General features: G+C 47.3%; 1 protein-coding gene and 2 long non-coding RNA genes across 3 annotated transcripts in view; 1 reads left to right on the top strand and 2 right to left on the bottom strand.

Annotated features, from left to right (window-relative positions):
• FAM69C (family with sequence similarity 69 member C) overlaps positions 1 to 17,115 on the top strand; it is a 21,166-nt gene extending 4,051 nt beyond the window's left edge. Inside the window, exons 2-4 of the mRNA XM_025365401.1 lie at positions 5,815 to 6,492; positions 10,663 to 10,827; positions 16,160 to 17,115. Coding sequence (XP_025221186.1) covers positions 6,064 to 6,492; positions 10,663 to 10,827; positions 16,160 to 16,378 — 813 coding nt within the window. The 5' untranslated portion in view covers positions 5,815 to 6,063 and the 3' untranslated portion in view covers positions 16,379 to 17,115. The remainder of the gene's footprint in view (positions 1 to 5,814; positions 6,493 to 10,662; positions 10,828 to 16,159) is intronic.
• Positions 2,876 to 9,895, bottom strand: LOC112611502. The gene is made up of 2 exons (XR_003116673.1): positions 9,708 to 9,895; positions 2,876 to 3,183 (listed from the first exon to the last, which is right to left on the bottom strand). It is a non-coding gene; the product is annotated as an uncharacterized LOC112611502 (long non-coding RNA).
• A 22,763-nt stretch (positions 17,116 to 39,878) lies between the features above and the next one.
• LOC112611250 lies at positions 39,879 to 43,665 on the bottom strand. The gene is made up of 2 exons (XR_003116612.1): positions 43,583 to 43,665; positions 39,879 to 41,491 (listed from the first exon to the last, which is right to left on the bottom strand). It is a non-coding gene; the product is annotated as an uncharacterized LOC112611250 (long non-coding RNA).
• Between the last annotated feature and the right edge of the window lie 27,887 nt (positions 43,666 to 71,552).

The following is a 71,552-nucleotide window of genomic DNA, read 5'->3' as shown; positions in this document are numbered from 1 at the left end:
AATCCACTGCAAATGTAATTAATTTTAAAAGCACGCCAGAGTTAGCTGCAATGAGACTAACTTGTTTTTTCAGTGTATTTCCAACTCCAATACCTGTGGATTTTATATACACACACATTTGGGTACAAAAAATGTACCTGTCTTTAAGCTGGCCTTAGGAGCTCCTCCTATGCACAGAGGAGTCTGAGAAAGACTACCTTTTAAAATAGACCTGTATAAACTACTTCTATTGAGTTTAAAAAAAACTCAGCTACTTCAACAGGATATGCTGCTAATAAAATAATTCTACTATTATCTTTAAGATGATGAAAGTTTTTGGGGTTTTCCTTTGTTTTCTTGAGACAGGGTGGCTCACTGCAGCCTCTACCTCCCAGGCTCAAGTAATCCTCCTGTCTCCGTCTCCCAAGTCGCTGGGACTATAAATGTGGCCCAGCTAATTTTTTTTTTATTTTTGCAGAGACAGGGGTCTCGCCATGTTGCCCACCCAGGCTGGTCTTGAATTCCTGGGCTCAAGTGATCCTTCTGCCTCAGCCTCCCAAACTGCTGGGATTACAGGCATGATCCACTGTGCCTGGCCTGATAAAAATTTTAAATTCAAACTTGCAATTTGTACATTAAGTTGACTGTTTTTTTTAAAAGGCTGGATGAAATCTTTTTCTGTGCTTAGCAGGCCCAGACATGCAGAACAATTCTGCAGACTTAGACGTTAACACTGGTAAGCCATGGGAGACAAATTTTGCGTTCTACATAAGAAGAGTAGGAACTGAAATGCCGAAAATACTTCATTGTAAAGGGTATCAAGGAACATCTGTGACATAACCACACTTGTATACAGACGGTCCCTGACTTATGATGATTTCACTTACGATTTTTCAACTTTATGATGTGGTGAAAGTGAGATGCATTCAGTGGGAACTCACTTTGAGGATCCATACAACCATTCTGTTTTTCACTTTCAGGGCAGTATTCAATATATTACATGAGAAAGTCAACACTGTATTTTACATTGGCTTTGTTTGAGATGATTTTGCCCTGCCATCGGCTGCTGTAAGTGTTCTGAGCGTGTTGAAGGTAGGCTGGGCTAAGCGGTGATGCTCAGTGGGTTAGGGGTATGAAACCCATTTTCAACTTACTCTGGGGTTGTTGGGACATCACCCACTGTAAGTTGAGGAAGAGCTGTGTGTGTTTTTGGCATGCGTCGCTGTAATGTAAATGCTTTCTTAGGACAAGCGCGGTGACCGGGATACTGAAAAGTTAGGTTACAAACCCAAGACCTTACCTGTAGAAGCTGGCAGGTCTGGTTAAGGCTTTCGTCACCTGCTGCACTTTCTGCCCTTTCTGATACCCAGTGTCGCAGCAAGAAGCAGGCGTCAGGGAGGCAGGCTTGGAAGTCAATGTTCTGATCTTCAGAAAAACAGCCAAAATGAATGTTTCCTTCCAAAACCCATAGGCTGGATGCCAAATTCAACAGTTACACCATTGTTCTAAATGTCTCACAACTCCTGTTTGGAATCGCCCTCCAAATTCACAGGGGCAAATCTCGTATAGATTTGTATGTCATTGATGAGGCACAGTTTGTATTAAACACGGTGCTGTGGGGACCTGACCCAGTGACGCTCTCACATGGCCATGATTTACTGAGCGCTGGGGTAGGGGAGGAAGACAAGAATTCCACTTAGGGGTGGGGCTGGCTTCCGGGCAAATTTTGATTTGGCCAGGCTGGGTAGGAAGCATGTGAGTCCGATGGAGACACCCGAACGGTGTTTCACATACAGCAGCCCAGCCTGTCAGTAGGCGCTTGCTTCAACTGTGCCCTCTCCTCCCAGGGGCCGTTTCTGGGTCTCTGAACACACAGGGTTACTTTGAAACTCGGGGCCTTTGCACAAGTTCTTCTCCGTGACTCAGCTGGCCTCTCCCTTGCCTGCTAAGGCAGATTTCTAACTCCTCTTTCAAAATTGAGCTCAGAGGCATCTCCCCCAGGAAGAAGACGCCCGGGCCCCCCACCCTTTCCCAACCAGGGCTGGAGAGGGGACTAGCCTTGAGCGAGCCACCTTAGGCCGGGCACTGTGGTAGGACTGTCTCCCTGTGACCTTGTTTGACTCCAGGACACGGCACCATTGTCCTCATTTTCCAGACTCGGAAGCAAGTCACACAGCAAGCCAGGGGCAGAACCCAGAGGCAGACCCAATCTGTGCCAAGCTTAGCCTCACGGTGGCCCTGCCCTGTCACTCTAATGTTATTTAGGAATTTCGAAGGCTGTCCCCTCTGCTCCACGAACTCCGGAGTCTGGCGGCTGTGGCCTGATGGTGGCCCGTCCAGGCTCAGGCGCAGCTGGGAAAGCTGGCGCTGGTGATCTGGGGGTGGCCCAGTCCCAATCCCAGTGGAGCCAAGAGGAGGTGGCTTCTTGGCCGGCAGGTGTCTCTCATGGCTAGTGGCTATGGTGGCCACAGTTCAGATGACAGGGGTGAGGGCCCTGGCAGTCACAGTGGGCACCCTCCTCACTCTGCTTATCACAGGCTAATAGAAAACAGGGCCCTGTGTCTCTGACACTTCTCTCCTGAGCCTCCTCTCTCAGTTGCAACCAGGACCACGTCTCCCCGCCCTCCCCTCCTCAGCACTGCAGGACTCTGAAGCTCCCAGCTCAGGGTCACACCTCTGGCTACACTGGAGTCCTATTCTGTGCTTTCCTTTCTTTTTCAATGGTTCTCTACTTTATGCAAAAGCACTTTTCACTAAATATGTGAGAACACTGTAAAATTTTATGGGAATGAATCAACTATTTTGGGTATCACACTTACGGAAGCTTTTTTTTTTTTTTAAATTTAAAAGGAGAACAGGAAACAATGTTTGTTTGTTTGTTTGTTTTTTGTTTTTGTTTTGCACTTTCTTATCAGATTTATAGAGACGTGAAACTCTGTAAATACCAGATCTAGTACGGGACAAACCCCAACAAGTAAAATGAACAGCCCTTGCTGCTTCTGCCATCTATATCTTCTTGCTCATGGTGGCCTCAGTTCCTTATCACTCGTCCTCACCTCACCTCTCAGGGCTCTCCTGAAAGGTCTCAGAGGAGCTTGACCAGCTGCCACGTTCTTCCGAAGGGCGATGTGGAGGTGATGGCAAGCAAAGCATGCTGGGCGTGAAGGGTCTGGATCCTCCCATGTGCCTTTCATGATCCGGTGCCTGAGAAAGAGTGACCAGGGTTAAAGCCAAAGAATGACATTTAACCAAGATTCTGTTCAGTTCAGTTCCAAGATGAACACAGGAGGTGCACAACTCCAAAGGTGTTTAAAGCAGCTGGTGAATGTATGTTCATACAACTTCCTTACGGGTGTGGGTTTCCAAAGACACAAAGTCAGCCCCAGGCAAATAGGGTGGTGTCCCTAGCTCCAGGGCCAGGTTCATGAGTTTCTGTCTATAGGTCTCTCTCGCTTGCATCATTGTGTTAGCCAAGCAAGACCCCCGTCGCCCCCACCCAATGCATTATACAGAGATCTAAATTGCAGTGGCTGGCAGGATCCCCCCCATCTCAGCAGGAAGCCAGGGGGGCAGTCAGACAGCTTGGCTTTGGCCTTTCAGGCTGTTGTACTACCTGAAATAGTCCTGAAAAATATCTAGATACTTCTTTTAAGCACTGGGAGTCTGGGGGTGTTTCTTTTCAATAAGCACTTTGAACGATTAGCCCGCAGTGTTTATAAAGCCCCCAGTCCCTCTCTTATCTAATGGTTTGGGGCCAGGTGTGTCTCAAAATTCAAATCTTGTTGAATGTTAGAAAGATCATATACTACCTTATATTTTGCATGTGGGGCAGTGCCAGTAATGAAGTTAATAATTCTGCGGCAAAATGGATGTGAATTCATACCAAGTCAAACACATATAGATACAAATAGGCTCGTAACTTTTCAGCCGGGTTTTGACACCACATAAGGTCAAATCAGTCATGAAAAACTTGTACGTTTTCAGAGGTTTTTTGATTTTGGATTTCTTTTTTTTTTTGAGACAGAGTCTTGCTCTGTTGCCCAGGCTGGAGTGCAGTGGCACAATTTCAGCTCACTCCAACCTGTGCCTCATGGGTTCAAGTGATTCTCCTGCCTCAGCCTCCCTAGTAGCTGGGACTACAGGCATGCACCACCACGCCTGGCTAATTTTTGTATTTTTAGTAGAGAAGGGGTTTCACCATGTTGGCCAGGCTGGTCTCGAACTCCTGGCCTCAAGTGATCTGCCTGCCTTGGCTTCCCAAAGTGTGGGGGTTACAGGGGTGAGCCATCATGCTCCTGATTTTGGAATTATTTGTACGTCTAGACACTAGAGGTCCAGCTTTTGACCTCAAGGAGCTGCTTGTAATCTGCTTGGGATGGGTCAAGTTGATCTACCTGGCCACCTGCAAGGCTGGGCAGTATCCAATTATGAACCCAAGGCTGTTCTCAGGCCTCTCCTGATGCCTGGTGCTCATGCATATGCTGTGGCATGCACGCACACTTCCCTCTTGGCCGGTACAATCACCATGCAGGGAGGCAGGGGGTGCGACGCAGGAAAGGAATTTGAGGCCCAGAGCAGGTGAGGATGTGGCAGTAAGGTTGGGCCATGGAATCCAAGCTCAGTGGCCCTTGGCCCCATCCTTTGTCCTGGCACCAAAGCTGCCCTTCCACCGCTGAGACTTCAAGGTCCTTTCTCATACATGAAATGGGGTGAGAACAACAGCTTTGGGATTTGGCATTTCTCATGGCCTTAGAGGAACGAGGGTGACTCTGTTGTTTCATGTGCTGTAGAAGTTTCTGGAAGGAAGAGAGGCCTTCATTTGCTGACATGGAGGAAGACTCATTTGTTGGGGAAACAGGTGGGATTAGGAAATATACTCAACCCCTAATAAAAGTGGTCCCATAGTTTAGATTTTCTGAAAAAGAAAAGAGAGAAGAGGATGACAGTCCTCTCCTTCCTTCCATACTTCACTTCTTCCTTCCCTGCCTCTGGCAGGATCATCGGGCTGGACGCGCTTCTCAGGGAATTTGTGGTGTGGTGGGGAAGGTCGCCAGGTCCGCTAGTGGCTCCATCCTAAGGTCTCCTGAGGTTTAGGAGAAACACCCCATCCGGGGACTCGTGGACAGCCTTGCTTGCCGCCCAGATGAAAACACGCCCTACTCTTCCAGAATGTATCCTGCATGGGTCCTCCTTGGTCCCCCTTCTTCTCCAGGTCACCAGCCATGAGCCCTGTGCTCACTCATGTATCCTCCAGAGGCTTCTCCTCTAAACATCTGCAAACCTCCAGCCTGAAAGCTTTAGAGGCCACTCCATTTCATGTGGAAAACAGCAAGCTCAAGGAATGTACCTGCAGGAAGGGTCATTACTATGGTCCAGCCTGTGGGCAGATAGGGCTCCTGGGTTCCCTCTGCTGAGACCTGACCTAGCTGCTTAGATGTGAGACTTAGAAGCTCTCCCAGTGACCCTGCAGTGTAGCCAGAGTCGAGAGCTACTGGCCTGGTCCAGCCCTTCACCTGTTGGTTTCCTGGCCTCTGGCTTCCCAGAGCCACCCAGCTGAATGATAGGAAGTCGCGCTTCCCAGTCGCAGGTGTCCTGATTCTGCAGACCTGTCCTAGGCCTAACTGAGTCGTGTAATGACTGTGAGCGGCTCCTTTAACCTTCCCCTGAATTACTGACTGAGTGGCCTCTGCGATCCACAGGACTGAGGTTTCTCTGCACAGTTGGCTTATCAGCATCCTGAGGGCAGAGGCCAGGCTGTCCCTTTCCCTAACCCCAGCCGAGAGATGGACGGCACCTGGCCCTCCCCATGGTGACTGACTGTTCCCTTCCTTGCAGTGCCAGGACTACCGGGGCGGCGCGCTGGCTGGGGACCTCTGCGAGGACCTGTGTGTGGCGGGAAAGCTGCTGTTCCAACGCTGCCTGCACTACGACAGGGGCAAGAAGGTGCTACAGGCCGACTGGCGCGGCCGGCCCGTGGTCCTCAAGTCCAAGGAGGAGGCCTTCTCCAGCTTCCCGCCCCTCAGCCTGTTGGAAGAGGAGGAAGGGGAGGGTGGCCAGGACATCCCCGAGGCAGAGCTCCTCCTGATGGTGGCTGGGGAGGTCAAGAGCGCTCTGGGCCTGGAGTTGTCCAACAGCAGCCTGGGGCCATGGTGGCCGGGCAGGCGGGGCCCGCGCTGGCGGGGACAGCTGGCCAGCTTGTGGGCCCTGCTGCAGCAGGAGGAGTACGTCTACTTCAGCCTGTTGCAGGACCTGAGCCCACACGTGCTGCCTGTGCTGGGCTCCTGTGGCCACTTCTACGCGGTGGAGTTCCTCGCCGCGGGCAGCCCCCACCACAGGGCACTCTTCCCCCTGGACCGGGTCCCAGGTGCCCCTGGGGGTGGCCAGGCCAGGGCCATCAGTGACATCGCGCTCAGCTTCTTGGACATGGTGAACCATTTTGACAGTGACTTTTCCCACCGCCTCCACCTCTGCGACATCAAGCCAGAAAACTTTGCCATCCGGAGCGACTTCACAGTAAGTGGCGCAGGGCGGTGTGTTTCTGTGCAGAGAATGGAGCTCTCGGGTCTGTTGGGAAGGAAATGAGAAGGTTTCTGAGCTTGTGTCCTGAGTTAGCAAACTACTATCGCTTCTGTAGCCTCAGAGAACTCCCACCTACCAGAACACTTCCTTTCGGGTGTCAGCAAGGAACAGATCCATCTCGAGTGAGAATCTGAATGAACGGACCCCCAGTGGGAGGCAGAGGGCTGGGCCAGCTTTGTCCTCCCAGAAGGCTGTTCTGCTTCCTTCACCTGAGCTCTGTGGCTGCTTCGAGCTCCCGTAACAGCAACCTCTCTTGCGGGTCTGTTTAACTTGTGCAGAAAACAGTCCACAGGAGGCGAGGAGCTGCCGAGGACGATGCGGGAGGATGGCCTCCAGTGTGGGGACGCTGTTCTCAAGCTGCCCATGCTCTGTGACATCAAGTAACTTTCCCCAGTGCTTTTTGTCTGGAGAGGTTCCAGTCAGTTTCTATTCCATATGTAAGACTTCTAGAGGAACAAATGGGGTTTTAGTGCCTTCCACAAGGGAAAGCCCTGCCCAGGTAGAAATACTTGCCACTGCACCACAGGGCACATGCATGCTCATCTCCACTCTGGGGCCAGGCGGCTGTGTGAGAACAGTGAGGTGTGGAAGAACAGCAGCAGGAGCCTCAGTGTCTCCGTGTAACACAAACCCCTCTCCCTTCACCCAGCTAGGCGAACACTGATGTGTCAGATTAATGCGGCTGCGATCATCCCGGTGCCCTCATGCTGTGCCAGGCGCTGGGACCATCCAACAGGAAGTAGTAATAAGACTGGCAGGGATGTCGTGGCTGCAGGATAAGTTTGGGGAAGGTGGCATGCTCTGCTCCCCCACCTGCTGTAACAAGTTCATTCTGACGCGGCCAGTGCCGGCAGCAGAACGGCCAGACCAGCTTAGCTCCAGTCACCTGGGCGTGCTGGTCACTGTGGGGCCTGGTTCATGGTGGGACCACGCTCTTCAGCATGGTTGCAACATAAAGGGACAAAAAGCAGGCACTGTGACTGCCAGTCATGGCCTCCAAGGCAGGTAGCCTAGGAGTGGCATGGTCTTCTGAAAGCAGCTGGAAAACTAAATTTGCTGCCAGTGTAATGCCCTCATTCCTGTGAAGGGCATCACACATCTTGCCCTGAGTGCTTTGTCCTAATGCCTCGCCTCCTGCTGCCCTGGAGGGGCTGACCAGTCAGCGGTGTCAGGGAAATAGCTAGGAGGTTCTGGGAGGTTCCAGGAGGTCTGTGTGCTGGGCTGGGAGCTCAGGGGGAACTCAGCCCCACCTGCAATACCCTGAGCATCTCCCAGACACTGTCCCGATATGTGTGTCACGGGGAATGACCCACAGCCACACTGAGGCCTTGAGGAGGAAGTCAGGGAGTATCCACGCACAACCCACCTCCCCCAGCTCCGGGCAGCTGCGGGCCAGTTCTCGCCACTCAGTCACTCCCTTATTCCTCCAGCAGGTATCAGTGGGCATCAATGAGTGGGACCCAGCAGGTGCTGTAATTGTTGCGGGAACTTCAAGGATATCCGCTTCTTGAAGGAGCAGAGGCTGATGGGGTCTGTGATGCCGAGTGGGCGACATCAGATGCTTTTACCTACATACTTGTTGATTATCCAGTTATTGGTTTGTGGGAACCACCTAAGTTGTGCCTCCAGTATCTTGCACACCATCAGCAGAAAATATTTGTTCAAAGAAATCGTGACTGTGCGTCGTCAGCCTAGCACCAGACTGTATTTTGTCGGCTGGTGCTGCACCGCTCAGGACTCTTACCTCCACTGCAGCCTTGGCCTGGGCAAGAATAGGGAGGGGAGGGCAGGAGGAGACCCCTTCACCAGTCCTGCTCTCCACCGTTCTTGCAGACCCTGAAGTTCAAGGAATTATTTTACCCAAGATTTTACAACTTTTAAGTGAAAACCAGCAGTATCTGCATGACCAGAGAGCTCATTTAGAAATGCAAATCTCAGACGCCACGCCAGACCTATTGAACCTGAAATGGTGGGGGTGGGAGCCAGCAATCCCGGTCTTCAAAACAAGGCTCCTAGTTGATTCTCATGTGTGCTCAAGTTTGAGAGCTAGTGATCTCAGAGTCCCGGCAGGTGGGTCCTGCCTTTGAGCCCAGGTTGCTGGGCTGCCCTGGCAGAAGGAAGGGGCACCTCCCAGTGGAGGTGTAAGAATTGGTCATTCACAGTCGTTCTCTCATCTGCAGGGCAGGTGCACACTTGCAGATCTTGAGAATGTGTCCAGTGGCTGTAAATGAAAAACTAGGAACCTTCATGATCCGAAACTATTGCCAGTCAGTGATCTTTTCCAACAGATGGTATGGCTTCCTACTCCAGGGCCACAGTTTTTGGTGAAGAATGAAATAATTCTCATTCATCTTCCTGTTCTGATGCCAGGAGGAAGTTTGAAGAAGAAGAGGCAAGTTAGGTAATTTTATGCAGGAAGGACTTTATGATTCTCTTGATATTAAGAAACATGATGTAGGTTTTTTGTTTTTTTTTTAAAAATACTGTTCTTATTTTAGGTGCATAGGGTTATGTTTATAAGAGTTGTAATCCATTCTAGACCCCATACACTAAAAATTAAAAAATAAATCTGGCTCTCCCTGGGAGATGAGAAGGAAACTATCAGAAATGGGAAGGAGAAGTTGCAAGAAGCTAAAATTCTAAGTAGGGGCCCGGGGGAGGCTGGGGAGATCGCGAGAAACCATAGAAAGAATAGAAAAGTCGTGTAGCCCCAATAATGAATTATAAAGATGCGAGATTCATTAGCATAGTCCTTATTCACTTTTAGTGTATTAACCGGGGTAAATAATGAAATCGGCTATTTGTTTTGGCTAAATAATGGGATAGGAAAGATTAAAATTGGAAGTTGCTTACAGCGCCTGAATTAGTAATTAGGCAAAACCCCTTAAATAGAGAAAAGGTCTGTCTGTATTGTTTATCTTCATTATTCTCCACATATTTTGAACTAAATTATTCTCCCCTGCTCTGTTTTACTAAATAATCCCCAAGAAACTTCATTGCCTTCTAGCATCAATCCTGAATGAAAAACTAAAATCAAAACCAAAAGGTGCCTCCCAAACTGCGTAGGATTGAAGAGGCAATGACCAGCAAATGAAACCCTTTTCAAAACTCCCAGAGGGAAAAAGAAAGGCTGATATTTCAATGCTGACCTGTGAAGGCTTGTGAAATGCCACTGACTCCATCAAGTTCATCAACTTTCCTAGTGGCTGTTTAATACCTCGAAGCTATAAACAGCTTGATTTGGGCAGATTCCAGGTTTTCTCAGGTTTGAGCTCATCTGTTTTTGTTGTTGCATCCAGGTGGCGGTGGAAGAGCTACATAATTTAGAAGTTATTCTCTCTCTGTTTTTGAAGTCTGTTTGGTTCGATGCCAGGAAGATAAATCTGAAGTTCCAGCGGTCATCAGGTTCTCACGATGACAGTGGAACTCAGGCGTCGCTCCTGTTCAGGGCCTCTGTGTATCAGTCCTAATTCGAGAACTTTGATATTTCCCCCACTTTGTCGTCTGACTGGTCAGTCTGAAACCAGCTGACTCAGGTAACAGACATGCCATGAAGAAAATGTAGGCACTGCCCACCTCAGTTTCTCCATCACACCTGGAGACCCGCCACTCAAACGAGGATTCCCTGGATTGCTTGTATTCACGGGAATAGATTTGCTGTATCTTACAGCTTTTAGAGTCCTGACCCTTGAAGGTCAGAGACCCACGTGGTAAGGCAGCGGAGGGGAAATTCATGTATAAGGCCTCTCAGAGTTGCTACTTGCAAAGCTGAGAAAATGACTAAAGACGAGAAGTGATACTTGTGGTGATAGTTCCAAATCCTGGGCTTTCACTGGTGGCTGCAAAGGTCCTTTTTGCAGTTAAAGCCTTCCACTGTAACTATGACAGTCGCCTGTATAAAAGAAAATGCATGCAGACACTTTAGGGGATCAATCCACTCCCCAGGGCATGGCCGGGGCTTTCCTCTTGGCTCATGGGAGTTGTGGGATCACCTGTGACCTGGACAGTGGCACCCGCACGAGGTGAACCAAAGTTGTGAACAGGCTCCCTCTCCGCGGAGGCCACCAGTAGTCCTTTGATAGCCCCGTGCTGTTTTGATTACAGGTGGTGGCTATTGATGTGGACATGGCCTTTTTTGAACCTAAAATGAGGGAAATCCTTGAGCAAAATTGCACAGACGATGAAGACTGCAATTTCTTTGACTGTTTTTCAAGATGTGATTTACGAGTCAACAAGTGCGGAGCGCAGCGCGTCAACAACAACCTGCAGGTAAGCAGAGGCTGCCGGGGCTGGGGGGAGAGAGGGTGCTGTCTGGCTGTTTCTGCCTGCTGGCACTTTAGATACCCTCAGTGGAGCTCAAGGTCAACCTTTTCAGGCCATCCATCTGGCTCGATGTGGTCAATAAAGGCAGGAGGGTGGGGATGGGACAATCATGTGCTCTTGGTTGCCTACCCCCAGGGTTGTTGGCCAGGTGACCAGGGGCATCTGATGAGGGAGCTCCTGCAGAGCTGGCTGCTGGGCTTCCTCTTGCCCAGGCTCCACCCCACATATCTACCACCTCTCATAAGCATGGGCACATACACGATGAGAACCCTGAGACTAATCCATCAAAGATAATACTGAGAAGGGTGCGAAGCAGTCCCGAGACACTGGCCTAACTAGAGGTTGAACAGAAACTACCATCCAGACAGGCCAGAGGTCAGTACCAGGAGGTGGTTTAGAGAGGAAGAAAGGAGCCGAGTCCAGGAGATCAGCCACAAATGGAATACATACAGGGTTCAGGCAGTCAGAGCTGGCGGATCTCAGGTCCCCCAGCTGGGGTTGGAGCATCTCCCCTCTTTTGGCAGAAGCTGTCTCTTTCTGCCATCACTTGAGCCTTTAAGGTGACGGCGGAGACATCTGGGCCCACAGGTGTTGATCATACCTGGAGGAGGTCCCGCAGTGTCTAGGCAGACCTCCCCTATGGCCTGGTTGCATGCAATGGCCTACGGAGGCTCTGGACCCACACTATCCAACCCACTCCCCTAGAGGGCCCTCCACTGTAGCTTGTCCTCCTCATTCCTTAAACCTGAAAGGCCAATGTGAGCCCACTGCAGACCCAAAATGCAGTTGAGGTGGGAGCAGGAGAGAGAGGAGAGAGGAGCCCCGTGTGGTGCTGCATCAGCCATGATGGGGGATGATTTGGGAAGGCGGGGACAGGTCTGCTGTTAACCTAGTGGTCCCAACCAAGCCAAACGAACACCCCGACTCCACCACCCCAGAGTCTACACAGACCTTTTAGGCCAAAGAATCACTGAGCATTTCCCTTTCAGGAAGCCTAGGAATGTAGCTGCCTTCAGAGACGTCTCCATCCCAGCCTCTTTAATGTGGACTCACACCCTTGGTGAGGTCCGTCATGAAATCATTCTTCTTGAGCTGTGGGAAGAAGATAATTTTCACCTGAGTGTCCACTGCCTTGTGATCCCAGCTCACAAAATGGGAATACAAATGCCTGCTCTTTGCGATGTAATGAGAGGCTGAGTTTACACCCTTTCTGTAGAAAGGGCTCTTACCAATTCATCAAGGTGCAAGAGGAACACAAAGAAAATTGGCAGAACAGGCACCAAACACACAAACGATGAAATCCAAATGGCCAGACAACTTGAACAAACTTTTTTTTTTTTTTTTTTAAAGACAGTTTTGCTCTCGTTGCCCAGGCTAGAGTGCAGTGGTGCAATCTTGGCTCACTGCAAACTCAGCTTTCTGGTTTCAAGAGATTCTCCTGCCTCAGCCTCCCGAGTAGCTGGGATTACAGGCGCCCACCACCACACCCAGCTAATTTTTTTGTATTTTTAGTAGAGACAGGGTTTCACCATGTTGGTCAGGATGGTCTCGAACTGCTGACCTCATGATCTGCCCGCCTCGGCCTCCCAAAAATGCTGGGATTCCAGGCGTGAGCCACCGCACCCGACAGAAAAACATTTTATCTTACCATTCAAAGACATTCAGATTAAAATCCAATGATTGTAAATTTCACTTACCAATTGGGAGTAGTTATTTAAATGCTATTAATTAACAGTTGAGGCTTCAGGGAAATAGAAAAGTGTCTATATTGTTAACGTGATTGTGAATTACTTCACTCTTGAGGGGTCGTGGCTGTTAGACATAGCCATGCTCTTTAGCTGAGCAATTTTATTTGTGCACATATCTGATTATTGACTTTGAATAAAGTCCTGAAAATGAAATTACATTTTCTTTAAGGATATGAGAAAATATGAACCATTATTAGGTGAAAAAAATGCAGGTTACAAATTAATATTTACAATACCATTCCATTTCTGTTAAATAGTATATAATCCCTTATATACCAAAATGTCAAAAGCAAGTATTTCTGGAAAGTAGGATTACAATTTTCTTTATTTTATATTTTCTTAGTTTATTACTTTTTATTTCTATTTTATTTTATTTTAGAGACAGGGTCTCGCTTCATCACCCAGGCTAGAGTGCAGTGGCGCAACCATAGCTCACTGCAGCCTCGAACTCCTGGGCTCAAGGGATCCTCTCACCTCAGCCTCCCAAATAAACAGGACTACAGGTGCATGCCACCACACCTAGCTAATTTTTTAATTTACTTTTTGCAGAGACATGGTTTCACTATGTTGCCCAGGCTGGTCTCAAACTTTTGGCCTCAAGTGATCCTCCCATCTTGGCCTCCCAAAATTCTAATTCCCAAAATTACAGGTTTGAGCTACCAAAATTCTGGGATTACAGGCTTGAGCTACCACACCCAGCCTTAATATTCTGCATTTTCAACCCAAATTACCCCCAAAATTCTTGCTCTATATAAATTTACAAATCAATGAAATGGAATAAAAACTATCTCAGAAATAGACTAATGAAATACAAATATTTAGCTTCTGATAAAGGGGGCCTTGTAGACCAGGGCAGGGTCAGCTGGGTCGCACAGTGAACGGTGCTGGTGAACTGGCTGCCGGGCACGACAAACACCAAGGTAGCTCCCTCCTCCTGACCTCAGACTAGATTCCAGATGGCTCAGATACTTACACATAAAAAGAAGAAATCCTTAAGGTACCAGAAAAAGCTGGGAGAGTTTCAAATACTAGTATAGAGAAGGCCTTTGTAAGTATGAAACAGAGCCAAAGAGAAACAGTTCACAAATTTAATTATCTTTCAGAGGAAAAAAAAAAAAAAAACACAACAAACAAACCCATGTTGGCATAAACAAAATTACAAAAAAAAAAAAAAGAGCAAATTTAAAAGTTAAATGAGAATATTTGTAAAACATTTGGAGTTCTTCTTATAGACCAGGAATGTAGAGGGTGGAAGGGGGCTTAGCCCCGGCTGCTGGAGCTCATTCCCCCCAGGACTGGCTTTGCCAAGGGGAGACCCACTTTCCAGGGGCAGCATCTAGTGATTGGTTAAAGAGGGTGGGCCTGACACCAAGGCCCCTGTGCCTCACTAAGGGACAACTCCACAGGGACCCCCCCAGCCCCACACATTTACTTCTTCCTCAGTTCCATGGAGTGCGCTTCCCAAGGACAGACCTCAAAGAATCCCTGTGTGCAAACCTCCGTCTTAGAGTCTACTTCCTGGGGAACCAACCTAAAGCAAGGGCGATGTCCTTAAGATATAAAGAGCATCTACAAATGAACACAACAAAGGCCAAAAATATAAACTTGACCATTCATTGAAAAGGAAGCACAAATAACTCTCAAACTAAGAAAGATGCAAATTAAACCATTTTCACCCATCTGTTGGCAAAATGAATCTGTGACATTTGTGTTGGAGTGGCTAAGGGAGGATGAGCAGTCTTGGATACATTGCTGGGGAGTGTAAATGAGAAGAAATCTTATGGAGTCAATTTAACGTATCTATCAAAACAAAAAATGCACATGCCCTTTGACCCAGAAATCCTATTTCTAGAAACGTAGTCACATGCACAAAATGCAATAGCATATATCTGCAAGACATTTATTGCAGCATTGTTCATAATAGCAAAAGTTATTATGCAACCTCAATTCCATCTATAGGGAACTGGTCAAATAACTTATGACACATGCACACATTTCAGAAGTAGCCATTAAATCACATGGAATATCCTCATAAGAACTGATTTGGAGGGAATAGCTGGGCGTTGTGGCTCACGCCTGCAGTCCCAGCACTTTGGGAGGCCAGGGTGGGTGAATCACTTGAGCCCTGGAGTTCAAGAACAGCCTGGGCAACATGGTAAAACCCTGTCTCTACAAAAAATACAAAAACTAGCCAGGCATGGCGGTATGCCCTTGTAGTCCCAGCTACTCAGGAGGCTGAGGTAGGAGGATCGCTTGAACAAAGGAGGTCAAAGTTGTAGTGAGCCAAGATGGCACCACTGCACTCCAGCCTGGGTGACAGAGTGAGAGCCTGTCTCAAAAAGAAAAATCAATTTGGAGGGATCTCCCTCATATAAACGGGGGTGGAAGATTGAGAACAGTGTATATAATATATTACCTATGTGTGAAATAAAAGAAAAAGGAAATGTATATGTCAAAGAATGTCTCATTCTCAGAGTGGGAGCTGAGCGTCGGGGTGAGGTGGAGCCTGAGATCGCAGTCTAGCCTTAAGAACATTTTAAATTTTGCACATGAAAATGTATTCTCTATTAAAAAAAAAAAAAAGCCATAATTAGGTTTTGAAAAGAATCCTTGCCTTTGCAGGGATTGTGAAATAGAAGTTGAAGGTTTTTGTCCTCTGTGAAGCAGCAGCTCTTTACAATGGAGGCATTTGTTAATTGAGTCTGATATAAAGTGTGATATAGAGTAATAAAGCATGATGCACCATGCAGGGGCAGGTCATTTCTCCCAACGTGGGGGAAGCTGTCAGAGCTACAAAACAAACAAGATGTTTACAGGGAGAAATTTCCAGGATCCTCAGCATCACTGAATTTCATACCTGATAAGAATTAAAGAGAGTGTCTAATTTTTACCTCTGCTCCTAGAATAACACATTTCACAGAGCCTTCAAAGATCCTTATGCCTGCAGCCTTTTCTGTCAAATATACCTTTGTTTCATGAGCCTTAAAGTGCTACACAGGCGGTCACTCAAGTTCACACACTTCTCCCTCATGCACTGTTTGGCCCCCTGGACGACCCGGTCAGATGGTCAATGTGGTCACTAGGACCGGCTTGTGGATAAGAAATCTCGTCTCCAGGCGGTGACAGCAAAGCTGACCTCCCTCAGGCCTGCAAAGGACCAACTCCTTCTGCAGCAGTGACTGTGACTTTTGCTTCCCTTCCTCCCTAGAAATGTGTCCAGTCCTTTTACAGTGTCACCCAGAGCTTCGTCCATCTGCTAGGGGGCTGGAAAGGGAAGTTTTTGCCTCACACAGACGTTGGCTTCTCTCGGAGGCATCGCTTGTTCATGGTGCTGAAGGGTTTAAGGGGCAGAAGTGAATGCATGTTTCCAAATCGGATGGTCTCTGGAGTGTGCTCCCTGAAGGACGGGGGTGGGACTGGGGGTGGGGGTGGGAGAGAAGCCGAGATCTGTTTCAGAACCAATCCTGGGCTTGGGAAGCTTTCAGGAGGATTTGCTGCCCTAAATTAACTGCCCACCTTCTTTCCCTCAGGTCATCTGTGACAAAATATTTCGCCATTGGTTTTCCGCACCTCTCAAGAGTTCTGCAGTCTCTTTCCAGCTTCAGCTGCAGTTACAGGAGGCGGTGCAGGAATGTGCAGACCCTGGGGTCCCCAGCGGGAACACCTGGAGAGACACCCCCAGCGTGTTCTGGAAGCTTCGCCGACTCCTCCAAGCCACACTGAGGGAGTTGCAGGAGGCAGAGAAGTAGCCACTCTCTGGCCTTCAACATGCTCACACAGGAAAAGTGACCTTTGCTGGATTTCTTCTGCCATTGTTTGAAAGATGAGCCATTTCCCCTGTGCGAATGAGTGTTCTCTGGGGTGCTGTTCTGGCCTCCACAGTGTGGAGTGGTAAGTGCTGCTGCCAGAGACGATGCCTCCCTCGCTCTGGTCCCACCCTGGCCTCTGACCTGTCGCCTTGTGTAAAAGGAGGGAGGAGGTACAGACCTCCCTTCAGGAGGGCCCTCAGTCAGAAGACACAAACCTGTGTGCCATTATTCTCTGCAGAGAGCACTCGTACCTGGTTATCCCAGCGAGTTCCAGCTGTTCTTTCCTGTAAATCGTTACATTAAAAAGTGTGTGCGTGCATGCAAATGAATGTGTATGCCTGTGTCTGGGTGCAAATGAGCATGTGAGCATGTATGAGTGTGCCCGTGAGTGTCTGCATGTGTATGAGTGTGCACAGGTAAGTGTGCTCATGAGGCCTATGAGTATGCCTGAGTGTGAATGTGTAGAACAGTGTGAATGAGTGTGTGCACATGAGTGCACAGGTGTCAGCATGTGTATGTAAGTGTGGGCGTGTGTATGTGATTGTGTGAGTGTGGGCAGGTGAGTGTGTTGGGAATGTGGTTTGGGGTGGGGAGTGGTGCTTTCTCTAGTGTGTCCTTCGGAACAGCCTGCCTACCTAGCAAAGAAGTGTGACCTTTCTTTTGGAATTAAATACAATGAAAAGAAAATAAATTGCATCCTTAGGAAATGTAATTTGCATTGGAGAGCATGTGTAATGGCAGCTTATGGTATTTTTCATTTTGTGGAATCTACCAGGGTTATGGATGGGGTTTTAGGGAGCCTCGTATTGCAATGCACCTTCCCCTGGGCAGAGACTTGTAGGTTGGCTTGACGCAGCATTGTCTTCACCTCCAGTGAAAATCTACAGTAGTGCAAATGCTGAGGTCAGCATTGACTCCAGGCAGGACCAGAGACCAGCACCTTTCTTTTGATGGACTGAAGACCAAGTGATAGGCATCAAGTCATACTGCGGCATGATATGCTCATCAGTGGTGATCCCAAGGAGGCTTTTCCAGCAAAAGACAGACAGGGAGATGGACCACATGGAGCCAGTGAGCTTTCACTTAAAGGGACCTGGCTTCTACCCATACCTGTGACCCATGAGTGCTCAACAAACCAACGGGTCACCTCTTTACAGAAATCACATGAAAAGGGAAATCGAGAAAGATGAGAGAATCAGGAAGTCATGTTGGCAGTTTACACATTAAAGAAGACAAATTAATCTGACGTTGTGAAAGTCACAAATGGACACATTCCAAATGATCTCTTACCCTGGCCTGCAGCCCCTTTCTAAACCAGAGAAACGGGAGTGCCTGCTTCCAGACTTTGGGGTCACATTTACTGACTCTGCCCCTCAGGGCAAGCTGAGAAATGTTGTGTGAAGGACTAGGATGATCAGAGGCCCCCAGCTCTAAATTCTGTCTTCCCCAAAGACCTGTGGGAAGGCCCACTGTCAGCTGCCATTCTTACCCATCACCACTGGGGATCTTCCAAATGACACTGAGTTCCACAGAGGGCCTCCTCATCATGGACATGAAGACTCACTTTGCAATTGTATTCTAGCAAGAAGAAAAAACCCATGTCAGTCACCCTGCAGCACAAGTAAATTAAAACCAAAGTTCGATGGCCAGGCCTAGGACTAGCGGATTCCAAAGGAAAGGGCAGGGTTTGCGCTATTGGGTGGAGGCTTCTATTTTCCCCAGAGCTGCGCTGGGTACGATGCCTTTCTGTGGTAGTCAGGGGCATATTTTGGGCCATGCTCACCTTCTAGGCAGGTTCTCTACAAGCAAAAAGGTTTACAGGAAGATGGGTGTGAGACAGAGGGAGGGAGGGAAGGAGGGAAGCCACCAGGGCTTTGCCCTCTGTGTCCTTTAAACAGTGGGGTTTTGCTCTGGGAGGTCAGAATGGGTCTTTCGTGGGTAGACGCTGGGATGCCACCCATTCATTAGTGGCCTGAGCTCACTGACCAGGCAGCAAAGCCAGCCTGGAAAAGAGAAATAGTTAGCTTTCATTTCAACCAAAATGGAAACATATGTTTTTGTTTACGATGGGGACTATGCAATATATAATTATCCAAGACGATTGTGGTTTTATTGATGAAAGGGAGCTGTTTTATCTCTTCCCTTTATGTCTGGCTACCCAGTTACACACATACACACACACACTCACACACACACACCCTTTTCCATCGCTGCCTGGGAATTCCCATTAGGGCAGTGGCTCTTAAATTGTGGTGAAACTCAGTTTTTTTTTCAATTTTGAAACCTTGCAAAATAATGCTTTTATATAATGTAATAAATTAACACTATGTATATCAATATTTAGTATTTTGAATATGACAAATGACTTTTTTTCTGGCTGATCTAACTGAGCAACAACCCCACTCATAGAGGAAAATGTCTCCCTAAATGATTTCTATGTTTTGTTGTAATAACACATGATAGACAGAACACTCTCAGAGACACGTTGATGGGATCTGAAAAAGATTATGAAGTAAACTCATCAAGCTCAGGCTATTCCTCTTTAAGTTTTATCCAAATTAAAGCAAAATGGTGCTTTATTCATCTCCAGTCCTTCATCAGGATTCCATTGCCACAGTTTACCTTGACAAATTGTAGTTAAAACTTCATTTGATGAAAAGAAAGAATTCCATAATTGTATACACTATTGGCTTACAGCTGACAAAACCATGACACATTGTGGGTTGTGTAGAAATCGTAGGTGGCTCAGGCCACAAGTTTGTAGATACCTGGACTGGTCAACAAGTCAGTTGGCCAACGTCAACTGGCAAGGTCACATAATGTAACAAGTGTTTACAAACGCTGCCAATACTGCTAAACCCTCCTCTCAATTCGCATCTCACATGAGACAAATTAAAGCCAACAGTTGGGAGACATGCTGCCTCCTAGAAGTGCACCCGGCTTAGCCTCCCGTGCATCCTGCCCCATACTAAGGCCCAGCCTGCTCAGCCCTTCTAGAGTACCCAAGATGAACACCCAGGACATTACCTTAAATTATTGGAAGAATAACTGTTTTTAAATCTTGATTTGGAAGCTACTCTTTGAACAGCAGTAAGTGGAGGAGTTTGGTTGGAAATTTCTAAAAACAATGACCACGTAAAGATACTCTTTCATTCACTGCACTAGCCCCTGTAGTTGGTAAACAGATGCCACTCTGGCTCTACTGTCTGTTCATTCAGGGGAAAACATAGCTATGGAAAGAAACGCCCCCACCCGGCTCACATTCATGGGCTGCTCCTCCTTTAAACCACCCTTTTACTTCTGTACCTTTAAAAGAAAAGCAATCTGTGTTACAGCTGAAGCGGATGGAGCTGATTATTGATTTTCATTTAAAACCTTGCCTCTCAGAGTCCGTTCCTTACCTTCTGAAATGGGGATAATCACCTCACTCACAGCCTATTGTGAGGACTTAAGGAGATGATGAGCACCACGCCCATGGCACAGTGGTACAGAAACGAGCACAGGAATGTTCCTCGGTAGCAGTGGCCAAATGCCAATGAGAAGGACTCCAGGTAGGGGACCAGCTTCTGAATCCCACTACACCTGCACTCTATCTCAGGAAGACCCAGTGTCAGGCTTTAGCTTTGTATGACATTGCACCTGGAGCCGCTCTCTGTGGATGCTGGTCTTGGCTAAAAGTTTGGTCTGGGTTTTCCTTACTGACTTAAAGCAATGGTTCCCAACCTTTTTGGCATCAGGGACTGGTTTCATGGAAGACAATTTTTCCACAGATGGGGTAAGGGGGATGGTTTCAGGATGATTCAAGCACATTACATTTATTGTGCACTTTATTTCTATTATTACATTTTAATATATAATGAAATAATGACACAACTCACCCTCATGTAGAATTAGTGGGAGCCCTGAGTTTGTGTTCCTGCAACTAGATGGTCTCATCTGGGGGTGATGGGAGACAGTGACTGATCATCAGGCATTAGATTCTCATAAGGAGCCTGCAGCCTAGATCCCTCCCATGCGCAGTTCACAATAGGGCTTGCACTCCTATGAGAATCTAATGCTGCTGCTGATCTGACAGGAGGCTGAGCTCAGGTGGTGACGTGAGCCATGGGGAGTGGCGGTAAATACAGATGAAGCTTGGCTCACTCATCCACTGCTCACCTCCTGTTGTGCAACCCAGATCCTGACAGGGCACAGACCAGTACCGGTCCATGGCCGGGTGCTGGGGACCCCTGAACGAAAGGCGACCAGAGAGTGCATCCAGCTGGACGCTGCTACCAGCAACATTAACATCCTCAGCCAGCTTCTGTTGCCAGGCCCCAGCACACTTTGATAGGTGTTGACAAATTTTCCTTGAGGAAGACTACACCAATTTATCCCCCTACCCATACGCTTTTCTCGTATCCTCACAAAAACTAGATATTATTGGTTGATTCTGTTTCTGCCTAATAGGAGGGGGAGACACAGATCTTATCAATTTGCATTTCCACATCACTGATGAGGCTGTGCTCATGTATTAGCTACACGTGTACTTTTTTGGTGAATTGTGCAGACTTTGCTAATTTTTCACTAGGCCGTTTTTTAAAGAAATGATTAATCCAGTATATATGCTGCAGATATTTTCTTGCAATGCATGGTCTAATTATTGACTGCTACCGTCAGTGAGGAAACAGATGACTGAAGCTGGCTACTCTTTGCTAAGAAACATACTTCTTTTTCTTTCACTGTTGAGTACACTTTAGGGTAAAAGGCTGCCTGTCTGTTTTTCACCAAGTCGAAGGGCTTTCATGCTTGTTTTTTAAAATGCACCCGAGGGAGCTGTCTGCTCCTGGGCCGTGCCCTCTGCTGGACTAGCCACTTTTGCTTTGTGAAATGAGAATGCCCAAGAACGATTTGGCCCCCCTCTTGTATCCTGAAACCTGCCCTGAGGGCTTCTGATTCCCAAGGTTGGCCTTCCTTCTGCTCCTCGTATTTTTCCAGTAGGGTGTAGTTCACTCTTGCACGTTGCTGAGGCTCAGCCTTTCAAGAAATCCTACAGGACACTCTGAAGAGCGGAGAAAGGCATTTGCTGAGCTCCACTTTGAGTGTCTTGTTTGAGCAGTTGACGAGGCCTGTCGTGCTGGACCCATATTAACTGCAGTAGGGATGGCAGTGAAGGAGCTATGTTGTCTGGGGTCTATATTCCTGGGTTTCCTTGTTGTGCGCCAGGAAAATTTAGAACATGGACACACACGAGGAGTTTAGGAGCAGAGGTTTGATAGGCAGAAGAGAAGAGGTCTCCAAGTGGAAGGGACCAGCTGGTGGCCAATGCACCGGATTTTATAGTCTGGTTTAAGAAGGCTGTGTCTGATTTACACAGGCCTCACAGATTGGTTGGATCAGGTATGGCGTTTACATAGTGCATGGGGGAAGGCTGGTCGCCCCACCCTAATCTTATTATGCCAATGGACTTTCCAGTGGATCGGGGCCATCTTGTCTGCTCTTCACTGCACACGTGCTGGCAGAGAAGGGAAGGTGGAGCCGCTATCCTGAACATGTCTAGTCCCTTGCTCCCATCGGCATTCCCTCATGCAGACTCCCAGCTTGCTTGTGTCTGTTTGCAGCTCGACTTTACAGGCTGCTCGTTGTTAGAAAATGATTTGGGGTTGCTTTGTCATTAAAAAGAAAAGCCTTACCGAGGACTCCCATGCCTTCACTATCTGCCTGAGGAATTTCTTCTTCACTCCTGTATCAGCAGGTTTGGGAGGCTGAAGAAAAGACCCAGAGTCAGCACACAAGACGTAGAGTTCACTGAGGGGAACTTTTACACAGAACGATCCGGCTGTGCTGGGCTGGACGGGAGAACTGCAGTCACTTGCAAAAGGCATGCAGTTTATACAGCACTTTGCTGAGCGGCCTCTCATCAACTACCTCCACCCAGCAACCTTCATTTAACCCAAAACAAACGGCCTTTATCCCTGGTATTGCTGCGTTCTGTGGTGTGGGCTGGGGGCTCAGATGTTCCTCATAGATAAGGAATGAATCTCCAGGATGGCCACTCCCAGATTCCTTGGCTTGGAACGGAGCTAAGGAATCATGCATACATGGCCATTCTCAGGGTGTTCTTAAGTTATCGCTGTCAAGTGCACCTGCCATAGGTGGCCAGGAGTCCAGGAGCTCACAAGCAGGGCACTTTCTTCCTGTCTTTGGACGTCTCCGTGCTACAGAAACTCACTCACCCTTCTCTGCTTCTCCTGCCTCTTACTTGGGTTGCTCTGGGCTCAGACTTTACCTTTTCCTCCTCTAAAGTCACTGGCAGACCGGGCATGGTGGCTCACGGCTATAATCCCAGCACTTTGGGAGGTGGAGGCAGGTGGATCGCCTGAGGTCAGGAGTTCGAGACCAGCCTGGCCAACATGTCAAAACCCTGTCTCAACTAAAGATACAAAAATTAGCTGGGTGTGGTGAGAGACACCTGTAATCCCAGCTACTCAGGAGGCTGAGGCACAAGAATTACTTGAACCTGGGAGGTAGAGGTTGCAGTGAGCTGAAATTGTGCCACTGCACTCCAGCCTAGGTGACACAGTGAGGTTCTGTCTCAAAAAAAATTTAAAAATTAAATTAAATTAAATTAAAAATTAAAGTCACTGGCATCCATTGTATTTCCCATGTCTAGTGGCTGAAACATGACCTCTGAGATGAAAATCCGAAATTCTTTTCTCAGCAGCATCATCTGTCAGTTTATTGACACTAGGCAAGTTACTTAACCTCCCCGTGCCTTAGTTTCCCCATCTGTAAGCGCATTAATAATTGTAATTGCCTTATCTCATAGGGCTGTTGTGAGGGTTTAATGGGACAGTGGACATATTGAGGGGGTCAGTAACTGGTGAGTACTGGCTATCTTAAGCCACAAGGTTGGCTCTGGTGTAGGAAGTAATCTCTCCTGCTTCTCTTCCTAACTGCTTCTCACTGTGCCCTTCAACTCCTTTCTTGGCACAGACTCTGTTCAGTGATATAACGCTGCAGCGACAGCCCCATCCCCAGCCCTCTGGAAGCCACATCACACAGGGGAATCCAAACAAGGGCTCCAGCTGACACAGGAGCCTTCTCAGCCAGCAGAGTTTGGGCCTCACCTCCTGTCTCAGGGAAGAGAGCCTCGGGGGCAGGGAGCCTGGTCCTTGTCTTTCTATCACATTCCACAGGTGATTCTGATGCCTATCACCTGTCTGAGACCTGACCGAGCTTCCCTGCCTCAGAGTGGTGGGCTCTGCTGTGGGGCTGTGGACTGCAGAGAACCTTCTGGCTGTGCAGCTGAGAACTGAGTCAGTGCAAGAGCGCCTGGCTCCTGCTTGACTTTGAGCAGCTGAGGTTAGCAGATGGGCAAAGGCTGCGGTTCCTCTGGAGTGGAGGCAGCAGCTTGCTTGTTGTAGACGTCATTTGCCCTGTGGGCGAGAGCCAGTAGTCCCCAGGCAACCTGGGCAGCAGGGTGGAGGGCTTCCCTGCAGGAGGGGCCCTGCCAGCCTGCACTCTCTAAGTTCATTTCTCTCTCCCTCACCTCCTTGTTCGGCCACCTTGGCCACTCATCCTTCTCCACAGGAGATGGGCAGGAGGTCGGTTTGTCCCACTGCGATGACAAAGCTTCATCACTCCAAGCAGCTTTAGAAAGATGGTCCCAGATAGGCTCAGGGAGGGAGGACTGTGGGCTGAGGCCTTAACACATGAGGTGGACCAGGGTACAGTTGTGGGAGGGGCCTTGGGGTACCTGATAGAGACCCTGCCCCTGATTTGAGGGGGCCACGGCTCCCAGGTTCTGTGTGGAGGGTCTGAGGCAGGTGGGAGCAATGCCGCGTGCCAGAGAAGCCCTGTATAATTAGGGAAGATGCTGTCTTTGAAAGAAAAATCAATACCCTTGAATTCATTAGCCAGAAACGTCACAAACATTTAGAACAAAAGGTTTCAGCTAACACAGCTAGTGTAAAAAGGGCAAAAAGGCAAACCTATTTATGAAAACTTAAAATAGTTTACCTGAGTTGTAAGAGCTGTGAACTTTAATTCACTGTGGAGGCTCAGAAATCCCACAAAAGAAAAGCAACATCTCTACTAAAAACAATTTATAGCCTGGAAAAAAATCCTAATGTTCTGGTTTTCATAATAATGTAATTTATGCAGTTTCTTGGAAGGAAAATGGCCAAATTCTTAAATGCTTCTTTAATCACATAACTTCAGAAGTGCTATAATCTGGATCATCTAGGGGTATTTATAATCCAGTTTGCTAAGGGAAAGAGTGTGCACGCTGGCTTGGCTGGGTCCGTGGGCATCCAGAAGCAGGCTGACTTTCCCGGTCTCTGACCAAGGAGGTTTTCTTTTTCGTTCATGATCAGCAGCGGGACCACAAGGCCCGGGCTGGACCAGGGCATCATCATTTCCAAGAGCATCTCTGTTAAGGTGCACCAGCCTGCCAGCTTCTGTAGCAATTGCCTCTGGTTCCCCACTGTCTGCTTCCGCTGGGGTTAGAGCCCCATGTGCTCACTCCAGCCTGTGGGGCATCATCTTCCTCTCTGTTGACACCAGGGGAATCAGGCGGAGAACCTGTGGCCTGCGCTTGACTGCTTCTGTTTAAAAAGCCACCGCCAACCCCGAAACACACACACACTCACATGCACATTTGTACATACACGCACGCACATACACTTGTGCAAGGCCACACATACACACATACCATCACACTCATGCACACATCTTCCTTCTCACATGCATGCTCACACATGCACACAGTCATACTCATGCATGCATCCTTGCTCTCACGTGCATGCTCACACACACACACACACCATCACACTATGCACACATCCTCCTTCTCACACGCATGCTCACACACACACACCATCACACTATGCACACATCCTCCTCACATGCATGCTCATACACACACACACCACACTCATGCATGTATCCTCCTCACATGCATGCTCATACGCACACACACCACACTCATGCATGTATCCTCTTCACATGCATGCTTATACACACACACACCATCATACTCATGCACACATCCTCCTTCTCACATGCATGCTCACACACGCACACACACCATCATACTCATGCACACATCCTCCTTCTCACATGCATGCTGACACACACACACACCCCATCACACTCAGGCACGCATCCTCCTTCTCACATGCGTGCTCATACACGCACATGCACCATCACACTCATGCAGGCATTCTTGCTCTCACACACATGCACACACACCATCACACTCATGCATGCATCCTCCCTCCATGTGTGCGCTCACATACACACACCATCACACTCATGCACGCATCCTCCCTCCATGTGTGTGCTCACACACACACACACCACCACACTCATGCACGCATCCTCCCTCCATGTGTGCGCTCACACACACACACCACCACACTCATGCACGCATCCTCCCTCCATGTGTGCGCTCACACGTGCACCACACACCAGGAATCTAGTCCCAGAACTGCCACTTGCCTCTATGACTCTAGCGCCATCAGGGATTCCATGAATCAATGGCCCCCACCTCATTCTGCCTCTCTCCTTCCCACATCATGAACGATGCAGATCTGTTTACCCCTCACAACAGGACTGGCACCTATTTCACTTAAGCGACACTCTGCCCAAGTCACTGAAGGTTTTCTGTCTGTGGGAAAACAAAGGAAACCTACTTTTGAAAATTGCAGCTGGTGGAGAGTCACCAAAAATAGGAAACTATGAGTTTTCCACAGCACCAAAGCAACAGCACAGTCACACGTTCCAGAATAATCAGCCCTTTACAGAATTTGGGTGGGAGACTGATAACATTAGCATCCAAGATCATTGTGTAGTTCATGACGCTTGTTCTCATCTGTTTCCCTTTGTCTGTGTGCACTCGTCAAGCTGACGGTGCGCAGACACTGCCCATCCCAGTGGTACCTACGGACCCCCTGGGTTCTCTCACCATCACTGCCCCCGAAGTCCTATTCCATGTTCAAGGTGAAGCCAAACACAATTTTATTTCCCAATCCCCACCCCCAGTTCCACGAGAATCAATCTTCCTTCTTGTTTGGTTCTTAACAGACTTCCTACACTCAATTCTCCAAAATGGAATGTGTCGGCTTCTCAGACCAGGGGCTCCTCAGGGCTTTCAGACCCCTGTGCCCCATCCTGAAATAGGGGGCCATCAACACCATCCCTTCCCCCCGTCCCCAATTCCCCCACAAGCCCATCAGTGCTGTCCAGTTCACTCCATCCATTCATCTCCACTTGCCCTGGCCCAGCCCCTCTCTCCTCTGGTACCCAGATCAATGTGGCAGCCTTGTCAGCAGCCTCCACAAACCCGCTCTTAGGTGGAGAAGTCCAAGCCTCTGTTCACAGCCTTCCCTCCTTCAAACCTCATTCATTCCTTCCACACATTTTTATTGAACACCTACAATGTGCCCGGCACTCTGGGAACAGATCAATGAACAAAACGGGCCAAAAAATCCATGTCCTCAAAGAGCTAATATTCCGAGGCAGGGGGATGGGTGTGCTGAAGGCAGATGATAAATAACAAATACAGCAAACAGCAAGTTACGTTTACCTTAAGCTAAAACGTGGTGAGTACTCTGGGTAGAAGCAGAGCAGGGTGGCCATCTAGGGATATTGTCCAGGGAGGAGAGCCTCCGGGCAGGGGCACAGCTTGGTAAGGGCTGTGAGGCTGGACTGTGGAGGTGTGAGCAGTGTGGCAGAGGAGCTCTCTGGAGGCTGGAGGCCAGAGACGAGCAGAGGATGATGAAGAGGTCGCGGGAGATCATCCCACAGGCTGGACTCTGATTCTGAGGGTGGGAAGTGGAGGGGTTTTGGAGGCTGTGTCGAGAACAGGCCTGGGGGAGGCAACACAGGAAGATGAGGGTGAAGGCTTTGGCGGGGGCTCAGAGCCTGGCTGGGCCCAGCAAGGGCCCATGGGGGAGTGGGAGTCTCTGCATAGAATTGGCTGACAGACCAGGCGTGGGCCAAGAGATCACCCCGGCAGCACCCCATGTTTTGTGGCCACTGGACCGAGAAGATGCAGTTGTTCTTCATTGAGACTTGGTGTTGCTGGGGAGACAGGAGCCCACCAAGTTTTCAGCAAGCCTAGTGTGGGTGTCTCTCTGCCACTGAAGCAGAGATACTGAGTAAACCGAAGGGTATTCCCGGAGAGGAGGGCTGGAGGCATCAAAAGTGGTCCGTGGAGGACGGTGTGAGTCCTAGCAGTGACTTTCCCATTGCCCCAGAACTGGACCGAGACAAGCCCTCTCCATGTTACACTTTCTGCCCTACACCCCGCCCACCTTCTTCATCCCCTCCCTGGGCTCTTCCCCAGGGAAGTTATCCCATGCTGCAGGCTTAGCCCCTCTCTCCAGGGTGGCCTCAGCTTCTGACGCTGCCTCCAAGCACTGCACAGTTGGTCACCACTCGTGTAAGAAACCACGCCAGGGCTGGAGCCGTGTCTGCTTGCTTCTCTTTATATCCTCTCACCAGGCACAAGGCCTGGCCTGGAGGAGCTGTGCAATAAACACGGTGGCTATTGATTGAGATGAGGAACCTGCTGCAAATGTCTCCTCCTAAGATCCGTGAAACTCAGGAAGGCCCCTTGCTAGGCTCAAAACAGTCATCAAAATGTTCCCTCCCTGACGGGAGACTGACTTGCAGACGGGTGATTTCTAGGCCTGCACACGGTGGAACGGGGCAGAGGGACACAATATGAGGGGTATCGTGACGATTTTCGTAAGTTCAAAATAGCTGCAGTTTTCACACTGCTCCTCCGCACGCTGCTGCTTGCACCCCGTCCCGTCTGTGCTCTGCAGGCTTCTTTCCCATGTGAAGCCCGAGTTTGTCCCATAGAAGGAGCTCCCCATGTGCCCGCGGGGCCCGGGAGGATGTGATTTGGGTTTGCCCTGACCTTGCTCTACCCCCGATCACACAGGTCGGTGTCTCCTGCTGGTTCTCACTCTGATGTTTTAAACTTTGTTTCTTGGAGCCCAAGGAGTTTGAGCAGGCATGGGGAGAAAAGAGGAAACTAAGGCCTGTCTCTGAGCCCCCTCATCCTATTTCAGACAGAACGTTTTTCCTGATGTTCTTAGACAGAGGTGGCCCAAGTCAGCTTTTATTTGAAAAGGGATCTGTCTGTTTTAAAATAAAAAGTTGGAAACCATTTTTTTCTGGAGCTTCGAGGCCCACTCCCAGTGACTGTGAATCTGAGGCTGGAAGCTGTCTCCTGAGGCCAGTCAGGCTCTCCTTGTCCGCAGGCGTGCCACGCTCATCCTGTCTCTTACTGAGGGACCCAACACCATTCCAGAGGCACATTTGCCCAAGTCAGGAAAGCCACACGCAGGGCAGACTCCATGCTGGAAAGCCGCACGCACAGCAGACTCAGTGCTGGATCTCACAATTACTAAAAATCGACGGCAATCAACAGCCTACCCACCCCCTGTTAACTGTCCGTCAACAGGGAGTGGTAAACAAGGGGCCACTGTCCCAGCCACACCATGGGTGGGAAACTGGGGCCTCCCAAGAGAAAGGGGACACGGGAATTGAAAGACATCCAGGACAGATCATTACATGGAAAAAGCAAGACGTAGAACAGCTGGTAAATTCCAGTTCCATTTTCTTTAAAGAAAAAACAGCACATCTGTCGGTGTGTGTGTGTACCTATACAAATATCTATCCCTATAAATTTTAAACCCTGAAAGGGTACATACACAAAACTACTGATTCCGATTGTTTCTGAGAGGGAATAAAGGGTGAATATTTACTTCTTAAGTTGCAATCTTCCATATTGGAAATTTCTGACTTTTTTGGTAATTGGACATCGATAATAAACATTTATAAAAGTCGGTGTTTTCAAAGATATGAGTCAGTTTTTGAAGTTTCCCAGGGAAACTTATTTTGAACTGTTACATTTAATAAGATTATGGGCCAAGGCCTTGGAAAAAAACACAAGTCTATAAAAATCAAGTTTATTTTTTGCTCATATCCTTCGTACAGAACTGTTCTATGAGTTGGGAAGTAAAGCAACTCCGCTCTCACATCCAAAATATGCTCTACCTATCTGTGAATAACATCGGAGGCACGTTCACATTTGTGTACATGCAAGAGGCTTGGTTTCATGTTGTCAGGAACATAGAACTTGTATGTGTGACTATAACCCTGAATAAACCCAGTTTCTATGATATGCTATGCTCATAGTTGAAAAGAACATTCCATTATTTGCATCTCCTGCTCATTCTCAAAATGTTTTAAAATTCAAGGGACTGTTTACTCACATGTTGTCTGGATAGAATTTGACTTTACTTCTGATGTTGCTTTTTCTTTACGTTTTGCACTTTTATGGATGTAATTAATTTTCTATTTTATTTCATTTTTTTGAGAGGAAGAAAAGCAGGTAACAAGGATAAGTAGGCTGTGTACCCAAATATAAGTAGAGACAAATGATGCGTCTTTAAAATCTCTTTCTCTCGCTACAAAAATGGGGTAAGTCTGTGATTGCTGTTGCAGCATATGTTGCAGCGTAATTGATGAAGGATATTAGATCCCTGCAGCCTTTTTTTGAGACTCTAAAGATACGGATAGGAAAAAAACTGAGATGCGTCAGGCAAAGAAAGTAGGTTTGTAAAATTTGTGACAGTAATTTGCTAAAATCTCTTTTGAGTCTTTGATATTTTATTTTGCTTTGGTTTGATTTTTTTATTTTTCTTCTTGAGGATAATTGAGAAAATATATTTACTCCTAAATCGTGAACAACGGCTGTAACATAGCGATCTGTCTTAAATCCTTTCTGGACCGAGAAGAGGGATGATTAAACACATCCTTTGAGGTCCAGCATGAGCCGTGTGGAGGAGGCTGTTGGAAATGTACGTACACACATCTGCAGCTTGGCCATACCTTGTGTTCTTGGATCCATCCTTGTGACTCTGTTCTCCAAATCTTCCTGGGACTGTAACCTCCCCACGGGGGGACCATATGGGAGGGGCTCACCGGAGAGCAGGAAGCACCATATGGCAACTTGGAAAGTTCATGGCAGGGTGGGCGAGGACATTTCTACTTGAGGTCAATGGTGCAATTGACTTTCGGGCCCATTGGCAAGGACCTCAGAAGACAGCTGTTCCTGCTGCTGCTTCCAAGGGTCCATATGGGCTCATAATAAATTCAAATGTGAATTTTCCTTGGAACATATATGTCTGAGATTCCTGATGAAGTTGTCAATGCAGTCGTCTCCTCCCCAGCTTGATTCAACAGCTGAGTCTGAAGAATAAAACAGGGGGCCCATTTTCAACTAATGAGTAGTCAGAATGTTTAGGTACTTGCTCTAAGGAAATAGCTGGAATGTGTTAACTTTAGAGAGAGAAGCTATTATCTTAGCTATCCACCTATCAGTCTATCCATCCATCCATCCATCATCCATCCGTATCTATCTGTCTATCGTCCAGCTATCTTATGGTAGTATTTACTTAAAAAGAGATTCCATAGACGCTCTCTTATTTTGAAAAGAAAATATTGAGTGAGATGGTACCATTTTTTAGAAGTAATATCTACAATGATGCTGAAAGTATAAATGACATAAATTAGTACAAAAATTGGAAAGCTTTCACAGTCGGGGTGCCAAGTCTTCGTAAGTGCACTGGTGGAGCCACTCTGCTGCAAAGCTTGTAGAACACTCAGTGTTCCTGGCAGGCGACAGGATGAGGGACTGGGGAACGCCACTGTGACCCCTCTCCCCTTCATGAAAGTTTCCTTTTAAAATGCACCCCCACTCCCCGCCATATATAAGTGAAAGGAAAAGCACGTTTCATCCTCAATTTCTCCCCTCCTTTCCCTTTTCTCCCAGGTGAAGAGGATGGCTTGTGTTTTCCAGGTTTTTGTAAGCAGTCTTTTTAAAGTTGTACCTGGGTCTTTGTGAGGCTAGAAAAGCAGGCAGATATCTCAGAAACAATCCCATTTTTTTTTTTTTTACCTCTAACAAACCTAAGGAAACATAATCTGAAAGGGTTTGGGGGCTACCTTAGTCACTTTCATGCTGCTGTAACAGAATACCACCAGCTGGGTCATTTATGCTGAAAAGAAATGTATTTCTCATAGTTCTAGAAGCTGAGAAGTCCACTATCTAGATGCTGGTATCTGGCGAGGGCCTTCTTGCTGACACATTCCATGACAGAAATGCAAAGAGTGTGTTTGAGAGAGAAGGGAAGGGGGGCTGAACATGTCCCTTTACCAGGAACCCACTCCCATGATAACAGCAGTAATGGGCTTTTCCTTCATGACGTAAGCACTGCTTAAAGGCCCTGCCTCTCCACACTGTTGCATTGGGTTTAAGTTTCTGACACTTGAACTTTAGGGGACCCACTCAAATCATAGCAGAGAGAGTTGTGGTGACAAAAAATAAAGTCTGCCCAAGATGAGTAATGTGCCAGCTCCTATGTCAGCATTCAAGATCTTGCAAATTGTATTCTTAGAAGGATGTTTATATTCTTCCTGTTGCTTCTCATGACATTGAATTTGGGAGTGTGTGTGTTTCACCAGTTGGCACCAGAGTGATGTGTGGAAGAAAGAGACACATGGGTGAGGAGATGTGGGTGCCTGCTGGTGAGAGCCCACACCAGCCCAGACTGTTCTTCGGGTACCAAGGGGCACATCGTAAATGGGAAATCCCAGCAGGGGAAGGTACCGCATTGTCTCTGGGAACCGCATTGTCTCTGGGGCAACCTTTTGGGCAAGAGAAGGGGTTAAGCCTGCTCAGGTCTTGGCCTGTTTTAGTGTTGTTCTCTGTATTAGTCAGGGTCCTCTAGAGGGACAGAACTAATAGGATAGATGTATATATAAAAGAGAGTTTATTCAAGAGAATTGATTCACATGATTACAAGGTGAAATTCCACAATAGGCCATCTGCAAGCTGAGTAGCAGGGAAGCCAGTCCAAGTCCTAAAACCTCAAAAGTAGGGAAGCTGACAGTGCAGTCTTCGGTCTGTGGCTGAAGGCTCTAGAGCCCCTGGCAAATCCCTGGTGTAAGTCTAAGAGTCCAAAAGCTGAAGAACTTGGAGTCTGATGTGCAAGGGCAGGAAGCATCCAGCACGGGAGAAAGAAGAAGGCCGGAGGACTCAGCAGGTCTGCCTATTCCACCTTCTTCCGCCTGCTTTATTCTAGCCATGCTGGCAGCGGATTAAATGGCATCCACCCAGACTGAGGGTGAGTCCGCCTCTCCCAGTCCACTGACTCAAATGTTCATCTCCTTTGGCAACACCCTCACAGACACAACCAGGAACAATACTTTGCATCCTTCAATCCAATCAAGTTGACATTTAATATTAACCGTCACATTCCCCTTGGACTATGGAGGCCATCCTCCACTACACAGTTGAAAATCTTCCTATTCAACCACTTGTTTCCCTTTAGTTGTTCTAAACCCTTCGAGAAAATCTTATTCAACTTCACGTGGTATAGAGAACGAAGGGCTAGGGCTGAGAAGGCAGGGCACTCAGGCCACTGTCACCCTCTGCTCTGCTGGGGTACCCAAGAGAGGATGTGGATTCTGGAGAAGAGGAGGAGGAGGAGGAAGGGGCAGCCACAGGGGTGTGGGGGCAGCCCCTGGAGGGTGACTGGATTTCACGTTTGGAGTGGAACCCACCTAAGATGTCTCCAGTCGACTCATAAGGGACCCCAACAAGTCAATTAGTGGCTGTAAATAACTTACAATGCTGAGCGAGCTGCTGAAATGGGCAGAGGAGTCATCAATGTGGAATCTTGGAGAGGGAGACGTGCTGATAGATGGTTGGCAGAACAAGTCACTGAAGCGCATCTTAACAAATGGACCTCACTTCTGGCGATGTGGTAATGAGCTTAGCGGATAACAGGAGTGGAGTGAACTAGGATACCTTTCTGTCTCTTTTAAGCACTTAAGCCTTTCCGTAAAAATCTGTCTCAGGGAAAACCAGCTCGTTTTATATCCACGTATTGTGGTTCCATTGGTTCTGTTTTTCCTGGTGAAAGCATATACCAAGCAATTATTAATAGCTCAATGTCAAGTTAGGAGGATGTATTGATCTGAAGAAAGCACTTTTCTCAATTGCTACCAGCTTTGGAGATTGAAATTGACATTAAGCCTTCTAATTCCTTGGAAGAAACAAATGGAAATCTATAAAAGAAGGTTGATTGGGACTAAAAAAAGAAATTGGTTGGGAAAGAAAAACTAAAACTGTAAATGAAAAGTGTTGGAGACAGACATTTATGTGGGCAAGAGTATGCCATGGCGGAGGATGAGGAGCAACCACAGAGCCTTTGTGGATGCCTGATGCCACAGGATTGGCGTTTACCACTCATTCACAAGGGGACAGCGGAGTATTTCACAGCCACAAACGGGTGCTGTTATCATGGACTTCAGCTCTAACCTGAAGTCTTCCTGAAGGAGTTTTACCAGCTAACAGGTGGGGCTTGTCCATGTTAATAACACAGCACAGGTGGGCTGCATCCTCTGCTCGCCAAAGGGGGATACCTAGAGTCAGCATGGCAAAGTTGACTGATCAGGGAAGGCAGGCTGGGGTTTTCCTGAGGTCTGGAAAGGAATTCTGCTAGTCCAGGAATGATTTGGGAGCAGTGAGGCAGGAGGGGACTGTCAGAGGCAGGAATAGGCCTCCTGAAACCAGGGGGTCTTTGAGTGAGGATTTTATAGGCGCTTAGGTCATTCCTGTGGCCATTTGAATAATAAGGACTGAGATCACAAGGACATTCACGCTCCTCTGTTGCCTCTGTGCCTCTCCACATGTTGGAATATTCTCCCCACCTCCTCCACCAGACAGGTGCCCCTCCGTCCTTCAGGGTGTCTCCCATTTCTCCTTTTCCCCTTCTCTTCTGAGACGACCTCTGGTCCCCTTCTCTGCACGCCCCTTAGCCTTGGCACATAGCTCTGTCATTGTGGATACAATCAGTGCATGTCCTTCCCTGAGGCCATGAAGGGACCTCCATGTCCCCACCACCCAGCTTAGTGCCCAGTGGGTGTCAATGAGTGACCTGTGATCAGCATGAGACTCTCACAGATCCCTGACCATCTAGGAATAAAGAGAACTTGGAGGTGAATGCAAAGAAGAGCCATGAGGCTAGTAAGTGGATTGGGTCAGGAATGGACTGGAGGATGACTCAGGAAGCCAAGCACGGGTGACAGAAGGGGGTGATCAAGTTTAGATTGGAAGGGCAGGTATTTTTACCTGTTTAGTTCACTTGTGTATGCCCAGTGCCTGGCACATTACAGGTGCCCAATGAATGTTTTGCATGGATGTGTCCAACTTACCCTGCAGAATAAGGAGTTTGAGTTGAGTGTGATGAAGGATTTCCTTGCCACAATTATACTGGGCTCTTGGAATTGATCAAGAAATTCTGTCTCCGGAGGAAGTCAAGTCCCTGGAGCCAGGCTCTGCTTAATAAACATTTCCTGAGGGCTAGAAAGTAAATAGTTTCTTAAACTACTGGGGCACTGGGTTTCTTAAACTACTGGGGAAACTCTGCTTCCCCAAGCTGGCAAACCATGAGAACTCCCATAGAAACGTTTTAAAATGCAAATATGCAGGCTCCACCTCAAACCTCCTTAATCAGTATCTCTAGGGATGACTCCAGAGTCAGCATTCTTTTTTTTTTTTTTTTTTTTTTAAATCTTCCCCTGCCATTCTGAGGATCAGCCAGTTTGGTTTGCCAAATTTTGTCAGGGAAAAATAATCAACTAGGACATTCTGCAAACTAGCTAGTGCTAATCCAACCAGCTAATACTAATGTACTTTTGGTATAGTTCTTCATGGCCAGGGGGCCAATGTTACACTAGTAAACTGTGGCAGGACCAGCTGGAAGTGGGTGAAAAATGCCCCTTTCGCAAATCTGCCCTTCACTCTGCCGAATACTCCACAAAGTGCATATCAATTTCCAATACCAAGGACTCCCCTCTACAAAAGCAAACGTTGCATTTCAGGGAGAGTCAATTGTTATATAATACACCTGGATTCATTCTCTATGGCTGTAACAAATGACCACAAATTTACCAGCTTAAAGCAACAACAATTTATTCCCTTGCAGTTCTGCAGGCCAGAGCCCAAACTCAGGTTCACGAGGTCGAGGTGTCAGAGGGCTGGTTCATTCTGCAGGCTCCAGGGGTAATTTCTTTCTTGCCTCTTCCAGTGCCTGGTGGCTGCCCCTGTTCCTGGGCTTGTGGGCACCTCACTCCAAGCTCTGCCTTCGTGGTCACACCTCCTCCCTCCTGCAAAGACACTTGTGATGACTTTTAGGGCCCACCTGGATGATCTCAGAATCCTTACTCGCATCTGCGAAGTTCCTTTTGCTATAGAAGGCGCTATTCACAGGTTCCAGGATGAAGATGTGGGCATCTTTGGGGGTTCATGATCAGCCGATCACTCACCTTTGTCTGGATGAATGAACCATGCAGACACTTGACAAGTTACTTGACCTCCTAAATGTAACAAAAATCAGCTTTGGGGGAGTGAAGGGTCATTTTTGTTTGAAGAGAGAGAACTGCAGAGCGAGGAGAGTGAAGGATGCGGTCCCTGTGTCTGCCAGAGGTGAGTGAACCCTGGGGTCCGAGAAGCAGAGCGAGGCTGCCTGTGTGTTGCGGGGAAAGGGCAGGAAGGGCCAGGCAAGCACCACCTGCTCCTGCGGGAGGCTTTTAGGGGAAAGGGTAAGGATTCCACACCTGCCCTGCCACCTCTGTGTCCGAAGGTGAATGCTTTGGGAAAGAGACTTTTAGACACATGTTAGTGATTAACACCGTTGCTGTAACCTGTACACAAAGATTGTGCCCATACCAAGGCATCAAGTTCCCAAAAGGAAACCCTTAATTTCCACTTTGTTTATTTTATCCTTGTAACCTAAAGCCACACTGTTCTGAGAAACTTTCTTCTCCTGCAAAGCAAGATGTCACTAGCCTGAGAGCATTTCTAAGCTTCACAGCTGCAAATATTAACATGGAGACTAGCAGATTACAAATCACCCAGAGCTTTCGACAAGGTCTTTAAGGAAGGTCAAAAGGAAGGGGGTATTTTTTTAAACGTACCTCAAGATTCCAAATAGGAAGTGCCTGAACTTAAATAATGGTATTTTTTAAAAAGAGACATTATTTTCCTTAAAGCATGAGTAAATTACGATGCTTTTGTATTTGCCACCAAATGAAGTCATTTAAAATGAAACACTCTTTTGAGCTGCTCATACTGGGAAAGGGCTTGGGAAGGAGTGGGTGTCCCCTCCTCTGGGTGTGTGGGAACACGTTCTTTCTTTGCGAGCCTTCCAATGGGAGAATGAGCCCTGTGACCTGTGGCAGGTGGCCAAGAGGAGAGCCCTAGGGAGGGTGTCCCCGTGCAGGCCTTGGAGACCATAGCAGGATCTCAAGCCACCCTCTTCCATTGGGGTCAGAGAGGAAAACACCAGGACAATGACACGTGCAGCCCATGTCCTGGGAGCCAGGCTCTCCTCCCTCAGCACAGGCTTGGCCCTGCCGGCCTCTGCCCTTGAATGTAGGAGACTCACTGCTGGCGTGGGGTCTGTGCCATGGCACTTCAAATGGGGAGACCTGGGGAAGAGCCAGCCTCAGAGGCTGACAGCATACAAGACACATGGCCTGCTGGTGGTCAGTGGTTCGCCTTGGCAGAAAGGCAGACTCCTGTGTTTCTGAGCTCTGTAGTTTGCAGAAACACAGACTCCTGCATTTCAGAGCTCCTTCTGAGCTCTGTATTTTGTTGGGTTTTACTTTATTAAGTAGGATCAAATGCCCTCAAACTTCAGAAGGGTCGGAGGCAACAATGCATAGTGCTGAAGGGCACAGGTGGTTCACGCCACATCGTCACCACCTAGTGCCTGCGTGCCTTGGTTTCCCTGTTTGTGGGTCAGATGTGGTCAACTCTTAGAAGCACTGGGCACAGTGCACTCAGTGCCTAAGACTGGGCCTTATTTGTTCCTGAATCCTTAGCACCACACACAGTGCCTGGCATAGAGTTGGTGCTTAAACAGGTGTTTATGGAGTGATTGTGTGATGGTGTTTGTCTAACTAGAGCACCCTGTGATTGATAGAGGTTGATGCTTTGATGATTGCAGCTCAGAAAAATGCTGTGAACACTCGCAGGGCTCGACTTTCCTATTTAGGGATGACCGCTATAAACTTACTTCCATGGCTACGTGGACAGTTATTTTCTTTACATGACACGATTACATTAGAATTATTAATTCAACCCAAACTAAGTACTGCAGCCATTGTGGGAGAGCGAGGCAGGGAGGAAATGCACCCAGCCGAGATCTGGCTCTGACACGGGGGTGCTGGACGCCGGGGACCCGCCCGTGGCTGCCCCCTCTGCCTATCGCTCTGGCTCGGGTCTGCCCTGGGGAATCACTTGAAGGGAGCCATCACATGAGAAGGGTTGCCATGGCTCCAAGGCTGAGATATTCTGGGAGATTCTTGCAGTGTGAACAGGACTTGGTGGGAAACCGTCCGCCCTCTGGCTCAGCACAGGGGCTGCGGCATCTAGAAAGCAGCCCTGTGGCCAGACACCAAAGACAACAGCAGAGAGGGCCCTGGTGTGAGGCGTGACTCCCGCCAAGACAAATGACTAGAATCAGGGGAAGAGAGCAGGCGAGGCTGCGAGGGTGACAGAAGAAAAACACGGCAAGGGTCTCTAGGACCCTATAGAGAAGAATATTTGAGGACTTAAGTGTAACAATTTGCATCATTGGAAAGGAATTTTCACCCATAGCCGGGGTGTAGCCCAGTCTGCAGAGCTTCAGTGTGGCCCCGTGTATTACAAATGAGTGTGTCCCACGAAGACACAGGACTTTGCCTATGAGTGCTTTGTGGGGGTTTCTGAATGTTGTCTATACTTAAAAGAAAGAAAATTGTACCTTGGAGGGGAAAAGTCTGTGATGCACTGATGCTCTGCCCGACCAGGTCCCAGAATGATGGGCCTCCACCGCCCACCGTGCTCTGGATGGCACAAGCAATACTTAAAACCAGCATTTACAGAGGCTGCTTCCCCCAAACACCCCTCAACAGCCTGCCAGGAGCTTCCATAAATTTAACTTCCATGAATTTCCATCTCCATCCTGCTCTGGCATCCATGAGGCTCTGTCTTTGAAACACTTTCAAAGGCTCCATCTCTGCACCCTCCCTCCCCGTCTCTCCCGTCTTCTCTTTCTGGCGTTTCTAAGGTGGACTTGCATCAAACAACACACAGAGTCCAAGAGGCCTGTGCTGCGGCCTCTCTGCCTCTCAGTGTCTGCGGAGCACCGAGGCCCCCACCGCACTGTGCTGAGGCCACTGCCTCTGTGAACACCCACTGAGTCCAGGTGCCTCCTAGCTCTGAGTGACAAAGGCAAGGAGACACTGTTCCTGAGCTCCTGCTATAACTGGGGTGACCTGGGCCGTTCTTTAGGAAAATCCGTGACCCAGAAATAATTTCTTTCAAGACTATGACCTGCCCCAGATCAGGTGCACCCCCTTGGTTATAAAACAGAAGATGAAGATGCTTTGGCTCTTGTTTTCACTTCCCCCCAAGCCAAACAGTGCTGACATCAGTTATGCTGTGCTGCTCCTGTCTTTCGAACCATGCGTGTTCACTTTGTTCTCGTTCCTTCTAGTCTGTGCCAGCACTTTGATCCGTGTGACACAGGAGAGCTGATTGGAATGCTGAGAGCTTAGGCTAAATGAGCTGAAGGAGGTTGGCGCGGGGGCTCACACCTGTAATCCTAGCACTTTGGGAGGCAAAGGCGGGTGAATCGCCTGAGGTCAGGAGTTTGAAACCAGCCTGGCCAATATGGTGAAACCCCATCTCTACAAAAAAATTCAAAAATTACCCAGGCATGGTGGCGTGCACCAGCAATCCCAGCTACTCAGAAGGCTGAGGCAGGAGAATCTCTTGAAATTGGGAGGTGGAGGTGGCAGTGAGCAGAGATTGAGCCACTGCACTCCAGCCTGGGCAATATGGCAAGACTCTGTCTCAAAAAATATATAATAATAATAATAATAATAATGATAATAATAAATGGGCAGAAGGAGAGGGTTCAGGATGTAAATAGCTGTAGACAGCCTCAAGAGCATTCTCCAAAGCTGAAGATGCTCTCTGGGATGAAGCCGCCCTATTGGGGCTTCATATCCTCTTCCCACTGTTAATCCTTGAATCCTTGTGCTCACTTCAGTGGGGGGTACCTTCCTAAGACAAAAGCCACAGGATGGCAGATCGCCTTCCCTTTGCATGCACGGCACCAGGGTTGTGTTTGAAAACCCATGCCTGTGCAGAGAGAGGATGGCCTGGAGCCACACTGCTTCCAGCTATCCCAGCTGGGAGCTGCGGACCAGGGCTGTCAGGGCAGGCATCCCCCAGGGCTACAGAAGAAAAACAGGTCCTTTCCAACTGTCCTCAGGGGCGATGGGACTAGAGTGAAAGCAGCCACCACAGCAGAGATTTGTTCATAATTCCAGTTCTTTTTTCTTTCAAGGCTTTTTGTAGATATCTGCAAAAGAGGACTTGAGGGAGTCAGCAGAGGCCTTCCTGGTGCTGGTAGCAGGGAGTTGTTGCTCTTTGTTCTTCATCCGCTGCCCTCCTAGGCATCCAGGGTGAAGGTGAACAGCTTAGAGCCACTGAGATGAGTGTCCTGGGAAGGCCAGCAGGCATCTCAGTGTGAAGGCCCCTCAGGTGGAGAGGCCTGCCTTAGGGTGAGGATGAGACCTGGGCCCTGGAAAGGCCGGGAAGCCAAGGTGAGAGCAAGCCAGGACACATGGGGCGAGGAGGGGCACAGACCACCCGCTCCAACTGACCCACTGAGACCTGTCCCACAGGCTCAGGGATGGGCTCCCTCCTCACACAGAACCCGGTAACTCAGGTCTGAACGCGACTGAGAGAAACTGCCACTGCACCTGGCAACACAACTCCTCAGTAAGCAGGTGACACTTGGACACAGGGCCTGGCCCCATGTACCCTGAGTGCCAGCAGGTCTCACCTCATGGAACCCACTTCACTCTCCTTGGACAGAGATGAATTCTTCATCAGTACTGCAGCCACACAGGCACAGCGAGCTCCCTGCCACAGGGGCAGGGGAAGCTAATCCAAGTCCATTGTTGGAAAACATTTTCAATGGCTCTGTCTCTGCTCCCCCTCCCCCTCTCTCCTTTCTTTCTTCCTCTCCTGGGTTCTACTGCCCACTTCAGTGGCCTGACAGGCTTCTCCCCTCTCCCCCGGGGTGAGCTTGTGAGACTGTCACGTGGCAACAGGCGGGGGCCCTGCAACCGAAGCTCTCATTAATCCTGACGAGGGGGGACCCACCGTACAGTGCCCACTGTGGAAGAGAAAAGGCATCCAGTGTGCTTAGCTCCTGTAACTGGACACCCTCCACAGCGGCTGGCCACCCGCAGAGAGCTACTTGAAGCTATTTGGGTCATCAATTAGATGAAATGGGGCATTATAGTCCAATGAATGGCAGACTCTGAATAGACAGAAAAACAGTTTCACTAGAGTCCCAGAATGGACAGCACCCAGAGCGAGCATCTAGGCCATCGCTCAGCTGTGGCAGGGTCCCCTCTGCCTTGTCCCTGCTGGCTCATCCCTTCAGGACCTCGATTCTTCAAATGTCTGGGAACTTGCCACCCTTCCCGGAGGCTCACCCATTCCTTACATTCCTTACGTTTAGTTTCCACCCATTCATCTCATCTCACCACTGAGGTTGTGCAGCGTAATCCCCTTTCCTCCTCTGCACTCAGTTGAAAGAACTCACAGTGTAGTAGCCACCAAAGCAGGGGCTGTGGACACAGACTTCAGGTGGGATGCCCGGCTTTGCCACCTTCTATCGAGTGACCACAAGCAAGTGACTTCATCTCACTGCGTCCCAGGCTCTGCACTTTAAAATGTGGACAAAGTACACACCTACTTCCAGTGAAGATCATAGACAGAAAGTAGAGTGTGGATGCCAGGGGCAGGGAGGGGGATGGGCACCCGGGGCTGAGTTTCAGTTTTGCAGGATGGAGAGAGCTCTGGAGATGGGCGGTGGTGAAGGTTGCACAACGGCACAAATGTATTCCATCCTGAAATGTACACTTAAAAATGGTTACAATGGTACATTTTATTTCAAATGTATTTTAGCACAAAATAGTAAATTTTTAAAAGGAACAAAAAACATATCTACTTCAAAAAGTTATGAGAATTAGAGACGACATCTGCAAAGCATGAGTGAGGGGCAGCTGTCTGCTGCACGGGCACCCAGGCGGGGCCAGGCACAAGGTTCGATCCTAAAAATGGAAGGAGAGGCAGAGATGACCCCTTCCACAGTCCAGGGAAACGCAACAGTTCTCAGACTCGAAGCGCCCACTGCTAGCACCAGGACGTAACGTCCTTGGGTTTTTCTTTCGAGCTCAACTTGGTTATATTATGAACTGAGAATTCCAGTTCTGCCCCCATAACCCCCGTGGTGGTGGAGCTGATAGGGAGATCAACCCGTCACAGAGTGGCCCTGCTACAAACACATAAATATGCTCCATAAAATAACAAAACATTTGGAAATTCAGATCCACGCTTGAAATTCCCTAGCGCCAGAATGAGGGCAACTCCAAGCCACAGCTGAGAACCAAGATGGGAACTCAGTGGACTGTAAAGTGCTCAGAGCTCTGCCTCCACCTGCCTGGAGGAAGAGGTTGAGCCCACAGCTGTCCCCTGTCCCCTGCCTCATGCCCCACACTCCACACAGAGCTGGGATTTGTCATTCATGAGGGAGCCAGGAGGATTGCCCCAACTGTGATCTGGGAGTTAGAAAAATCTGTCCATCTGACCACGGACACAGCTCAGAGGCATCCCCTGCACTCTAGGCCAGGCGTGGAAAAAGCGTTGGCGGAATTCTGGGCCAGTTGAAGGTGTGGGCTCTGAATTCACACTGCCTATGAGCTGGGAAAAAGAACATGGGAAACTGGCCCAGAGATGAGGAAACCTGGGAGCCCTGCTGATGTCCCACGCCCCAGGGCAGGTGCACGTCTACATATGGAACTAGCTCACACTGAAGCCAAGTATTACACATCACGTGGGGGAACAAACTGCCCTGTGCCAGTGGCTGGATGTAGCGATGAGAATAAAGCACACTCTGGAAGAATCTGGAAGAGAAGTCAACAAAACTGTGCTTGAAGTCTTAGGAGAGGGGATGAAAAAAGCACAGGCAAAATGTAAAAAGGAACAAGTAGGAATTCTATTAAGAAGAAATGTGGTTGTGATAATGAAAACTCAACCAATGTACCACGCAGTAAACCAGCCACGACTGAGAGCATGTGCAAGGGGGAAGGCAGGTCTGCAGAAGCCACCAGGAACATGGGACGGGACGTGGCAGAGGGAACCGCAGGAGGGACACAGAACAGCGTGGGACACGAAAGGAGAACTTCCAACACATGCCCAGAGGAAATGTAAACTGGCTTAGACATAATTGAACCCACACAGCTTCTTTCAGAGGGAAGGCATGCAGAGAATGGAGAAGACAAAGTATTTGGAAAAATAAAAGCTAATATTTTTTAGATTTTTTTCTTTCATTTTTTGAGACAGAGTCTTGCTCCGTCGCCCAGGCTGGAGTGCAGTGTGGTGCAATCTCAGCTCACTGCAACCTCCGCCTCCCTAGTTCAAGCAATTCTCCTGCCTCAGCCTCACAAGTAGTTGGAATTTCAGGCCCTCACCACCACGCCCAGCTAATTTTTTTTTTTTTTTTTTTTTTTTTTTTTTTTTTTTTTTTTTTAGCAGAGACGGGGTTTCGCCATGTTGGCCAGGCTGGTCTGGAACTCCTGGCCTTAGGTGATCCACCTGCCTCGGCCTCTCAAAGCGCTGGGATTATAGGCCTGAGACACCATGCCCGGCCATGTTTTAGAATTTAAGAAAGACTTAAGTCTTCATATTGAAAAGCACGTGATGTCTGAATCAGGAAAAACAGAAGCAGCCTCACACTTAGACTCATCATATCTATGAAATATCAAAGATAAACTTCAGAGAAAATTAGCACATCTCTTACCACGGAATGACAATTAGAGTAATACTAGATTTCTTATTGGCAATACAGGCTGAGCATCCCTTATCCACAATGCTTGGCACCAGAGCGGTTTCAGATCTTGACTTTTTTTTTGGATTTGGAATATTTGCATTATGCTTACGCACTGAGCACCCCTGGTGGCGGCGCCTGTAGTCCCAGCTACTCGGGAGGCTGAGGCAGGAGAATGGTGTGAACCCGGGAGGCGGAGCTTGCAGTGAGCCGAGATCGCGCCACTGCACTCCAGCCTGGGCGACAGAGTGAGACTCCGTTTCGAAAAGAAAAAAAAAGAAAATCCGAAATCCTCCAGTGAGGGTGTCTTTGAGTGTCATGTCAGCACTCATATGTTTCAGGTTTTGGAGCATTTCAGATCATTGGCTTAAAGATGCTCAACCTATATTAAACACCAGCAAATAACATTTTTTTTTTTTTAATGAGAGAAAATAGCTCTCATCCTCGAATTGTATATTCAGCTAGCTTATCCTTCAAGAATGAGGGTGAAATCAAGACATTTGCAGTCTAAGATGTTTGCCAGGTCACGCCCTCTGTGAAACAATGACCAACAGGTGTATCGAAGACGAGGATTGGTTTCTGGGCACACAGTGAGTGAGACAGGCACACAAGAAAAAAAGAAGTGCGTAGCATATGGTAGGAAACCTAGAGAAGTTTTAGCTCTTAAAGATGACTAATTTAGGGAAACAAGAATGGAACTAAGATAATCAAAAAATGATGTGGAAAGTAGGAGGGAATTCCGAGTGAAGACATTCTGAGGGGGTAGTTTTTGTTTTTTGTTTTTTTCCAGAAAATAATAGAAATTTTCACTAGCTTTAATTTTGAGTGAGAGGAAATGAATTCCAGAGTATTGAAGGGAGACCTATTCTCCAAAGGGAGGGAAAAACTTTTAGCTTAGCTAGGAAAATCTAAAGGAGCTAAGTTAGGAAATCCAAGTAAACTAGACCACTTTGGGAGAGAAGCCAAACTGTCACTCATTATCAAAATTAAAATTCCATCCTTTTCATGGCTTGTATGTCTTCTGTTTCACCAAGAAATATCCAAATGGTTCTGACCACTTGGATGCCATTTTAGGGAAATGTGAGTTGTGTTTATTTAGTTTAGTTAAGGAGACTGGCAATAAGAGTGCTCATACTCCCCAGTATTGTAGTGGAAAATTGGGAGACGGGTTGCGGGCTGCTTGCCAGATGCCATTTGAAGCTGGGAATCTGGCGGCGACTCACCAGGGGCCCATACCTGCCACCCAGCTGTAGGCAGGTGTTGTGACCATTGAGTAGGAAAGAGAGAAACAGCTGTGACATACACCTTATCAATAATCCTGAGTGGAATCAGTGTTGAATAACAAATCACACACAAGAATTAATATATGCCAAATTGTCTTAAGCCTTTTTTTTTTAAGCACGACAGCTTGGGAAGAAACCCCAGAAACCAGAACCCCTAAAGTGGAAAAGGCTGCTATTCCTGATATCTTTTCATTCAGAGCAGTTTGATCCAGAGCGATCTGGACAGAATATTCTGGAATGTTGAGCCTACCCATAGGGGCAAGGAAGTAGGGGGTTCACATTTAGAGGTTTTAAAAGTAGGAACGTGTGTTAAAATAGAAAACAAAACTGTAACTTTCTAACAAGGAAAGAAAGAGGAAAACTAAAGAAACCTTGATAAATTCAATTTTTAAAACAGGAAATGATGGCGAAAGGAGCCAAATACAAAGCAAAGCAAATAGAAAACAAGATGTCACAGTGGGAAGAAATCCTCACCACCCTACGTGAAAGTCCTAGCCCATGCAGCAATGTAAGAAAAAGAAATCAAGGTTTAAGTACCAGAAGAAAGAAAGAAAACTGTCATTATTTTTTGGGTCATACGATTGTCCAAGTAGAAAACAAAAAGAATTTGTTTTTCAGAAAACTCACTGGATGAACCTGGAGGACGTTACACTAAGTGAAATAAGCCAGACACAGAAAGACAAACCCTGCATGACCTCGCTTACATGTGGAATCTAAAGAAGCCATACTCTGGGAAGCAGAGAATGAAGTGGTGGTTAGGAGGAGTGGGGCATGGGGAGATATTGGTCAAAGAGTAAAGTTTCAATTAGGATGGATACATTTAAAACAAAACCCCAAATTAAAAAGAACCAATTAATTGTATTAAATGTAGCAGTTTTGTTGGAAGCAACAAGTGGTTAGAAAATGTAATTGAAAGAGTTGCCATTTATAACAGTAACAACAAGAACAAAATAAAGTAGCAATAAATTTGACATAAAATGTGGATATCCTTTATGCAGAAAATTACATAATTTTTAAAAAGGATAGAAAGGAGCTGGGTAGCTCACACCTGTAATCCCAGCATTTTAGGAGGCCGAGGCGGGCGGAGACCAGCCTGGCCAACATGGTGAAACCCCGTCTGTAATAAACATACAAAAAATTAGCCAGGCGTGGTGGCAAGCACTTGTAATCCAGCTACTCAGGAGGCTAAGGCAGGAGAATCGCTTGAACGCAGGAGGCGGAGATTGCAGTGAGCTGAGATTGTGCCATTGCACCCCAGCCTGGGCAACAAGAGTGAAACTCTGTCTCAAAAGAAAAATTAAAAATAAAAATTAAAAAAGGATAGAAAGGACTCTTAGGTTAGTGCAAAGACCTGCAACATCTGTGTAGTTGAAGGCACACTATTATAAATGTGTCAGTTTGTCATAGTTGCTACAGGTTTGTAAAAAAAATCACTCAAACTTAGTGACATAAAAACAACTGTTTTTTATTATGCTCACAGATTCTGGAGGTCAGAGTTTGGAAAGCCTGCAGTGGGGAAGCCCTCCTTCTATGTCTGAGTCTAGAACAGATGAGGCAGGAGGATCCACTTTCAAGATGGCTTCTTCCCTCCCAGGGCCGCTCCCTGGCCTGAGATGACTTAAAGTTTAGTTCACCTGGGAGCGTCACCTGAGCACCTGCATGTGGTCTCATCATCTGGTTTGGGCTTCACGTGGAAGGCACTGGGTTCTAAGAGAGAGTTGCCGGATGATATTTGATTCCAAATGAGAAAGTTCTTGGTCTGCATGGTGCAAGAACTGTCTCATTATTGATATTTCATCTCTGTGGTTCAAAGAAAAATCAAGCAGTCCTAGACAGCAAAAGAGAATGCCTTATTTATACCACTCCCAAGTAGGTGGTGATGAGGGAGGGGTTGTTAAATTCGATTTAGGCACATGCCTGTAATCTTCGTGTTGTTGTTTTTCATTTTTTTCCCTCCTCTTCCAGCATGAATAGATGTCTTTGAGTTGTAAACCTAGGCAGTATATTCATTTTCTTGATTTGTTCAATTACATTTAAGCCATAATTGTGTATTTATTACCTGCCTTGAGAAATGGAGAATGTGCCTGGTGTGAGGCAGCAGGACAGAAAACAACACTGGCGTTTTTAGAATGAGAAGTGACCCACACCATGAATGCTGATTTTAGCTATGCAGGTCTTCTGATGGCTTATTCTTGGGGACGAAGGTACCACACAGAAATAGGTTGCCAGACATGCAGGGGGAAGAAAACCTTGCCATTCCTTACCTGGAAAAAGAGACAAAATGTTTAGTCAAGTAAAAAAAGTCCAGGGTTGTTGCAAACTTGTTTCTCAATGGAAGTCATTTTCTTACCTTTCCTCCATGGTGATGACAGATATGGATTTGATTTGATATGAGAAAAAGTTCTCCGAATGAGAGGAAAACTTCATATTTTTTAGAAAAAAGCAGAAAAAGAATACAAGTGGTATAGATTAAATTCGTATTCCTCTAGTTGACCTCTGAAAATGAAATAACAACTTTTAAAAATTGCTGATTACATAAGCCACCGAGGTCCTACACCCAATCCTCATTGGCGCAGCCAGTGTTGGGCATATGAATGCCTAACAGCACACCAAAAGACGCTCGACATCATTAGTCATCAGGGAAATGCACATCAAAACCATGAGAGCCGGGTGCGGTGGCTCATGCCTGTCATCCCAGCACATTAGCAGGCTGAGGTGGGTGGATCATCTGAGTTCAGGAGTTCGAGACCAACCTGGGCAACATGGTGAGATTCCATATCTACTAAAAATACAAAAAAAAAAAAAAAAAAAAAAAAGCTGGGTGTGATGGCAAACACCTGTAATCCGAGCTACTTGGGAGACTGAGGCACGAGAATTGCTTGAACCTGGGAGGTGGAGGTTGCAGTGAGCTGAGATCGCACTACTGCACTGCAGCCTGGGTGACAGAGCAAGACTGTCTAAAAATCAATCAATCAATCAATCATAATGAGATATCACATCACACCCACTAGGATAACCGTAATAATAATAAACAACCAGAAAATAACAAGTATTGGTGAGGATGTAGAGAAATTAGAATCCTCATATGCTGCTAGTAGAAATGTAAAATGGTGCCGCTGCTGTGGAAAATGGTTTGGCATTTCCTCAAAGTTAAAAGCAGAATTACCATACTGCCCAGCAATTCTACTTTTAGGTATATACTGAAAAGAATTGAAAATAGATGTTCAAACAAACATTTGTAAGCCAATGTTCATAGTATCATCATTCACAATAGCCATGAGGTGGAAATAACACAAAGGCCCATCAGCAGCTGAATAAACAATGCCATCTCTCCACACAATGGTGTGTCATCGAGCCATAAAAATGAGTGCGGCACTGACACAGGCCACAATGAGGATGAACCTCGACCACATAATGCACAGTGGAAGAAGCTCAGGCATAAATGGACATGTGTCCTATGATCCCATTTATATGTAATAGCCAGAGTTGGCAAATCCAGAGCAAGGGAAAGTGGATCCATGGTTGCCAGTGGGTGGAAGGAGATGGAAGTGGAGAGGGACTGGTTCATAGGTTCCTTTTGGGGTGATGAGAAAGTTCTGGAACTAGGTAGTGGTAATGATTGTACAACACTGCGAATGTACTTAATACCATGGAATTGTACACTTTAAAATGATTTAAAGGTAAATTTTATGTTACATGTATTTTACTACAATAAAAAAAATGTGCTGATTAGAGAAGAGAGATGCCAGTACTTCTCCATCACTCAGCTAAGGACAGACAAATGTTATTGCACAGGTTTCTTCTGAAGAAAGGCATGACTTTCATACATGCCTCAAGGTTTAGTTTGAATACTGCATACTTTCCTCTAGGAAGCCTCTCAGAGCCCATGCAATCCGAGTCAGCTCCAACTGCCTTTATGGTCTCATAGACGTTTTGTATCTCGTCACGGCAGCTTTGTCACATTTGTAACTCACATGGGGATTTTTGGGCTGCCCCTCTTGCTTTTACTCCACTCCCATTTATAGGTTGGGCTAAGTGAAGCAGAGACTGTTCAGTTGCCTTCAGCGGTCATTCTCTTCTTCCTTAATATCAGAAGCCCAAGTTTATTGAGAGAGTCGGTATATCCTTTTTGCCCTTCCCTCTCTTCTTTCTTTCTTTCTCTCTCTCTTTCTTTTCTTTTCTTTTCTTCCTCTCCTCTCCTCTCCTCTCCTCTCCTCTCCTCTCCTCTCCTCTCCTCTCCTCTCCTCTCCTCTCCTCTCCTCTCCTCTCCTCTCCTCTCCTCTCCTTCCTTCCTTCCTTCCTTCCTTCCTTCCTTCCTTCCTTCCTTCCTTTCTTTCTTTCTTTCTTTCTTTCTTTCTTTCTTTCTTTCTTTCTTTCTTTCTTTCTTTTTTCTTTCCTTCTTTCCTTCTTTCTTTCTTGTTTGTTTTGTTTTTGAGACAGAGTTTCACTCTTAATGCTTAGGCTGGAGTGCAATGGTGCGATCTCGGCTCACCGCTACCTCCACCTGCCGGTTTCAAGTGATTCTCCTCACCCAGCCTCCCAAGTAGCTGGGATTACAGGCATGCACCACCACACCCGGCTAATTTTGTATTTTTAGTAGAGGCGGGGTTTCTCCATGTTGGTCAGGCTGGTCTCAAACTCCTGACCTCAGGTGATCTGCCCACCTCGGCCTCCCAAAGTGCTGGGATTACAGGTATGACCCACCATGCCCAGCCACCCTTCCCCCTTCTTTCTAGCTGCTTGGAAGGCAGATGTGATGACTGGAGCTCCAGCAGCTATGATAGATGAAGAGGTTTCCTTAAGTATGGAAGCCACTGCTTAGATGGTGAAGCAGAAAGCTTGAAGGAGCCTGGATCTTATCATGGACCTGCCATATCAGCTCTGGACTGCCTTTACATGAGAGAGGAATACACATGTCATTTAAGCTACTATTATTTTGGATAGTTCTGTTCTACATAGCCTAAGCAGAATCTTAACTGATAGACCTAGCATGTCCTTGCAACTCAAAACTCCCTCCACAAACTCCAGAAGCATGGAAAACTAATGTCAATTTTATGAATATGTCTGAAAAGATGGAGAAGGATATTATATTGCAAACCACATGGATTTCTAAAATCCCTTTAAAATGTTTCTATTCTTTCTCCAAGATACTTTTCCCTAGGGCAGCTGTTTAATTCCTATGATTTCCCTCTCTGACCCTCCAAATCTCCTCTTAAGCAGAAGCAACCGCTTTCTCCCCAGGATATCCTCAAAGCTTTGTTAACTTGCACACTCGAGCCAAGCAGTCTGCCGAGCAAGACAAGACCACCAGTTGCTCACCAAGTATGTCCCACAGGGTCTCAAGTTATTCTGCCACACTTTCTGTTATAAGTAATGACTTACACCTTACTGGGCGCTTCGCTTCCTTCCCCTCTACTCCATATGGTGGGGTCCTGGAGGGCCCAGAACTGCTTCTTGGACCTTTGTATCTCATTAGCACCTGGTGCACTGGTGCTCAGAGCTTGTTGGGTAAATGATGTGTAGAGTTCAACTCAACAATCCCTGGTCCTCTTTCCTGTGGCCACAGTCCCCATCACAAACCCCAAAGTAAATCAAGTCTTGTATCTCTTTGCCGAGTAAAGAATCTGGCTGAACGACGGTTATGCTCTGAGCCACTGGGAGTCTCTACTCCTCTGACCTTGGGGGACTAGATTTTACCTCCTTTTTGGTTTATTTCCAAGTGTCGGGTGCAGGACAGGGAGGGCCAACTTCAATTGGTCTGTTAGCTACAAAGTTGAAAGCAAACGTGCATCTGGTCTTCCCATGTTTCTGTGGGCTTTGCTCCGTGCTTTCACTGGCTTTATCTCAAGCCTATTGGACAATTATTTTTGGCTCATTCAGTGAATGGCTTTCAGTCACTTTCTTCTGTTTTGAATGCTTAAAGTAGGGCTCATCCTCATGTACTACAGTATTCAGAATATTATTGGAAAGTATCTCTTGTTAATGAATCTTTTTGTCCCTAGCCCAGTTTCCTGTTCATGGGTGCTGTGTGTGGCCTATCTGCTCACCTCGGTGAAGAAGTCTAAGTGGGTTCCCTACTGAGGAGCTGCTTCTCAGATCCCACATCTGAAAAATACTGTCCTAGAATTTACACAATATTTAATGTGTCCAGAGTCTTTAAAGATTGGTGGTAAGCAGCGGGGGTGAGGAGAACCCTGGCCGAGGCTGCCTGCGCTGCACTTGGAAACCAACGTCACAGGCCCCTGCTGGTAGCTGGGGACAGGTGGCCGGGGATAGGTTGCTGCACCTGGGCCTGGGGCAAGTGCACTCAGGCTCGTTCCACATCCTCTCTACATCCCTCTTCCTCTATATGGTTTCTTATGGCTGCTGTTGCAAACTACCACAAACGTAATGACTTAAAACAATGCAGGTTATGCCCTTATGGTTCTGGAGGAGTCTAAAGTGGGTCTTCTGGGCTGAAACCAAGGTGATGGCAGAATTGCGTTCCTTCAACAGGCTGCAAGGGGGCATTTGTGTCCTTGCATTCTCCAGCTCCCGGGGGTTGCTTGCCCTCCGTCACCCACGGCCCCCCCACCCCACCGTCAGTGCCGGAAGCACACCGCCTCCACACCTCCCTGCCTCGGACCTCTGCTTCTGTTGTCTTGCCTCCTTCTCTGGCTTTCCCATCTCCCTCTTTCCTTAAAAGGACCCTTTGGAGGACATTGGACCCACCCAAATATTTCAAAATACTGTCCCCACATCAGGACTCTTTACTTACCTGTACCCGATGCTGTGTAAGGCAACATAGTCATGGTTTCCAGGAATCAGGATGTGCAGCCTCCCTGCGGGGATCATGACTCTGTCTATTACACCTCCTGGTGCTGCGAGACCCCCAAAGCAAGGCCTGTGCTGACCCCTCTAGAATGCCCCAGCCCCCATCCCACATCACACTCCATCTAATGGCTGGTCAATTTTTAATCGACAGAGTCTGATCAGAATAATAATTCTGATCAGAATAGTAATTCCAACAATATTCTGAATACTATAGTACATGAGGATGAGCCCTACATTAAGCATTCAAAACAGAAGAAAGTGACCGAAAGCCATTCACTGAATGAGCCAAAAATAATTGTCCAATAGGCTTGAGATAAAGCCAGTGAAAGCACGGAACAAAGCCCACGGAAACACGGGAAGGCTGGATACACATTTGCTTTCAACTTTGTAGCTAACAGACCAATTGAAGATCTTTGACTTGACCATTGATTTCCCCACACAGAATGACAGTCACGCTGTTTTGGAGAACCCATGCATGCCCTTCGCATTTTTTTTGTTTGTTTTTATTTTGACTTGTCTATTTTCCTCTTGCAAGTCATTTTTCATGCTCTTTGATTGCATGAGAATCCTTCCAGAACTTACCAGAGGAAAAGGAAGAGGAGAACCACTAAGCATGGGAAAATGTTTCTTCTGGCTCCATTCCCCAAATGCAGCTGTGGGTGGAGGGAAAGGAGGTCGTTAAGTGGCAAATGGCGCAGTTTGGAACCCGTTCATCTTAAGCACGGAAATGTGCTAGAACTTTATCTCTACGTCTGTTGGCTTTTTCTGCTTTTGGACTGGTTCTTTAATATTCCTCTGCTCTTGCCTTAAAACATAGCAACCCTTATGTATACTCTGTGGCTGGTAAAACAAGATAAGCTCAGAGGTTGTAGAAAATCTGAGTCTTAAGATTAGGAAGCAGAATGAAGTACACATTCTGGGTAGCTCAATATTCTCAACAGGAATGCATCAGTGCTATTCTGTTTCAAAGGTGAGGCTTTCAAAGCCTAGGCATTTCCCTTTAAAGCAACACCAAAACGGTTGATTTTTTTTTCCACATTAAAAATTGTTGTTTTTCCCATAAGTGATTTAGCTCAGTCACTTTAAACATGGTTATTATGGACTGAATGTTTGTGCCCACCCCAAAATTCACGTCAAAATCTCATCCCCAGTGTGGTAGTGTTAGGAGGTGGGGCCTACGGGAGGTTGTGGAGAGGATGGAGCTCTCATGAATGGGATCAGCGGCCTCATACAGGAGGCCCCCAGGCCAGGTGCTGTGTAATCCCAGCACTTTGAGACGCTGAGATGGGCAATTGCTTGAGCCCAGGACTTTGAGACCAGCCTGAGCAACATTACAAAATCCCCTCTCTGCAAAAAATAAAAAATAAAAAAAATTGGCAAATGTGGTAGTGTGTGCCTGTAGTCCCAACTACCCAGGAGCCTGGGGCAGGAAGAGTGCTTGAGTCTAGGAGGCTGAGCTACAGTGAGCCATGGCCATACCACTGCCTCCAGCATGGATGACAGAGTGAGACTCTGTCTCAAAACAAACACTCAAAAGAGGCCGCCAGAGAGCCCTCTAAGCCTCCTCCAGCCATGTGAGGATGTGGCTGGAAGGCAGCAGTCTGTACCCTGGAGAGGCATCCTCCCTAGAGCCTGGCCACGTGGACACCCCGATCCCAGACCTCCAGCCTCTAGACTGTGAAAAATAAATGCCTGTTGTCTAAGCCCCGCAGTCTATGGTATGCTTCTTTTTTTTTTTTTTTTTTAATAAACGAAGTCTTCCTCTGTCACCAAGCCTGGAGTGCAGTGGCATGATCTCGGCTCACTGCATCCTCTGCCTCCCAGGTTCAGGCGATTCTCCTGCCTCAGGCTCCTGCGTAGCTGGGATTACAGGCACCTCCATCACACCTAGTTAATTTTTGTATTTTTAGTAGAGACGGGGTTTCGCCATGTTGGCCAGGCTGGTCTCAAACTCCTGACCTCAGGATCTGCCTGCCTCGGCCTCCCAAAGTGCTGGCGTGATCCACTGCGCCTGGATGTCAGTCTACGGTATTCTGTTACGGCAGACAGTAAACAGGAAATATGGGTGGTGCTGGGGGGAATCGCAGCACACATCTTAGTTCAAATCCAGTGTCTGGCAGCACAGTGAGTCAGAGAAGCGTGGCCTGGATGCTCCTTGTTAGGTACCAGTGGCCCTGGTCCCTAGACCAGCCTCAGGAGCCACCCCCAGGAACTTGTAAGAAACGCGGGCCCCACCCTAACTTACAGGTGATTCTGGTGCACACTAGGCTTTGAGAACCGTGGTCCCAGAGTACACCGAGGAGGCCATAGGTGTCTTGCGATCTCCCAGGCAGCTTCCACTGTCTGAGCTGAGAGACTGAGGAGCAGGATTTCTCTTCCTGCCCCCCCCGTACTCCTGCAGATACCTGAGATTCCACAATGAGTAAAGTAATGCTTGCTTGCTTGCTTGCTTGCTTGCTTGCTTTCTTTTTCTTTTTCTTTCTTTCTTTTCTCTCTCTCTCTCTCTCTCTCTTTGGAGTCAGAGTCTCACTCTGTTGCCCAGGCTAGAGTGCAGTGCTGTACTCTCAGCTTGCAGAAACCTCTGCCTCCGGGGTTCAAGCAATCCTCCTGCCTCAGCCCCCTGAGTAGCTGGGGCTACAGGTGTGTGCGTGCTACCCCCTGAGTAGCTGGGGCTACAGGTGTGTGCGTGCTACCATGCCCAGCTAATTTTTGTGTTCTTAGTAGAGATGGGGTTTCACCACATTGTCCAGGCTGGTCTTGAACTTCTGACCTCAGGTGATCCACCTGCCTTGGCCTCCCAAAGTGCTGAGATTACAGGTGTGAGCCACTGCAACCCTGGCCAAGTAATGCATTATTTTATGTTAGGTGCCACCTCCTCTTTAAAAAACAGGGGAAACTGAGGAGCTATTTCACTGAAGCTGTGCCCTTTCTGGGGCCTGGCCCTGCACCCCTCAGACCACTAGCTTTTTAGATTGCACAAGTAAAGACCAAAACTCATAGTTCCTGCACTTTACATTTTATTGCTTAAAAAAGACGGTCTCCTAAAGAGTATTATGCTGATGCAATGGAATGACACGAAAAAGCTTGAGGAAGCTGGGATTTACCATGTCAGAGGAAAATCATCCAAGTGATTTGTGCATTCTATGTACTGAAGTTCGCTAGGGTGAACGGTGCCCCCTTTTTTGGGTGCTAATGGGGTGGAAGTTTGCAGAGGGCAACCACTTGATTCCAGGATTATAACCCAGCTCTGTGCTGAGGAAGCGCCCCCATAAGCTTTACAGGAGCAGACAAACTTGGGCTTGAGAACTGCAAGGATTCTGTCTCCCGCACATATGTGCTATAACTTTTTGGAACGGCCTAACAAACTTTCTGGAATAGAGCCACCTTCTCACAGGAAAGGGATTGGGAAATGAATGGCTTAAAAGCATTTAAAAGTTCCTTTTGCAATTACAGGGTGCTATCAGCTATAAATGCTTGCTAATCACTATTTTCCCCAGGCTCCTAATTTCTACAGGTGCCAGAGAAATGCAAGATTAAGTGAAACATTAGCAAATACTTCGAGTGCTGTATTTTAAACATAGATACATTAACTGTGGTATTTCCAGTTGGGAAACATGAGACCGTAATAAAGAAATTGGAATCCTAAGTGCCCAAGAGTGCTCTCCCAGGGGGCTTTTAATCACTGGAAGTAGCAGGATTTCTTGAGAATATGCCCAGAGATCTGAAAATGGGCAAAGGTGTTCCAAGTTTGAGAAATAAGAAAATATTAGGTTAGCAATAGTCTGGAAGCATTTTTCTTTCCTACATTTTCTCATGGTGTTGGGATTTGTCCCTTTTTCTCTCACAGCATGAGTCTGACATGCTCCAGGTTCGTCCTGGAAGCCAGTGCCTGGGTGTATGCTGTTTGCCTGAAGTCAGTTCACGGAGTGAGACCCCAGGCACATGGGGAGACCTGCTTTCTGGCCCCTGCTCTACCAGTGTGTCCCTTATGAGTCTCAGGCAAGTCCCAGTTTGTGAGGTTGACCTCCAGGCCCCGGCCTGCCACTCTGCATGTGAGTAGCAGACTTGATGTTGAGAAGGCCCTGAGGCAAATCCATCTCCAGGGGAGGGAGGCTTTTGGTGGCTGGCCGCGGTCGGTCTGAGTGGACAGCAGGCAGTCAGCACTAATTGCTCACCTAGTTTCCCTTTGTTCTAATCTTGCACTTTATATTCTGTCAAGAGGAGTGTGTGTGTGTGTGTGTGTTGTAATTATCAGACCTGTAAGTTTATTTGGTTAAGTTTTATTTGTCATACAAAAACCAAGTTTCAACAAACTGTGTTGATTTTTGTGCAATTTCCTTCCTTCTGTTTAAGCAAATTCGATTTTTTTTAAAGCAAAACCATGAAAAACCCAGTGCTTAATTACCTTCCTCAAAAATCTATATATGCTAAGTGCAGTGTGGCATCATGGATTGGATCCCAGAAAAAGAAAAAAAAAAAAAAAAACCTAAGTGGAAAACTAATCAAATTCAAATAAAGTCTAGAGTTTAATTAGTTCCAAAAAAAAAAGCATAGCAAGGAAAAACAATCAATGTATAGCCAGATATGTGGGCACCCTATGGGTCAGTCAGGTTGGCACATAAAATTATCACTAGGCCTCTAAAATTTTTCAAGAATAGTTGAAAGACCATGAGCATGAGAGTCAGACAGATCTGACTTTGAGTACCAAGTACCGGCTCTGCTACTGGCCAGCAATTCTCTTCAGCCTGTCCACCTGGAAAAGCAAGTGGTAAAAATGTCTCCTTTTCAGAGATGCTGTTCCTTGTTCCCAAGGACCCAGCCCATGGGCCATGAGCGATCCCAAAGGTGCACACACATACACACAAAAACAGTCTACTCAATACGATTGTCTCATAGTTCCATCCGCCTTCCGACATATGACCACCCACGTCACATGACCGGGTGATATGGTTTGGCTGTGTCCCCACCCAAGTCTTACTTGGAATTGTAATAATTCCCACACGTCAAGGGTGGGGCCAGGTGGAGATAATTGAATCACGCAGTTTCCCCCACACTGTTGTCATGGTAGTGAATAAGTGTTATGAGATCTGATGGTTCATAAACGGGAGTTCCCCTGAACATGCTGTTTTTCCTGCTGCCATGTAAGATGTCCCTTTGCTCTTCCTTCACCTTTTGCCATGATTTGAGGCTTCTCCAGCCATGTGGAGCTGTAAGTTCATTAAATTTCTTTTCTTCATAAATTTACCCAGGCTTACGCATGTCTTTATTAGCAGCATGACAACAGACTGATACACCGGGTGTGGAGGAAGAGTATTGGGAACACCAGGATAAATTTATTTTCCTAATCAAAATTTGCCTTTTTCCCTCAGAGTTCTCTGCCACCTTCAGCTTGTAAGGTCTGTCATCTCATCGGGGTTAACACCTGCCCACAGGTGTTGATAAACCTGTGACTACAGACCTTGGTGCTTGAGCCCATAAGTCATCAGGCTCAGCGGAGCATAGCTCTTACCAAGCAACTAGAGGAAAGGTGAAGAGCATTCTAGAATAGGGGACAGAAGAGTATCCACTTAGGTAATATCATGGGTAGTCTCACTGTACAGGAAATAGAAACATTGCCTTATCCTAGAGCAGGACACACCCCCAACTAGGATGCTCCTCAAGTTCTACAATTTCATCTGTGCCTCCAAAGTGTCACACCCCCAACTGGGACGCTCCTCAAGTTCTACAATTTCATCTGTGCCTCCAAAGTGTTAAGATTTTAATGAAACGGTGACATGCTGGAACTACTCAATGGTGCGGTGGTTTTATGACAGCAAGAAGTCATGAATATTTATTTAGACTTTTTTGAGATCATTTGGACATAGGCTGGGCTAAATCTTAAGGTTTTCATTTTTTGTTTTGTGTTCTAGTTTTTATTGTCACCAAAGTTACATATGCACATAGTTTAAACATTCAAAAAGCTCTGCAAAAATTGTTACAAAAAAAAAACTGGCTCCCAGCCCTCCTGTACCTCATTTCCCCCACAAGGAAGTAGCCACTTCACTGGGAGCTGAGATCTGAGTATTTACCTCTGTCTTTAAAACCCATGCTCAATTGCCACTGCTACCCTTCACCTTGCAACATCAGGCATTATTTACTCACTTGTGATGAAGACGAGGGTTTGCTGAACTCTCCTCCTGCCCCTCCTCCACTTCCATCCCCACCACCTTCACACACCTCCCCAATGTTCCACCATCATTTTGCTTATGTCAGTGTTCAAAGTTTATATCATTATGACTAAAGATTATTCACAGCTGAGCCATGCATTTGCTTTGCAAAGTTTTGTTTTCCCTGCACTTCCTAAGTGTCTTTTTTTGTTTGCTTGGTTTTCATGTTTTTGTTATGAATTCAACCTCAAACTACTTTCCATTTGTCTGAATCTCCTGTCAAGACATTCAGCCACCAGACCTGCTATCCTGAAAACGTCTCTCAGGTCCTCCTACCCTGCTCCATCTGAGGGTCACCCTCTAGGCCAAGTGAGCAGCTAGATTCCGAGATGGCCCTTCACTACTGTGACACACATTCTCCTCCTCTCACTTCCTTTCTGTATTCCATAGCTTCGCCTTCTTGGTTTGGTGGAGCGCATTTCAGTGGCTGTCTGAGAAAGGGGGCCTGGGGGTTCATTTATTTTAGACCTTGACTCTCTGAAATGCCTTGAATCTGCTCTAATGCAATCTATTTGGCTGGACATAGATGTCTAAGCTGAAAATTTATTTTTCCTTTACAATAATGAAGAAATTAGGCACCATTGCCTCTGAGTTCCTGCTATCACCTAGTGAAGTGATTTTGATTTCTGCTTGTTAGATGTTACTTATGCTTTTCTTTCTGGACATTTGTAGTGTTTTTTTGGGTACAATGTTGTGAACCTTCACCATGCTATAAAATTCCATTCATTATATTGGGTCCTTAGTGAGTCTTTCTATCAGGAAACTCATGCCTTTTACTTCTTGAGAAGTTTTCTTGAATTACTTTTTTGATTATTTCTTCTGTTTTAGATATTATTTTTATGTTTTTAAAACGGATATTAGGCTTTCTGGAAATATCTACTTTTGTCTTATCTTTTCTCTCCTCTTTTCTGTTCTCTTTTTGCTCTATGTTCTGGAGATTTCCAAATCTTTATCTTCTAATTCTTCTATTGAGTTTTCCATTTTGCCATTATCTTTTCACAGCCAGGAGCCCTTTTACTGTTATTCCCTGAGTGTTCCTGGATTTCCTTCTTCTTCATAGTTGGTAACTGGGACAAAGAAGCTGATTAAAGATGTGAGGATTTATATGGGTTTGGTGGGTGTAGGGTTCTCGTGGGGTGATCTGCTGAGCTGTGTAATGGGGGAACCACTAGCACCGCTACCTATATTTAGGAAATTTCCTCTTGAGCTGGTCAGGTTCCCCAAAAAAGCATTTTTCAGTCTGTTGCCTGGAGGACTTGGGCTTGGTGTTAGAGTTCCAGGAGCAACTTGGAGGAAAGCTGAGGCCCTCTGAATGAGCCAGGGTTTTCCAGAGGAGCAGAGCCAGCAGGAAATAGGCTCAGACCACCACAGGAGCTGTCAGGTATGAATTCAGCAGGGCAGGCCAGCACCTGGAGACTCAGGCCGGAGGGAATGTTGCAGTCTTGAAGCAGAATTTCCTCTTTTCTGGGAAATTTCAGTTTTTGCTATTAAGACTTTCAGTTGATTCAACCCATATTATCAAGGGTAATCTGTCTTATTGATTGTAGATGTTCACCACATCTACAAAAGACCCCATGGCAACACTTAGGTCAGCATTTAATTCAGTAACTGCGTACCACGGCCTGGCCAAGTAGGCAAAGAGGCAAACTATCACAGCCTCCCTATCCAATTAAATACTTACTAATTCATCAATAATTAATTCAATACATGTTTATGGAGCACCTGCTCTGTGCTGGGCACTGCTGTCGGCCTTTCTCCCCTCTCCTCCGAGCGTGCTCCAGCTCTCAGCCGTGCAGTTCTCCCAGCCCAAGAGCCTGGATCATGTCTGTGGAGAAGAAACCCCAGCCTGTCTGTGGCAAGCAAGTCACCTACATAGCAGAAGCAGGAAAATATGAGCTTGCTCCTTAGACAAACCTCCGGCAATGCCTTGCTTCGTCCCACTCCTTCCTAGCCATGCAAAGTCACCTGTCAGCTGGCCAAGATGTTGTCCAGATTTTAAAATCACCTTGCCACTGGATTATATTAACTGCATTGTAAGTGCATTATCAGTGCCCATTGTGGTCAACTTAACATTGTCAGTGTTTCTCACAAATTAAATAGTATTTGCAAATCTTGAAGGAGTTTCACTTGGAAAAACTAAAAAACAAACTTGCATTTCTGTGTAATTAGAAGTAATAAAATAAAATTTGCTTAATTAGATCCACTAACTGAGCCTTACCTTCCCCCAGTTAATCTGATTTAATGAAGTTTTGCTGTATTATAGGATTAAACACATGAAGGCTTTTATTGGATTGACTATCATTTGAAATGTCTTTTTCTCTCCTCAGTGCTAAGCCTAAGTGCTTAGTATCATGAAGATAAGAATCATGAAACTCAGATTTTCTTTAGCTGCATCAAATTGTTAATATTATTAACCAAGCTATATAGAGTAAGATGTTCATCACAGCATTATGTAAAAATGGCAAAAATTATAAGCAACATAAATGCCCAATGTTAAGGAAATATAAGTTCACGATGAAACATTTTCACCATGAAATCTGAAACATATTCAGTCATTAACACAATAATTATGTAGATTATATGGGCAACATGGGAAGCTGGTCATAGTGTAAATTTAAGTTGAAGAAAATCAAACTGCAAGATCACCAGAACACAACGAGGAGAACTATTTACTTTTGTATGTAAAAAGTAAAAGAGAAACCATAAAACCATAACAGTTGGGTCATAATGGTGAGGTTATGAGGAGTTTTCTCCCTTTATTTTCTCAGCTTTCTATAGTATGTGATATATAATGTGTTATATGATTTATTTAGTATTTTACCCAAAACATATTCATTCAACCAATATTTATGAGAACTGTGCTGGATGCTTCACTTGTTCTAAAGCAGGTATTTTTTCTGTAGATAATTCTCTGGTGGTTTTATTTAGCAAATCAGAATATTCCAACCCCAAAGGCTAATGTAATTATGTAATCACATTATGTAATTTCTGCATTATGTAATTTTTATGCCTAATTAAAATAAGAGTTGTGACATACAGGGATTGAGAAGGACATGGAGCACTTTAGGGGAGGTCTGTCAGGGGACCGTCTCCCCAGCATGAATGAGCCAGTCCCATGGAAGCTGGGTTTTGGCTGCAGCTCTCTGTTCTCTGTTGTGGTGCTCTTGAGGTGGGAGTTGGGACTCAACATGTAGGGCAGGGCTTAGACACTGGACCAAGTTGAGGACTAGCTAAAACAGGGATGGGGTTGAAGCAGCTTTCCATAAGACATACCCACCAGTGTGCCATGCCAGTTTAACATTGCCATGGCAATACCCGGGAGTTACTGCCTTTTACCATGGCAATGACCTGACAACCCCAAAGTTACTGCCTTTTACCTAGAAATGTCTGCATAAACCGGCTCTTAGTCCACGTGTAATTAAAAGTAGGTATAAATATGACTGCAGAACTGCCTTGAATGGCTACTCTCTGCCTCTGCAGGAACAGTCACAAAGCTGTCACACTGCTGCTTCAGTTAAGCTATTGCCTCTGGCTTGTCCTTGAATTCTTTCCTGGGCAAAGCCAAGAACCCTCACAGACTAAGCCCCACTTTGGGGCTCACCTACTCTGCATCCCCCTCACACCAGGCTGGCTGGAAGTTCATGGCCTGGGTTTGGAATCCAGGTGATTCTAGGCAGCAGGTCCTAGCACCTGACCCCCAATGCTCCTCCCCTGGTCTCGTGGCCGTGTTATCTCTGACTTTCTCAGAATGCAGGCAGGCCACACGAGGATTCATTCCATCTCCCACTGTCTAGGAAAACATTTGAAAGACAAAGATTAATGACCAGGGTTAGGGGTCCGGGAAGGAAGGCGAAAAACAAGAGCAAAGAATTTGTTCGTGGTTGTCAGATGATACACGGAGCCTGCAGGAACTGCGTCCTCTACAAGGAGCTGAGCAAACACTTCCTGAAGAGCCAGTTTCACCGTGAGGCAGGCTTTGATCCGATTACTCTGGAGAAGTTGTGAAGATCGCAGGTTCGTCATTTCCTCCCCAGGTTCAGACTCTGTCACAATGAAGAGAAGTAATGGAATGGTGAGTGTCATCTCTCTGGACAGTCACGGAATGCCCCAAGACCAGGGTTAAAGAGCCTGGGCCCTGCTGGCAGGGAGGCGAAGGCAGCTCTCTCTTTGTGATTTGAATAAAACCAAGGCTCTCCTCACCAAGCCTCGCTGTGTCACTTCCACTTCTTTCCTGGCAGAGAAATGGGCTGTGTTCCCCAAACTCCATGCAGAGAGCTCCAACCCCAACCTTGGCTTCCTCAAACTGAAACCAGATTCAGGAACTATATTCTGCTGGGGTGCCCAAACTAAATCTGACAAAGGAAGGGCCAAGGCTCCATGGATTTAGGAACCATGGTCATTGAAGATGCACCATGGTTTGGGGACCATCATCCGGGCTGGCACCATCTACCAGGAGCACCTCAAAGGCATTTTCAGGCCTATTCTGCCTGTGGACCCCCAGTAGGTCCTGCATAGATTGACTTTGGGGACCCATTGCAGGTGCCACTCAGCCCTCTCTGCCCTCAGGGAGTCAACACATGAGATGGAGTTGTGCAGTGTCAGGTACCTTCATGCCACAGACATGTCTCTGGGAAGTTGCGTGTACATCCAACCATTTGCCTACCTGCTGTTGAATTTTCCAGTTTCTGAATCTGCTGTTGCATCCACATTTCCAGGCTCCAAAACCCTTCCCATTCTCTGAGGCACAACTGCAGCCTCACCCGTTGCTAACAGTTTCCTGGCAGCCTCAGGCAGCACATCCCATCAGCTTTGCACTGGTCCCAGCAGGCCCAAGGGGCCGATGAAATTTCGTTGCACTCCAAGCCAGGAATTTTAAAGCCTTCCCCAACCTCTTTGTATCTGGCCATTGATTAACATTTTACTGGCAATGCCTTGTGTGTGCCTACATATTTATTTCTAACATCTTATTTATAATCTCAATTAATGAGAAAGATACTAATACAGGACCCAGACAATACAGAGAGGTGTGTGCAGGAAACAGGTGACTTTGCACCTGCAGATCCTTTTCATATTTGTTCCTTCTGTAAACAACTGTTGTTCTGGCCACAAAACTAACAAAAAAAAAACTAGTTAATTTCATGTAAGAAGCAACACTGCACTTCTTTTGGCTGAACTAGCACAAAAATAAATAACATATAAAAACATTTCAGGATCTCAGAAGCTCTTCTAGTATTTTCTCAGGTGCTGGGGCTGAAAAAAAAAAAATGAAATAAGACCAGAATGGCCCTGAAGGAGTTGATGGTCTGGGAGGGAGGTGGTACACCCAAGTAAATGTGAGATGACAGCTGCGTGTAAGCTCCATGGACATGAGAAAAGGAGGAGCAGTGGAGGTGGGCTTTAGAGCTATGCCACCTTGAAATGCATTTCTGGCCAAGAGGAAAGATCACAAGACCTGGGAGAAGGGTAAGCCATTCGCCGTAGGGGGAACGAAAGGGTCCTGGCAATCATGAAGTTAGAGAGGAGTGAGGCTTGCGGGTTAAGCCAAAACAAGTGAATCATCCTCTGAAAGTTTTGGAGGAGTCGTCGTGGTTATAAATCTGGGAGATGGAAATATTACATCTTGAAAGAGCACTCAGGCTGCATTCTAAGAACGGATCAGGTTTGCGGGAGCCTGTCCAGAGATGTGTAAACTAGCTAGGAAGTTTATTGCAGTAATTGAGGGAGAATATGGTAAGAGTCAGAACTCATGAGTGGTGAATGTTGGTGCTAACTAGGCACTGATGTAGAGACGACCAGCTTGAGCGAGCTCAGGCAAAGAGGTTTGCATTGGAAATATAGACTTTGAAATTGTTTGCATGTAAGTGATAATCAGAGCCACGGAGTGAACCAGGTCCCTGGAGAGTGTAGGAGTGAGGACAGAATCCTGGGAACACAAGATGTAAGGAGAGGGGGATGAATGGGAATATGTGGAGGAACAACTAAAGACAGAAGAAAGCCAAGGCAGCTGGTGTCCCATAGGCTGGGGACATACCTTAGGAGGAAGGGTGGGGGCCACCCACTTGATGTTACAGGAGGGTCAGTCCACATGGCTGTGGCTGGGAGGTGGGCATGTGATCTGGCCTTGGTGGCCTCTTTTGGGATATTTTCAGTGGAGAGATGGGGGTGGTGGTGTGGGTAGCAACTATCTGGGGCCAGTGGTGTGGGTGGTAAAAAGAATTTACCAAGACAGTTGTAGGTAAAGAAAGGCAGGCTTATTAGAAAAAGTAGGAAAATATGTTGCAAGAAAGCAACATGAAGATTAGCAAGAGAGGAGCTGGCTGCTAGGAGATGCAGGCTTGCAGGGCGTTTTATAGGATGGTGCTTGTGCTGGAGAGGGCTACGTAGGTTGCAGTGAGCTAACTTGCATTTTTCTATCAGTCAAGGTGTTTTGAGGATGAGCCACTTGCAGGAAGATTGTGAGTTATTTGTGCAGGAGGGCTATGTGTCCTGGACCACAAAGAAAGGCAGACTTAGAGCTTGTCTGCTTTTTCTTTCTGCTTTCCCCTGTTCCTACCAGCCTGACTCCCTTTCCCTTATTAGGACTCCACAGGTGGGAGAGTCAGAATGCCGTAGCTAAGAGGAAAAGGGTGCTGAGAACTTGCAGTGGGTGCAGATGCTGAGTCTGTCTCGGTTTCATACATGGACAGACACTTCCAGGCGTGTCTTACCTTTACTCTCCATACGCACTGAGGTGGAGTCAGACCGCCGCCTCCTGTCGGGCCTCTCTGCTCACATTTCCAGAATGGCTTTGAGGTTCTTAACCTTGGCTGCCCTCTGCAATCACCCAGGGTTTTAAAGGCAGCATTAAGACCTGGGTCCCATCCTCAGAGCTCTGGTGTAGCTGCTGTAGGGTACGGCCTGAATATGGTACAGGTAGTTAGACAGGCATGAGCGGGGTGGAAGAGGGCTCTCCTCCCATCCACTAGGAATGCCAGGTGATGGTTCGACAACTATCACACTGCCTCTCTAAAAACGACAATGTAGCAGCTGGTGCCAGCGCACCAAGGAGAGCCGGTCTCCTGATGACCCACCGCTGTTGACATTAAAGTGTTCATTGAATGCAGAGCCAGGGAGAAAAGACTTCCTGGGCGTGCACGTTAACAGACAAAATGGCGAAGTCTGACCTTCCAGGGGCACTCCATGGGAAAGGGAAGAAAGCCTCAGATAGGCATGCATATGACTTCCTAAATGCACTGAGCGTGCTCACTTCCTCAGGGTAAAGAGGGCACTGCACATGTGAGAAGCCCACCCTGAGGGGAGAATCATGGGAAAGAGGCGGGCCTATGAAGTCCTAGGATCACAGTTGAACAGGGCACTTGCTCTTTGACCCTCAGGTGCCCACTTGGGTCCCTTCCAAGTGAATCTTATTTCTTTCCTGTTCTGAAGGAGGTTGCAGTGAGCTGAGATCACGCCACTGCACTCCAGCCTGGGCCACAGCGGGAGACTCCATCTCAAAATCATAATAATAACAATAACAATAATAATCTTCCACTCCTGCTCTGAAACTTTTCTCGGTCTCTTTTTCTGTTTTATGCCCCTCAGTCGAATTCTTTCTTCTGAGGCGGCAAGGGCTGAAGTTGCTGCAGACCTGTCCGAATATGCCACCAGTAACTCGTGGTAACTCAGATACCTGCTGGTAACAAATACGGGGATGTTTGAAGTCCCCCACCCATGGGTTCCAATATGTGGCCAGAAGGGAGGGAAATCCTCTGGCTGGCAGGGTGTTGTGAGGTTTGAATAGAAGGTAGGTGTGTGTGTGTTTGGTCTGGTGTAAGATGCTGCACACATCTAAAGGTTACCATTAGCCAGAGTGTTAGTAACAATGATCCTTCATCAAAGTCAGGGAATTCCTGTCGAGCTGATACTCTCCTAGCGGAATCACATGCATTAAAAAGACCGGAAGCAAACTCTGCAGGCAGCATGTGCTGTGGACGAGGAAAGGGTGCCTGTAACAGCACACACAGTTTGAACCAACCATGTCTTCACTAGTACAGAGCTTGTGGTGGGTGAATGGCATTTTATGCACCTGAAGGACTAGGATGTAGCTGTTATCTGTAGGCTTTTATGACAAGCTCTCCAACATGTAGTTATAGGAAAGGTGAGATGCAGAGCTCTGGGTATGCAGGGTCCCTCTTGGGCCATTAAATAATAAATGGATAGATTAACGTGTGCTTAAAGAAGCACAGTGTGGAAGGGGTTTAAGGAATCATAAGGAACTTAACACCGGCTGCCTTTAGGGGTAAGATTGGGGCACCAAGAATTCCCCACTCTGTTTAGAAAACCACAGCCACTGAGATTGTCATCCCGTAGGGCTTGCTGAAAGACACCATTGCTGCAATTGATGGAGCCTCACCTAGCATCAGGGGAGGACTTGTAACCACCCAATGGGTTCTCCTTCCTTGGTGCCCAGACAGAGCCCATCTATCAAGGCAGGGGAACTGCACGAGAGAAAGAGCTTTACACACGTAGAGCCAGCTAAATGGAAGACTGGAGTTTTATTACTCGAATCAGCCTCTCCAAAAATTCGGAGGCTAGTGTTTTTCAAGGACCGTTTGGGGGAAGAATGGTGGGGGTGGCTAGGCAATGGGTGCCTGCTGCTGACTGGTTGGGGGTGCAATCACAGGGCTGTGGGAAATGGTCTTCATGCACCATGAGTCACTTCTGGGTGGGGCCACAGGAGCAGTTGGTGGGTCCAGGTGGAGCCTTCAGTCATCAAACATGCAAAAAAAAGCCTGAAAAGGTGTCTCACAAGGCCGCTCTTGGGTTCTACAATAGTGATGGTATCCGCAGCAGTAACTGGGGAAGTTGCATATCCTGTGGCCTCTGGAATAGTGGTTTGTAATGTTTATATCCACACCTTCACGGAATTCAGGCTCCTCTCATCCTCCTAGCCTGGTAGCTTTGCATTAGCTTTACAAAGGTGACTGAGTTTAGGGAAAGGCTATTATCATCTAAACTATAAACTCCGTGTCTCCCAAAGTTAGTTTGACCCAAGTCCAGGAATAATCAAGGGTGATTTGAAGGCCAAAGGCAAGATGGGGGTTGGCTAGATCAGATCTCCCTCACTGTCGTATGAGGACTAAACTCTGATGTTTTTATCTTGCCCAAATTCCTATCTAAGGGGTCTGAGGACTCATGCTCTACAAATCATAAATTCTCATCAGACGGGTTTTATTTAACCCTATATATTGTGATTTACTTTCCAAAATGACTCTAGCATAACATTATGAAACAAAGAAGAAAATAAAAGTATTTTACCCCAAAACATGTTTCTTTGCCATATTTTGAAAAGGCCCTGCAAAGCTGTTCTTTGTGGGGGAAAATTTGCATCTGTAAAGAATCTCTACACAGCTAGATCTTTTTCTTCCAGACCCTCCCAATCCTAAAGAGATTAAGATCTGAATAGGAAACATTTGTCACTTATTATCTCTAAGGGCTGCCACTATAAGACTTCAAAAGAACTTTGGTCTCCACAATCTTTATCTTAACCTGAACATTCCCTTTCTATCTATCCCAGGTCTTTAGACAAAGTCAACCAATCGCCAACCAGAAAATGTTAAAATTTTCCTATAGCCTGGAAGTCCCCCACCCCCACTTTGAGTCTTTGAGTTGTTCCGCCTTTCTGGACCAAACCAATGTCTGTCTTTCTTTCTTTCTTTTCTTTTCTTTCTCTCTCTCTCTCTTTCTTTTTCTTTCTTTCTTTCTCTTTCTTTCTTTCTTTTTCTCTTTCTTTCTTTCCTTCTCTCTCTCTCTCTCTCTCTCCCTTCCTTCCTTCCTTCCTTCCTTCCTTCCTTCCTTCCTTCCTTCCTTCCTTCCTTCCTTCCTTCCTTCCTTCCTTCCTTCCTTCCTTCCTTCCTTCNCCTCCCTCCCTTCCTTCCTTCCTTCCTTCCTTCCTTCCTTCCTTCCTTCCTTCCTTCTTGATGGAGTCTGGCTCTGTCCCCAGGCTAGAGTGCAGTGGCGCAATCTCGGCTCACTGTAACCTCTGTCTGCCAGGTTCAAGTGATTCTCCTGCCTCAGCCTCCTGAGTAGCTGGGACTACAGGCGCCCACCACCACCACGCCCAGCTAATTTTTTTGTGTTTTTAGTAGAGATGGGATTTCACCATGTTGGCCAGGATGGTCTTGATCTCTTGACCTCGTGATCCGCCCTCCTCGGTCTCCCAAAGTGCTGGGGTTACAGGCGTGAACCACCTCACCTGGCCAAACCAATGTGTTTCTTAAATGTATTTAATTGATGGCTCCTGACTCTCTAAAATGTACAAAATCAAGCTGCGCCCCGACCACCTTGGGCTCATATTCTCGGGACTTCCTGAGGGCTGTGTCACGGGCCATGTTCATTCATTTTTGGTTCAGAGTAAATCTCTTCAAATATTTTACAGAGTTCAACTCTTGGTCGACACATAATTTTCTCATTGTTACGATTTTTGCCAAGGCCGTTTCAGGCAACGGGGAGGACAGCCGCCCTTCTGGAGTACGTGTGTTCTTGGAGAGGCTGCCCCACCCTGCACCTCCCCAGAGGATGGGAAAAGAGGAGCAGCGAGGCCCAAGGGAACCCCTCATTACGTCCCAGGCGTCTTCCAGGAAAGGGCACCTCATGTCCTTCCCAGCAAGGCGTCTGCTCAGTCATGGGGAAGCTGACCGGCCCACAGCGCCTGGAGCAGGCACGGTGTGCTGGGACAGCCAGGAGGAGGGGGCAGGGGCCGTCACCCAAGTTTGCAAGCCCAAAGGCAGGGCCCGTGGAGCCAGAGAAAGCTCCGAGCCTCCCTGGGACCAGGGCGCAGGGCTCTGCTGGGTGGACGGGGCTGCTGGCCCGTAGCCTGCACAGTCGCCCTCAGACCCACGGCTGGAAGTGAAGCCAGGATCAGCCCAGAGGGTGAGGCTTTGCCAGGGCTGTTGTGTTGGAGATGAACTGTCTCTGTCTCTCTTGGTCCTCCCTGGCCCCTATTACAGATTGAGCCAGGAGAGAGAAGGCAAAAGAGTAGCCTCTGCCCCCTGCTTTCCTCCCGCCGCTCCCCATAACGCACACAATTCACAGATCTCCCGGGGCTGGTCTGGCTCTGCTCTGCGGGGAGAGAAGGGCCATGGGTGCGATGTGAGATTTACATCTCAACATGAATATGGCTGAGTCTTACAGAACTCAAATACAGCCTGTTAAAAACTTGAAGTTATGGCGCGGGGCTCAGATGTTCATAAGGAGGACTGCTCACCCGTGGGGAAGAGGGAGTTGGACGGGGCATTGTTAGCAGTTTTGACACAAAAAACTGTTGGCAAGCTGCCCTTCCCCATACCGATGGGGGCCCTGGTTCACCGGCCACTAACAGCTGGCACCTGGTAAACAAGGAGGGTTTAGAAATGGTTTCCTGTTACTTTGTCCCCCAGAGCCAAAGCGATTGACTAGAAGGACACAGGGCAGCAGCATTTCTCTCTATTCTTCCCTGGTGCGGCTCCCACAGTAGGAGGAGGGCACCGCTCAGCCGATGTTGAGCCTCTCAGAAGCTTTGTCTGACAAGGATGGCCTTTGTGACCTCAGGCAAGCAGCGGTCTTTGTCTAAAAGCAGTTTTGAGGGAGAAGAGTCACTCTTGCCATTTACAGCCAGGTGAGCTTGATTCTCCGGCAGAGGTGACCATGGGGAGGTGACCATGGGGTCTGTTTTATTTTTCACGTGTTGATGGGCCTCACAGTCCAACCATGATCCTTACTCGGCAATGGGGATGCAGGGCTGCTGCGGCAGGGTTAGTTTTTGGAATTCCTGGTATCCAGTGTCTTAACAAACACCAACGGTGCCACACAGTGCTGTTTCTACAGTTTGAAAATGTGCAGCAAGACAATCCCACCGCCACTGCTGGCCACAGTTTGAAAGCCACGCCCCTCCCCGCACTGGCCCAGGGCTTCTGGCTACAGGCCTGCCCGGTACAGGTGGGAAACAGACTCTCTTCTCTTCTTGTGGCCTTGGAAGCTCACTCACATCAGGGGTTTATTTGTACTTAAGTTCACTGAAGGCCCTTGGTTAAGGCCCCGGATTACATCTTAGGCTCCTTCTTACCCGAGATTTATGATTCCGTAATGAATCAATGTTCAAAGCATCTGTACACAGTTGGTAATAAATGTGTGTTGCTTGGATGAAAGCAGGATAGTGGGGATATAAGGCTCCCTGCTGTTGGCTCCCATGGTTGAAAAAATCTACATTCCTTTCTTCCCCCTCTGCTGCCATCTCTTACTGGCACCATGAGGATGTCTGCTCATCTCGGGTCTAGGGGGAAGGCAGCAGAGGCATGAAATAGAATTGTTAGCAGCTACACGACTGCGGGAGGAAAACTCAAAATGCACGTCTCCCTTCTCACCTTTATCATTTATTTTAGAAACTCACTGGATGCTTTCTAGTGATTCTAATAAAATCACTGTCGGCTGGGAGCAGTGACTCACGCCTGTAATTCCAGCACTTTGGGAGACCAAGGTGGGTGGATCACTTGAGGTCAGGAGTTCAAGACCAGCCTGGCCAACATGGTGAAACCCCAGCTCTACTACAAATATACAAATTAGCCAGATGTGGTGGTGGGCACCTGTAATCCCAGCTACTCGGGAGGCTGAGGCAGGAGAATCACTTGAACCCGGGAGGTGGAGGTTACAGTGAGCCAAGATTGCACCACGGCACTGCAGTCTGGGTGACAGAGTGAGACTCCATCTCAAAAAAAATCATTTTGAGTAAAATCCCAAGCCACCTGAAGGCCCCCAACACACCATTACAACCTAAATTCCTACCGCTTCTCTTCACAATCTCGCATTCTAGACAAGCTGGTCTACTCCCTGCCTTCCAACACGTGTAAATTTCCAGCATCACACATTTGCAAATGTCCTTCTTTTGCCTCTCCTATCCATTTCTCAGGGTTCTTCTCAAGTCTGCAATTCACAGAGGCATCTTCTCTACCTGTGCCAGATGGAAGCAGGTCCCAGGAGGACCCTCTTTGTCCACTGAACTCGGGGCACTTATTGTCTGGGCCATTTGTTAGTCTTTATTAGGTATGCTGTATGTTCAAGTTATTTTTCTCCAACGTAAACATGTCCTGTAGATCAGGAGTCCACAACCCCTTGGCCATGGATCAGTAGCTGTCCGTGGCCTGTTAGGAACTGGGCTACATAGCAGGAGGTGAAGTGGCAGGCAAGTGAGCCAAGCTTCACCTGTGTTTACAGTCGCTCGCCATCGCTCACATCACTGCCTGAGCTCTGCCTCCTGTCAGATCAGGGGCAGTATTAGAATCTCATAGGAGTGCAAACCCTACTGTGAACAGCACATGGGAGGGATCTCGGTTGCGTGCTCCTTATGAGAATCTAATGCCTGATGATCGGTCACTGTCTCCCATCACCCCCAGATGAGACCATCTAATTGTAGGAACACAAGCTCAGGGCTCCCACTAATTCTACAGGATGATGAGTTATGTAATTATTTCACTACATATTACAGTGTAATAGTAATAGAAATAAAGTGCACAATAAATGTAATGGGCTTGAAGCATCCTCAAACCATCCCCCAACCTTGGTCTGTGGAAAAATTGTCTTCTGTGAAACCAGTCCCTGGTCCCAAAAAGGTTGGGGACCGCTGGTGTAGACTAGGTCCTATTTTTCTGGAACTTTGGGTTACAGAAAATGTAGTTTTTATAGCTCTGTAGTTCTGAGGAGAGGCGGGTCAGCAGGTGTACCTTCATGTTCTCTAGCTCAGGGTCTCTGAACCTCAGTGCTCTTCCCA

The sequence above is a fragment of the Theropithecus gelada genome, chromosome 18, assembly GCF_003255815.1.
Source record: "Theropithecus gelada isolate Dixy chromosome 18, Tgel_1.0, whole genome shotgun sequence".
Taxonomy (NCBI): Eukaryota; Metazoa; Chordata; class Mammalia; order Primates; family Cercopithecidae; genus Theropithecus; species Theropithecus gelada.
This window is presented reverse-complemented; position numbering and strand designations above follow the sequence as displayed.